This window comes from Humulus lupulus, chromosome 7 (assembly GCF_963169125.1).
Source record: "Humulus lupulus chromosome 7, drHumLupu1.1, whole genome shotgun sequence".
Lineage (NCBI taxonomy): Eukaryota > Viridiplantae > Streptophyta > Magnoliopsida > Rosales > Cannabaceae > Humulus > Humulus lupulus.
The window spans coordinates 88,824,563-88,896,651 of NC_084799.1; the positions used below are offsets into that span (position 1 = coordinate 88,824,563).

The 72,089-nt window shown below is 42.5% G+C and overlaps 3 protein-coding genes across 7 annotated transcripts; 2 read left to right on the forward strand and 1 right to left on the reverse strand.

The window, feature by feature from the left end:
• The first annotated feature begins 31,493 nt into the window (after positions 1-31,493).
• On the forward strand, positions 31,494-33,335 carry LOC133791959 (uncharacterized). Its single transcript, XM_062229868.1, has 3 exons — positions 31,494-31,592; positions 32,026-32,447; positions 32,672-33,335. The coding sequence occupies exons 1-3, from the start codon at positions 31,494-31,496 to the stop codon at positions 33,333-33,335; spliced, it is 1,185 nt and encodes a 394-aa protein (XP_062085852.1).
• A 212-nt stretch (positions 33,336-33,547) lies between these two features.
• Positions 33,548-34,317, reverse strand: LOC133789765 (uncharacterized). Its single transcript, XM_062227516.1, has 2 exons — positions 33,792-34,317; positions 33,548-33,710 (listed from the first exon to the last, which is right to left on the reverse strand). Exons 1-2 carry the CDS (start codon positions 34,052-34,054, stop codon positions 33,569-33,571), a joined length of 405 nt encoding a protein of 134 aa, XP_062083500.1. The 5' UTR covers positions 34,055-34,317; the 3' UTR covers positions 33,548-33,568.
• A 2,972-nt stretch (positions 34,318-37,289) lies between these two features.
• On the forward strand, positions 37,290-40,611 carry LOC133788436 (CST complex subunit TEN1). 5 transcript variants are annotated; one of them, XM_062225918.1, is made up of 4 exons: positions 37,290-37,457; positions 38,443-38,608; positions 39,909-40,065; positions 40,174-40,611. In XM_062225918.1, exons 2-4 carry the CDS (start codon positions 38,505-38,507, stop codon positions 40,291-40,293), a joined length of 381 nt encoding a protein of 126 aa, XP_062081902.1. In that variant the 5' UTR covers positions 37,290-37,457; positions 38,443-38,504; the 3' UTR covers positions 40,294-40,611. The 5 variants fall into 5 exon arrangements, with proteins under 5 accessions (XP_062081902.1, XP_062081899.1, XP_062081900.1 ...); XM_062225915.1 differs by having other exon boundaries at positions 37,292-37,457; positions 38,440-38,608; XM_062225916.1 differs by lacking the exon at positions 37,290-37,457 and adding an exon at positions 37,474-37,921 and having other exon boundaries at positions 38,440-38,608.
• The last annotated feature ends 31,478 nt before the right edge of the window (positions 40,612-72,089 follow it).

Below are 72,089 nucleotides of genomic sequence, written 5' to 3' on the forward strand. Positions count from 1 at the left end.
GCTGAAATTAATTTGAATGTTGTTCTTGATCAAATCTTGAAGATCTTGTAGGAGTTTTTAAGGTGTTGCCGGAGTTGGAAGGTGTTGCCGGAGTTTGGGTGCCTTGGCTGAAGACACGATTTTGTGTGGAGATGATTTTGATCGACTCAAGTTTCAGCAGATGAATTTTTACTATGTTAATTATCATACCCCTCCTTTTGTTGATATGTTTTTGTTTAATTTTGAGTTCTTATATGATTAGTTTTTCCATAAACTGAGATTTTGTTAATTAAGTTTTTCAATACAAATTAGAAAAAAATTTAATTCCCTTATTTTTGCAAAATAATGGCTAAAAAATCATATTTATGAAAAATTCCCATAAATATACATAATAGTTGTAAATTAGTCATAGAATAATAAGGATATGGGCATGTGTGGACAGTGGACTCCGACCTGGGCCATGAAAAGCCTAATGGGTCTATGATACAAGAGCGGTCGAATGAATAAGGGATTTATGTTTGGGATAAGTTGAAAACTAGCCAGTTTAATGAGTTTTTAACTAAAATTACCTCATAAATATTTTTAGTTTAGTTCTACCCATTTTTATCACAGACAATTCCAAAAATACTCTTGACCACATGGTACTCTTCTAAAAACAGTATCCACCAACTATAGGGGTATAATAGGTATATTGATTGAAATAATGGGTATTATACTAAAATTACAGATAAAAAATAAATGACTTATCTAAAAGTGGCTATTAGATCTAATTTCTACATTTTTTATGTTATGATTTTGTCAGAGAAAGAATGGGAATCCCTAGACTCACTCTCCAACAGCAGCCATTAGTGTACTGTATCACCATCACCACTACCAGTGACCACCACCACCATTACAGACTGTACCCACAGAGCCCGACCACCACCATCATCCACGGCAAGCACTAGGTAGTCATCGGCTCTGTCAGTCACCACCACCACCGCGAGCACAAGGCAGTCAACATTGAAGGTATTTTGAATGCGCCCTTTAGTTTGCTGTGAAATATTTTTGTTTTATAATAACATGAGCACTTAAATCTACCACCTACTTATAGCACCCTTTGTTCACGTTCAAGGAAGCAAGCAAGGAGCCACTACCAATAGCACTCCTCCGTCGAAGACACCACGGCGGATAAAAAAACGCAGCAGGTTATTATATATATAAAAAAAATTAGTTTAATAAATCGAATATCACACATATAATTATATATATATATATAATCACGACATTAGCAAGTTCCTATCCAGTCAGTTTATGTTGATTATATGTTGAGGAGTTTGGCTTAACCAAGCTCCCAAACACATCTCCAAAGCCAATAGATCAAAGAAAAGATATTTGTTCTTTAGTTTTTTTTTCACAAAATAAAGAATTATGTTTGTAATTGTTAAACTGTAATTAATTTAAGCATTTTAATTAGTTTTATTTTTCCTAATTTGGCTCCTTTGGTTTCTCTTGTATTGGACATGTGTCCTCTCTTTATTCAAAAGGTTATATAAACCATGTACTGTGTACTCTCTTTTTCAAGGAATGAATACACATTTTATCATCCTTCTGACATGGTATCAGAGCCATAACGGCTCCCCATGGCATCAATTGTTAGTACAGCCTCTACCCCACAAATGGAGGGTGCAAATACACAAAACCCTACTGATACAAACCTCCATCATACAGCCGGCCCTAATACTTCTTCAACCTCTGTTATTCCATCTTCTTCTTCTTTACCCTATAATATCTCATCTCTCCATCAAACAATCTCAGTCAAGCTTGATGATACCAACTATCTTGTTTGGAGGATGCAAATGCAAAACATTATCATTGCCAATGGACTTGAAGGGTACATTGATGGCTCGGTTGTTTGCCCTCCATAATTCATTGATTCGAATACAACCCAGGTCAATCCCGAGTTCACATCATGGCACAGGTATAATCGGCTGCTAATGAGTTGGCTCTATGCTTCTCTTTGAGCTTCAATGCTTGGTCAAATCGTAAGTTTCTCCACAGCCGCCGAGATCTGGGTATCACTGGAACACACCTACACTGTCGCTTCGTTTGCTCGAAGCTCTGATATTCGAACGGCGCTGCAAAACGTAAAGAAGGAAGGTCTTACTGCGTTCGCTTATCTCCAAAAACTTTGGTCCCTCTGCAACACACTAGCTTCGGTGGGTGACCCTATCTCAGACCAAGAACATTTAACATACCTGCACAACGGATTGGGACAAGAATATAATGCGTTCGTGACTCCGATTTTAGCTCGCCCTGTAAAACCCACCATTGAGGAGTTTCAGGCTCTACTATTAAGCTATGAAGCTCGCTTGGACCGTCAAACGCCTGCCGCATCTATAAGCTCCCTTCAAGCCAACTTTGCTAATCTACCATTTCCCAAACAACGCCCCAAAACCCCTTCATCCTCTTCGTTTCTGTAACGCCGCAACTCCAGGGACCGTTACGGTGTGCCGTGAAAACAGTGCTAAACTCGCTAACCGAGTCATTTGGCCAAAATCGTGAACTAAGTATGATTAGCGGTTTAGGGATTAAAAACTTTGGTTAAGATGTAACGTTTCACTAGAACGTTTAACATATACATTGGGATCCCGAAAATATAATTAAAGAGTCTATTACAGAAAATATTTACAACAGGCCGTTCTAAGCGGCAAAACAGGGTTCAACCCTAGTTCCACTTTAAACCTCGGCCGTGGCGGACGAGCAGCTGCATATGTACACATCATCACCTAAGCTCTTCAACTCAAGGACGGTCCAGCTTCCTCTTGACTTTACCTGCACCACGTAGCACCCGTGAGCCAAAGCCCAGCAAGAAAACACAACAAAGCATGATATAATATCAACAACGATCATAATAACCATTCAGGACTATCAGTCCAAGAAAATAGGTGACAATAGCCAAAAGTCACAATAATGAGCGTCGCTCCTGCTAGCTCTGTGACGATAGGGTCACCAGGGCTTAACTGATAGTTGATTCTTTCATAAGTTTGATCAGAACAGGTGCATGGTGAATGGTCACCAACATAACCTTCCTCCCGACTCTAGAGTCGTGCTATGGACAACGTCCCCTAGCCATGTGACAAACAGTCACCGGGGTCATATACCTTGGCTATAAACATCTGGTCATAGACCAGGCAAGCGCTTATAAGTTCTTCGACCTTAGGGTCGGTCCCACATTAATGCCATGGAGCTATTCAATGCGTGATCATCGACCTTAGGGTCGGTCTGGCATTAGTGCCTTAGAGCCACTCAATGCGCGATTCTCGACTTTAGAGTCGGTCCAGCATTAGTGTCGTGGAGCCATTCAATGCATGATTCATCGACCTTAGGGTCGGTCTAGCATTAATGCCATAGAGCCATTCAATGCATGATTCTCGACTTTAGAGTCGGTCCCTGACTAGTCAGTGTCAAACACAAGTAAGTCATGCCACCAATCATACTAATACAATCTAAGTGGTATCCACCGTACTGGCTAAGAGTTCCATGCACCTCCCTGCACAAACTCCAGCTCTCACATCCGGTATCATGAACATATCAAATCCATGCACAGTGCCATTTGTCACAAGACCCTTTGCTCACAAGCTCAAGAATTACTACGCTTTCCTTGCCATTCAAGACTCTCTAATTACTTAACCAGTCCAACCCTGGATCAAACCAAAGCCTGTCACAACCAGCTTTATCAGAATCTCTGATGAGTCCTTGCCATAACTCAACTTATCTCTCAAGTTACCAATACCATCTTACATTTCCCATCACAACATAACCATGTGATCTATATATACCATCGATATACCCTTCTCCATATACATACCAACAAAAGAATAGCACGGCGCCAAAGCCAAACAGCATAATTCACATCTCAGAACTAGAAAACTGACCTGTCATCCCCGAGGAACTGGTCTCGGTCTCAGACTCTGATTTCCCTGGAGTAAACACTCGAGTTGGAATCGAGCTGTCCACCCCCTTTTTCTCATCCCTTAACACGGGGCACCTCTTCACGATATGCCCAACCATACCACATGCGAAACATGCCTCAACCCCCAAACCTCGTCTACACCACACCCTCATCAAAACCCAAGCAATCTTACACAAGAACTTCCATGAATTCTCATAACTAACATCTCAAATTCCCAACTGAAAACTTAATAGAAAAACAGGGTATAGCTTAAGTTCTTGGATGAAACCTTACCTCAAGTTGGATTTAGACCCCCTTCAATGATTGAACCAAAGTCCTAAGCCCCCACCTTTGATCTCCTAGCATGTTGCCTCAAGTTGGCTCTCAAAAACTGAAAGGAAGATGGAGAGAAGAACATGTAAGGGAGGGAGAGAAAGGGATGAGGATGATGCTCTGTTTTACACTTTCCACAGCCTTAGAAACTAAATGAGCTGATATAAATCCTTAAGGTCAAAAGACCATAATGCCCCTAGGCCAAATAAATCCCTCTAAAGGCTTTCGAGGGTAAAACCGTCCTTTCCCGCCTATCTCGTTAATTATGATTAACGCTCTCCAATTCCCGCTATTCTCAATATTCCCTAATACCAATAAATTATATCCCATTACCCTTTTAATTCCCAGTAATGCTCTAATCATTAAATTCACCCCGAGACTCACCCCGAGCCCCGAACTTAAACCCGTTACGACTAGACCGAACACTTACATCTCATGATCGTCTCATGCCGATTAGCTCGAACCAATCCACCTTATAATGTGGCTATATTAATTAATCACAACCATGCACCCAAAATATACAATTACGCCCACAGTGGCCAAATTACCAAAATACCCTTATAATAATAAATACTCCCATATGCATGCATTCACCATCATATAATAATATAATTCACGTAAACATGCATATAATTATTAAATAACATAATAAATCAATTATGGCCCTCCCGGCCTCCTAATCAAGGTCCTAAACCTTATTAGGAAATTTGGGGCATTACAGTTTCCCTCTCGTTTTCCAAATCCAAATCACTCAAACCACCACCAGCAGTACCCTCTCTCCTCTCGTCCACAATTTAACCACCCCTCCCAACCACCACGACAACCTTATCCTCACCCTCCACGGTCCCCTGCCCCTTGGCTTGAATCCACTCCTCGACCATCCCCGCGCCTTCCCAAATGCCAAATATGCTTCAAACTCGGTCACACTGCCTCTTCTTGCTACCATCGGACCAACCTTCACTTTCAACCTCCTCCCCGTCAGTTCAATGCCTACTTTACACAACAACAACAACAACAACAGCCACCACCAAACCCACCTCTATTACCCACTCCCTCTACCACCCCTGCAGTCACTGACCCGGCATGGTATATGGACTCGGGTGCTTCACACCATTTCACCCCCGATTTGAATCTCTTGGAATCTCCAACTCCGTATCATGGTAATGATCAAATTACAATGGGTAATGGTAAGTTGGCTTCTATTTCACATGTGGGTTCTGCATTTTTACCATCATCTCATTTTCCTATTCTCAAATTGTGTCAAGTTTATCATTCACCATCTCTGTCCAAAAATCTCTTAAGTGTTTCTCAGCTTTGTCTTGATAATAATGCCTATGTTGAATTTCACCCCACTCATTTCTTTGTTAAAAATCAGGTCAATCACAACATCCTCCTCAAAGGCCTTCTTGACCAAGGCATCTATCGAGTCTTACCCTCTGTGCCAGCTTCAACCTTCTCTTCATCATCACAACTGCTGTTCTCCTCCAAGACGTCTGTCGATGTTTGGCATTCTCGCTTGGGTCATCCGTCTCATGAAGTTCTTTCTCGTTTTTCATCTGTTTGTAATTTTAAATTTCCTCCAAAAGATTGCCTAACATTTTGTACTACTTGTCAATTAGGTAAATCTCATAGACTCATTTTTCCTAATTCTGTATCTCGGGCTTCAAAGCCTTTTGAATTAATACATTCCGACATTTTGGGGTCCTACCCCTGTCACGGCCATTACTGGAGTAAAGTATTTTTTATTGTTCATTGATGATTATACTCGATTTTCATGGTTTTATTTACTTACCACTAAAGATGAGGCATTCCAAACTTTTATAATTTTTAAGAATTTAGTCTTTACCCAGTTTCAAAGTCAAATCCAAACTTTTCGTACTGATTAGGGCGGTGAATATCGCACCCTCTCCACATTCTTTACTCAACATGGCATTCGTCACGACATATCTTGTCCTCACACTCCACAGCAAAATGGTCGTGTTGAATGTAAAAATCGTCATGTCGTTGAAACCGGCTTGACTTTGTTGGCCCAAGCTCAAATGCCTCTCCATTTTTGGCCTTATGCCTTCTCTACTTCCATATACTTGATTAATCGATTACCTACCCGAACTCTCCGTTACTCCAGCCCCTATCAACTCCTCTATAATAAGCCTCCAAACTATTCACTCCTTCGCATATTTGGTTGCCAATGTTTTCCCTTCCTCCGTCCTTACAACACTCATAAACTCGAATTTCGCTCTTCCCCTTGCACCTTTCTCGGCTACAGCAGCAAACATAAAGGATTCCTATGCCTTCATTCTTCAACTGGTCGCATATTTGTCACACGTCATGTCATTTTTAATGAAACTCATTTCCTGTTCTCCACTCCTTCACCACCCTCCCCACCACCTACAAAGTCTCATACTGTCATTACTTCATTACCTTTCTCTCCTCCATCTCCAACTCCAATACCGAGTGTAACTCATTCCCCTTCCCCAACGCCTCCTATCACCACAGCCCCTCATTCTTCTCATTCACCTCTTCCTTCCTCCTCCTATTCCCCATCTTCACAGTCTCTAACTCCATTACTTCCACTCGACCCCACCGTAGCATCACCTGCTTCTTCTTCTTCAACATCTCACTCTCCTTCCCCCACTCCGTTGATGGCAGATTTGCATAGCTTACATGAACCTACTGTTACCCATTTTAATTTGCATCCCATGATAACTAGAGCTAAATCGGGCATTCACAAGCCCCGTTTGTTTTATAGTGTAGCTGTAGGAACTTCTATTGAATCATCAACGTTTAAAGAAGCCAGTGCTGATCCCAAATGGAATTCTGCAATGGACACTGAAGTTACTGCCTTGAAGAAACAACGAACATGGGTTCTTGTGCCCCCTCCTCCGAACTGCAGAATCATGGGTTGCAAATGGGTCTACCGTATTAAACTCAATGCCGATGGATCGGTTGAATGGTACAAGGCGCGCCTTGTCGCCAAGGGCTTTCACCAAATCCATGGCCTCGATTATCATGAGACTTTTAGCCCCGTTATCAAACCGAACTCCATTCATTTGGTGCTTTCTTTGGCTGTCTCTTACGACTGGATTATCACATAGCTTGACATTCAAAATGCCTTCCTTCATGGTGATCTTACTGCACCTATATATATGTCTCAACCCGAGGGCTTTGTTGACCCCGATCATCCCCAACATGTATGCAAGCTATCCAAATCCCTCTATAGTTAAAAACAATCTCCTCGCGCCTGGTTTCATAAGTTAAGTACTGCTCTTATTACTTGGGGGCTCACTGCTTCAAAAGCTGATACTTCTCTATTCATTTATCGGTCTTCAGCTGCCATCATCGTCCTTCTTATCTGTGTGGACGATATCATTGTCACGGGGTCCTCCTCTTCCCAAATTGCTGCATTGATTACCTATCTCAACACTCAATTTGCGGTAAAAGACTTGGGTCCTCTGCATTTCTTTCTCGGCATTCAGGTACATCGGTCATCCTCTGGTCTTCATCTTTCTCAGACAAAGTATATCCGTGATTTACTCTCCAAAACGGATCTCCTGGACTCCAAACCGGTCTCCACCCCGATTTCCCTCAACCCCTTATCTCTTTATGATGGGGACCCTCTATCTGATGCCACGGCCTATCACAGTTTGGTTGGGGCTTTACAGTATTGCACGCTTACTCGTCCCGACATTGCTTTCACTGTGAACAAGCTTTGTCAATTTCTTCATGCCCCAACTACTGTCCATCATCAAGCTGCTAAACGTGTCCTTCGATACCTCAAAGGCACTGCCCATCTCGACATTCTTCTTCAACGTGATTCCACACTTGATCTCCATTGTTTTACTGATGCCGATTGGGCCTCGTGTCCCGACGATCGTCGTAGCACCAGCGCCTACTGTGTCTTCTTGGGCCACAACCTCATTTCCTGGTCTTCCGCTAAACAAAAGGTAGTCTCCCGATCTAGTACTAAATCTGAATATCGTGCCATGGCCAATGGAGTCTCCGAAGTTACCTGGCTTCACTCTCTTCTTGGTGAACTTGGTTTCTCTCTATCTGCTCCTCCGACGATTCACTGTGACAACAAGAGTACCATTCATTTGGCCTCGAACCCGGTTCTTCAATCTCGCACTAAACATGTTGAGATCGATTATCATTTTGTTCATGAACGGGTTAATCGTGGCTCCCTTTCCTTATCATTCACACCTTCAACGGACCAAGTTGCGGACTGCCTTACAAAGCCACTTGTTACTTCCCGCTTTCAAGAGTTACGCAACAAACTCACGGTGCTTCCACGCCCCATGAGTTTGAGGGGGGATGTTAAACTGTAATTAATTTAAGCATTTTAATTAGTTTTACTTTTCCTAATTTGGCTCCTTTGGTTTCTCTTGTATTGGACATGTGTCCTCTCTTTATTCAAAAGTTTATATAAACCATGTACTGTGTACTCTCTTTTTCAAGGAATGAATACACATTTTTATCCTCCTTCTGACAGTAATTCATAATAGTAAAACTTTTTTTTAAATATTCTAACGTTATTTAATTATGTAAATAATATAAAATATATTTTTTTCAATTACAAACAATATAATTTGAATAAGATTTTCATTTCTTTTTATTTTATTACACTAAATGCGATGCACATTTGATTAATTTTATTTAAAAAATTTATTAATTATTTTTATTATGTTTTAATAATTATCATATAAATTTTAAATAAATAAACAATATTATATAGAGAATAACATAAACATATTAAAAGAAAAATTAACTAAAACGTTGTTTATGATTTTTTTTAAAAACAAAATAACAATATGATAACATTTTAGATCACAAACTATCTTATTGATGATATCATTCAAATCACACATCAATGATTGAAGAAAAAAATTGCTTATTCTTGATAAAAGATAAATGTTATTTTAATTTCTTATGTAGTTACACAATTATATCATTTATATACACACGATACTTACTTATAATGTTTGTTGTTATTTAATATATATATATATATATTTATATAAGTTAGATTAAGTAATATAAAAAATAAAAAAATTTCTTTTTAAATATAAATGGTAAAAAATTTAATAAAAATTAAGATTATGCATTATATATTATAATAATAATAATATTTTTTAACATTTGAATCTATATTAATATAATTATTAAATATATAGTTTTGTAATAAATATTATTATAATAATATTTTTTGATATTTATATTAATATAACTACTAAATATTTATTCTACCAAAATTTTATAAAAATTAGGATTATATAATATAATTATTATAATAAATTCAAATATTAATTATTATTATTATATTAAATTTTGTATTAATATAATTATGGAATATTTAGTCTTGTTATTATTACAATAATGATACTTTAAAATATTTAAATTTAAATTAATATAATTATTAAATATCTAGTCTTGTATTAAATATTATTATAAGAATGATATTTTATAATGTTTCAATTTATATTAATATAATTAATAAATATTTATTTTTAATTGGTTTTAAAAGTATATTACGTTAAATATTTAGAATATCGTGTTAAAGTTAATAAAAAAACCATTAAAACCAAGAAAAACGGTTAAATACACATTTTTTATTAGGGACGCTCATCCGTTCTAATCCAACATTTTTACCCTTAACCAATCCAATACAATTAAATGTTGGATGTTGGAAATCATCATTCAATCCAATCCAATCCAATTTGGCCTCAAAATTCAATCCAATCCAATTGTAATTTGATTGAATCCGTTATTTTATCTTTGAATCTGTTGTCCCCATTTCCTGCATAGGCTCGGGGCCTTCGTCCGGGCCCATTGTCAGGGGCCATGTAAGCATGCTGGCCCGGCCCGAGGCCTCTTGGTACGGAGAGTGTCCAAGGGGAGGGGTATGGACCGGGGATGCATGTCTGGGCCCATTAGAGGGGTCCGGCATGTCCCTCCGGGTCCGTCCTCCGGGACGATAGTCTGGGCGATGTACAGAGCGTTCGGACCCCCGCGGCCTACGCGTCTAGGTCCCGGACTCTGATACGGTCCGGGCCTATGGTAAACGAAGCGGGACAAAGGTAAACGGACTCGGATCACCTTACCCCCGGTTGAAGGGGTCAAGCGTCCAGGAACCTGAAGCTGCCTCACTCCGCGTGGGCGTTGTCCCCACTTTTCACCTGCAGAAAAGGACACCTCGAGATTGCACGCTGTTGTTTCAGGTCTGCGCTGTCAAGTACTCTGACTGGTCTTGTCTCCTGAATCTGCCTCGTAACTCGAAGTGTCCAGACCAAAAGCACCATTTTTTCGGGCGAGATATAGCTTTAAGGTCAACCTGTTGGGCCTTAGCTGGTTTGGAATTCATGTATTTTGTACCTTTTGTATTGGGCCTCCACTAGAAAGGCCAGGAATATCCCTATCTCCGATGGGCCCAGGTCGTACCCGGCCCAGACCCGGTGTTCCCATAAGCCTATAAATATAAGCTACTGAACACTGTAAAAGGGGTCTCTCTTCACCAAAAATACAGTAACCCTGTCAAAATATAGAGGGAAACTCCATTGTAAAAGGTTCTTCAAGCTCTAATAATATAGACTCGTGGACTAAGGCTAGTTAACGCCCCAACCACGTAAAAACCTCATGTTAATCCTCTGCTTTCATTATAATTATCATTAAATAATAGTTATTAATAGAGTTGCCGAAAATCTCGGTTAACAGTTTGGTGCTTTCATTGAGAGCTGAAGGAAGCTAGTGCTAACGTCAGGCCTTTGCTACGATGGTGAACACACGACACACCACCTTCAACCCCACCAATCCAGAGCAGGGCAACGGAGACCCGCTGCCGTCGTAGCATATCCCTCAGGATCTAGCTGAGAACGCGCCTCCTCAAACATCTCACCAAGATGAGTCACAAGACTACGAGGGTGGGACAGAATACGAGGAGGAAAACGAGGAGTATTATGAAGAGGAGAACGAGGGGGAGTGCCACGACGAGGCTGCGGATCCTAAGACCTCCGAGAGAGAGCCTGATCAGCAAGACTTGGAGGTGATCAGATTAAGGCAACAAGTCCTGGATCAGGAAGCCAGGATCGCTGAGAAAGTGGAGGTGCATCGACGGATGCAAGAGTCTCTCCAAGCCCTGCAGGCACTCATGGCCATGCAGGTTCCAACAACCAACCCCGCAACTGGCCCACTTCCAGAAACGCAGCAACTTGCACCACGAGAGCAAGCCGGGGTCCCCAGAGGTGCCAGCCCGGTCCCTCCCCCGGAGCCTTTTCCCGAGCCAGCTCCAGGAGGCCCGGACAGGGAGCGACGGAAGACCCGGGAGAAGACCACCCTCGTCGCAAGACCCGAGGCCCGTTCCCGGCCGCTACTTAGGAAAGAGAAGGTGTGCCCCGTCCCAGGACGTGGCCACCCGATCAATCCGCAGGGGACGCGACCACGGAACGCACAGCCCCGACACGCCCCAGGGCGAGACAGGCGGGAAGGATCTTTGCACCCAAGTGCCTCGGTTAACAAGAACCATCGGGAATGGCCTCGCCGCTAGGAGCGTCATGCCCTCAGTTCAGGGGATGACACTTCCCGGGTAGACTTACGCGATGGCCTGAACGCTTGGAAGGAGCGGGCCCGCAAGGAAAAGATCCTCCCTCGAGATGGCGACCTCAGGAACAACATCAACGACAGGAGGAACGAGAGAATCCCCCTGGAGGATGGCACAGCCAAGTAGCTCATGGAGCAGATGGCCGCACTGAAAAAGGTCACGGACCGCCTGGTCCGCAAGCAAGAGGGCGCGGACACCGACTCCGACGAAGAGGATAAAGAGCCTTGCACAAGGCACATCCTGGATGCCGTACTCCCCAAGGGGTTCAAGATGCCAAGCCTCACTTCCTATACTAGAAACACCGACCCTAGGGACCATTTGTCTCGGTACAACCGACTCATGACAGTGGCCCATGTCAGCGACGACGGAAAATGCCTCTGCTTCTCAATCACTTTGGGCGGTCCCGCCGAAGAGAGCGACGACGGAAAATGCCTCTGCTTCTCAATCACTTTGGGCGGTCCCGCCGAAGAGTGGTGGAAGAGACTTAAACCGGGGTCCATCCAATCCTGGTCCGGGCTGCAGTCAGCGTTTCGAAAGCAGTTCGTGGCCGCCATGAGGATGGATATGCAAATCAGCGCCCTCGCAAATATTAAGCAACTCCCCGCGGAGACACTAAGGGCCTACATCCAGTGCTTCACTGAAGAAGCCTCCAAGACGAAAGTAGACGACGGACAACGCCTGGTGGCACTACAGTCCGGAATCCAGGCCGGGTCCCCCCTTTGGGATGACATGCAGCGTAGCAAGGCGGCTACCCTAGAAGAGTTCATCAGGAGGGCCCAAGGATTCATCAACTGGGAGGAAGCTCAGATCCAGGCTTTCGGGTGGCCTCCAGCCCCGCAGCCCGTCCCCCAGTCGTTCCTGGGTTATGGCGGGCAGTTCCCGGCGCAGCCCTACGCGCCCCCCATCGCCCCTGGATCGGTCGTCGTGCCTGGGGCTAGCTACACCCCTACGGTATACGGCCCTGCCACTTCGGGGTACGCCCCGGCCCAATCCACTCACTTCTCCGGTTATGGTGTCGCGCTGGCAGGACACAGCATGGCCCCTGTCGGGGCCTAGCAATCACAAACAGGAGTGACTGAGGCGAGCGTGAATCCCTCCCGGGGGAAGCGATCGGGCAAAGGGAAGAGGGGCTACGAGCCCCAATATTCAGAATACACCAGCCTAGTGGACACAAGGGAAAACATATATCTGGCGACAGAGAGGGCGGTCCACTACCGGAAGCCTGGCCCCATGTTCAAAGGGGGAAGGAATCCGAGAGACACCAACAAAAGGTGCGCTTATCACAAGGATGTGGGCCACACCATTGACGAATGCCGGCAGCTCAAGGATGAGATTGAAAATCTCATCAAGCTAGGGCACCTCCTCCAGTGGGTAAGGATGCCCGTGGGAGTCCCGGGCAACCCGCGGCCCCAGGAACGATTCGAGCATACCCCCCCAGGGAGGGTATGCACAGGGACCCCCAGCGCAAGCCCCTCAGGGGGACCCCGCCGCGCAAGTTCCCGGCCCTGGATTGCCTTATCCCTCCGGGGCAGCACCCCCTCGAGTTGACAGACATGTGGCAACCATCTCGAGCGGACCTCACCTGGGAGGGCCATTAAGGAATGACCAAAAGCGCTACCTGAGCGAGCTGGACCACGACCAGGAAGTCTGCGCCCTTGTCCAGGCTCTGGCTCAGTGCCCTAAGTTGATAAACCTCCCCATCACCTTCACGGAGGACGACGCCCGCAACGTCCACTTTCTGCACCACGACCCGCTGGTCATAGATGCTCAAATTGCCAACAAGTTGGTGTCCCGCGTGTTGGTGGATGACGGAAGTTCCATCAACTTATTGTTCAAGCCCGCCTTCACCGCTATTGGCTTGACGGAAGCGGATCTGGCATCCTGCCCGACCCAAATTTACGGCTTCAACGGAGATGTGCTTCTCCCCATGGGAAAGATCCAGCTGCCAGTTACGCTGGGGGGTGAATTGCAGCACTCATTCAAGTTCTGCACCTTCGTAGTGGTGGACTGCCCCACCGCTTACAACGTCATCTTTGGCCGGCCCGCACTGGTCGAGTTCGGGGCCATCACCTCCATCCGCCATCTTTGCATGAAGTTCCCATGCGACAACAGAGGGGTAGGGACCGTCCGGGGAAACCAAAAGAGCGCCCGGAAGTGCTACCATGTCTCTGCCCGGCCCGTATACATGGTCCGCGAGGAGCCCATCGAACCAGTTCCCCTTCATCCTACTGAAAGGGTGGTCCAGGAAGAGGACGACCTGGACCCGCGGATAGGGGACGATCGCGTCCTGGAGCCAATGGATGAAATAGAAGAGGTGTGCATCAGCGAAACCGATCCGACCCGGATCATCCAAGTCGGAAAAAGCCTGCCGTCATCGCCCAAGTCAAGGGAAACCAGGACCTTCTGGCCTGGTCCCACTCCGACATGACCGAGATCGACCGCAATATCATTTGCCACGCGTTAAGTATTGACCCAAACGCAACCCCGGTCCGCCAGAAACGCAGGCCTTTGGGGACAGAGAGGGCCGAGGCCCTTAAACTGGAGGTTGAGAAGCTGTCTTCTATCAACTTCATATGCGAGGCTGTGTACCCCGTGTGGCTGGCCAATCCCGTCCTGGTACCAAAACTGAACGGGATCTGGAGAACGTGCATTGACTTCACGGACCTCAACAAAGCCTATCCGAAGGACTGTTTCCCGCTCCCCCGGATCGACCAAATGGTGGACGCTACGTCTGGATATGAGATCTTGAGCTTCATGGACGCTTACTCCGGCTACAATCAGATCTCTATGCACGTGGCTGACCAGGAACATACCAGTTTCCAAACCGACAAGGGCATCTATTGCTACATAGTCATGCCTTTCGGACTCAAGAATGCCGGAGCAACTTACCAAAGGCTCATCAATTGGATGTTTCGGGCCCAGTTAGGGCGAAACATGGAAGTATACATCGATGATATGCTGGTCAAGTCTAAGACATCCCGGAACCATTCAGACGACTTGGCGGAGGCTTTCGCGGTTATCCGGAAGTACGGGATGAAACTGAATCCTAAGAAGTGCACTTTCGGCGTGGCTTCCGGGAAGTTCCTGGGCTTCATAGTGAGTTTCCGGGGAATAGAAGCCAATCCGGATAAGATCAAGGCACTGATCGACATGGCCTCTCCCCAGAAGCACAAGGATGTGCAAAGCCTAAAGGGCGAGTAGCCGCCCTGAGCCAGCCACGGACAAGTGCGTCCCGTTCTTCAATGTCCTTCGGGGAAGCCAGCGTTTCGAGTGGTCGCCCGAGTGCGAAGATGCCTTTCGAAAGCTGAAAGAACACCTGGCCAAATCCCCAATCCCGGCGAAACTAGTAGAGGGGGAGCCCCTGTATCTATACCTGGCCATGACTGAGCACGCGATCAGCGCCGCGTTGGTGCGAGAGGAAGAAATGACACAACTCTCGGTGTATTATGTAAGCAAGCAGTTGCTAGATGCTGAATCTCGATACCCACTGATCGAAAAACTGACTTTCTGCCTGCTGATGGCATCCCGGAAGCTTCGACCTTACTTTCAGGCCCACGCCATAAAGGTCTTAACCAACCATCCCCTGCGGCAGGTGTTACAGAAGCCCGAGTCATCGAGAAGACTCCTGAAGTGGGCCATGGAACTGAGCTAGTTCGATATATCTTACGTGCCCAGGGTGTCCATCAAGGAACAGACCCTGGCCGATTTCATCATTGAATGTTCCGGGATATCTCCGGAAGATAATATTCCCGAAACCCCCGCGGCGCACGTGTGGAAAATCTTCGTGAACGGAGCCTCGAACGAGAATGGGGCCGGGGCCGGGATCATCTTGGTGTCACCACAGGGGCACCAGCTACAAAATTCCCTCCGTTTCCAGTTCAAAGCGTCGAACAATGAGGCGGATCATGAAGCTGTCCTAGCCGGCCTGCGCTTGGCCCGGGAGGTAGGGGCAGCGAACCTAGAAATCTACAGCGATTCCCAGCTAGTCGTCAGACAAATCTCAGGGGAATATTAGACCAAAGGAGAGAGAATGGCAGCATACGTGACTCAAACGAGGGAAATGCTCCAGGCATTTGCAGCACATTCCATCCGCCAGATCCCCCGAGAGCAGAATGTCTTTGCGGATACACTAGCAAAGCTGGCCACCGACGCTGAGGCCGAGCTGGCCGGACTGGTCCCTGTCAACCATCTCCCCGCTCCAAGCATTAGGGCCCCCGCTGTCCACACCGAAGACCACTCCTTTTCATGGATGGGACCGCTCATCCGCTACCTGTCTACCGGAGAAGTTCTAAGCGACCGGGCCGCAGCCAGGAAACTCCAGTACCAAGTTCACCGATATGTCATGATGGACGAAAACTATATCGCCGGGGTCTATCCATGCCTTACCTCAGGTGTGTGTCCGGGACGGAACTGAGCGCCATCATGCATGAAGTGCATGAAGGCTTCTGCAAAGATCACACTGTCGGGCCCAGCCTATCCAAGAAGATCCTGCACCAAGGATACTTCTGGCCAACCATGAAGAAAGACTGCATTGACTACGTCCGCAAGTGTGAGCAGTGCCAGAGGTACGCGAAGGTCCCACGGGCCCCCCCGACAGAGATAACCTTGATGAATAGCCCCTGGCCCTTCGCAGTGTGGGGGATCGATCTCGTCGGATCCCTCCCGACAGGGGAAGGAGGGGTAAAGTACGCCATCGTGGCTGTGGACTATTACACGAAGTGGGTTGAGGCAGAGCCTATGAACACAATCACTTCCAAAAAAGCCTTAGATTTCATCATCAACAACATAGTGTGTCAGTATGGCCTCCCCTATAAAATCGTGTCCGACAACGGGAAGCAGTTCGACAGCGCCCACTTCACGGATTTTTGCGAAAGGCATGGTATAGTGAAGAGCTTCTCCGCGGTTGCCAGACCCCAGGCAAACGGGCAGGCAGAAGCCGTGAACAAAATCCCAAAGGGAACATCGAAGAAAAAGCTCCAGGCCTGTAAGGGCAAATGGCCCGAAGAACTCCCCCGCGTACTATGGGCTTACCGGACGACCGAGCGGACGTCAACCGGACACACCCCCTACTCTATGGTCTATGGATGCGAAGCCGTCATCCCGATCGAAACGACCGTCCCGTCCCACCGACGTGACACGTATGATCCCACCCAAAACCATGCCTTACTCCAAGAATCACTAGATCTCATCGAAGAGATCCGGGATGCAGCTGAAGGTTTACCAGGGCAAGATCGCACGACACTTCAACTCCAAAGTCAAGAGCCGTAAGTTCGGAACCGGCGACCTGGTCTTGCGAAGAGTCTTCCCTACCACTCAAGATCCGGGAGTGGGGGTTCTGGGCCCAAATTTGGAGGGGCCATATGAAATCCAACACGAGGTGTGCCCCGGAACGTACCGCTTAAAGCGGCTCGATGGCTCGGAAGTCCCGCGAGCCTGGAATGCGGAGCATCTTCGTAAATACTATCAATAGTCAGGGAGCCTTTCCCAGATTAATATTTTCATTGTAAACAATGTACGCCTCAGGGCAAACCTTTTTCAAACAATGGAAATGACGTGTGCAAAGCGTCATAAAGAAATATTGTGAAACCATGCTAATCTTTCTCAAGTGACCCCAGACCCGTCTCCGCTCACTTGCGGGGGGTATCCTGAGTATAGGAAAACACCTGGCGGGGCGCAAGCTTAGGCTAGTCTCGGCTCGGACCACTAAGGTCCGGGAGACGCAAACCACCCGATCCCACCCCGGACAAACGATTTCCGGGGGTATAAAGAGGATCGACCCAAGGCCGGTCCCACCCCGGACGAACGACGTCCGGGGGTATAAATTATAGGACCGAGCCCAAGGCCGATCCCACTCCGGACGAACGATGTTTGGGAGTATAAAAAAAAAGAGGATCAAGCCGGAGGCCGATCCCACCCTGGACGAACGATGTTCGGGGGGATACAACAGAGGATCAGGCCGAAGGCCGGTCCCACCCCGGACAAACGATGTCCGGGGGTATAAAGGGGATCGACCCAAGGCCGGTCCCACCCCGGACGAACGATGTCCGGGGGTATAAAGAGGATCGACCCAAGGCCGGTCCCACCCTGGACGAACGACGTCTGGGGGTATAAATTATAGGACTGAGCCCAAGGCTAGTCCCACTCCGGACGAACGAGGTCCGGGAGTATAAAAAAAAAGAGGATCGAGCCAGAGGTCGATCCCACCCCGGACGAACGATGTCCGGGGGTATACAACAGAGGATCGAGCCGAAGGCCGGTCCCACCCCGGACGAGCGACGTCCGGGGGTATAAATTAGAGGACTGAGCTGAAGGCCGGTCCCACCCCGGACGAACGACATTCGGGGGTATAAATTAGAGGACCGAGCCGAAGGCTCGTCTCGCCCCGGACGAACGTTGTCCGGGGGTATAAAGAGGATCAACCCAAGGCCAGTCCCACCCCGGATGAACGACGTCCAGGGGTATAAATTATAGGACCGAGCCCAAGGCCGATCCCACTTCGGACGAACGATGTCCGGGAGTATAAAAAAAAGAGGATCGAGCCGGAGGCTGGTCCCACCCCGGACGAACGACGTCCGGGGGTATAAATTATAGGACTGAGCCCAAGGCCGGTCCCACTCCGGACGAACGAGGTTTGGGAGTATAAAAAAAAGAGGATCGAGCCGGAGGCCGATCCCACCCCGGACAAACGATGTCCGGGGGTATACAACAGAGGATCGAGCCGAAGGCCGGTCCCACCCCAGACGAGCGACGTCTGGGGGTATAAATTAGAGGACCGAGCCGAAGGCCGGTCCCACCCAGGACGAACAATGTCCGGGGGTATAAATAAGAGGATCGACCCAAGGTCGGTCCCACCCCGGACGAATGATGTCCGGGGGTATAAAATAAATAGGATCGAGCCCAAGGCCGGTCCTACCGCGGACGAACGATGTCCGGGGGTATAAATAAGAGAATCGACCCACGGTCGGTCCCACCCCGGACGAATGATGTCCGGGGGTACAAAGAGGATCGACCCAAGGCCGGTCCCACCCCGGACGAACGATGTCCGGGGGTAATAAAGAGGATGGAGCCCAAGGTTGGTCCCACCTCGGACGAACGATCTCCGGGGGTATAAATAAGAGGATCGACCCAAGGTCGGTCCCATCCCGGACGAATGATGTCCGGGGGTATAAATTAGAGGACCGAGCCGAAGGCCGGTCCCTCCCCGGACGAACGATGTCCGGGGGTACAAAGAGGATCGACCCAAGGCCGGTCCCACCCCAGACGAACGACGTCCGGGGGTATAAAAGAGGACCGAGCCCAAGGCCGGTGCCATCCCGGACGAATGACGTCCGGGGGGATAAAACAAAGGAACGAGCCCAAGGCTCGTCTAGTCCGGATAATTGATGTCCGGGAGATAAAAGCATCCGGTTTTCCCCAGGGCAAAGCCATGGCCTAAAACTGATAAAAGGAGAACAGAACTCCAAGTTAAACCAAGCCCCGAGGGCCCCGGACTGGGTGCCTGGATTAAAAACTTGAAATTCAAGTCGTTGGATCTAGTCCAGGCCGTTGGAACCGGAACTAGACCCTTGCAATCAGTTAATCGCGGCAACAAAACGAAATTTATACTTGGAACAACGAAAGGGAGCCTTCATAAAAACCAAAGAAGGTAGCAGTGTTTTAAATTTAATTACAAGCCAAAAACACTAATAAAAGTACAAGGCCGGGGTTCGGGCCTACAACACATCCGTCCGAAGGTCCGCATCCTCCTTCTCCTTGGCCTCGTACTCCGCCCGCTTTGACTCAGGATCAGGGAAGACAAGGAGATTCATACTCTTATCCTTGCACCAAGCCATGTAGATGGCCTCGTCAAAGGTGACATCCAACAGGCCCTCGGCCTCCTCCTTTTTGCGATGGGTCGTTTCGTGCACCGCCTTCTCCTGAAGCAGAGAATCGCCCAGTTCGCAGACTCGGGCTTTCAAGGCCTGGATCTCCTCCTTATCCAGGGCGGACTGAGCCGTGGCCGTCTCCAAGAGCATCGCCCGTTCATCGGCCTCCTTTGTCTTCCGGGACAACTCCTCTTCCAACCCGGCCTTGGCACGGCCGAGCTCCTCGCGCTCTGCCTTCACATGGACCACCTCTGCCTGGACGCGGGCCGTCTCTCGGCCAAGAGCCTCCTTGGCGGCCTCCCTCTGATTCACGGTCGCCTCCAACTCTAACTTGGCCGTCTCCATCTTTATGGCAAGCTCGGCCACCAGATCGGCACTCCATTGGGACAACAGGTCAACCTGGAGCAAAGAAAAGTTAGAAAATAAAACCCTCATCAACAAGTAAGGGAAGGAGTGTAAAAGAAGTGAACGTTACCGCGGTGGCCTAGTGCCGAAGAGCCTGGAATATGAACAGTACGTCCGGGTTGGCTATCGTGGCGTACCTCTTGAGCTGAAGGTTGGACATGGTGCTCCCAACCCGGTCTGGCAGATCAGCCGCCAGGGGGGCCGTGTACTGGCATAGTTTAGGGTGGAAGCCCGCTTCGGCGGCTAGCCGGTCCACGATCGGCTGAGAGGTGCTGAACTCGGCAGGACGCTCCACGAATTCAACCTGACGATGGATCGTCAGGGCCTTGTAAGTCTCGTCCCTCCAGCACCGGCCATTTTCCCAGGTCCGGTTGATCAGCCGGGACTGCTCATCCCGCAGGGCTGACTCCCCTTCCTAGAGAAGAGTCGAGCGTAGGGGCAGAACTGGCAGTGAAGGGATTTCCTTCACGGCCAACCGGCTCTCCCCATGTGACTCTTCAGTCGAGCCGGCCCGCCTCGTCCGGGGCCTCTTCCCGGTGTTGCCCTCTTCGGCGCCATCATCCGGGCCCCTCTTCCCGGAGCTCTGGCTGACAGTCGCGCCCGCCTCCAAGTCAATCACGGGGGGGGAGGTGGAGTTTGCGGCAGGCTCCACGGCCCGGAAGGGGACCACGGCCAGGGCTCCTTCACCGGGGCGGAGCTCCGTCCCGGACAATTCCTTGGCAAGGTGGAGCTCCGGGCCCGTCGCCTCGCTGTTCTTCCTAGCTGCCTTCTTGGCCGCCCTTTCCTTGATGAGCCACCTCATTTCGCTGGCAAGGGTTGCCATATAGGAGTCACCTGCAAAAGTACAAAAAAAAGGGAGTTAGGACGATAAACCAATCAGATAAAGACACAAAGAAAAGTTAGAAATGACCCTGGACGAACCCTTGTCTATGCCCCGGGCATGACTCAATTCTTTTAAAGCAAACGAATGGACCCGATCCCCTATGTCGTCCGGGTTCAGGAAGCCCCCGTACTGGAGGAACCCGGATAAGAACATGAGGACCTCCGAGCCTACGGGGATGGGAATTGAAGGTCTCATCTCCCCGTCGGCCCCAAGCACGGGGCCCGGGGGTACTAGCCTATCCCTAGCTAAGTCCGCAACTCGGGGAGCATAAGTTAAGATTAAAGGGGAGTTACCTCGCCCCGATACGCTAGCCCCGGGAGCCCCGACGTTTGGTAGGGCATCTTCGAAGAGCTCCTCCAGCTCTTCTGAGGTGGCCGCTTCTGCCGGGGCCTGGTGCTTCTGGCGCCGGGCCGCGTCGGCTCGCGCCGCACTTACCACAGTGGCAATGTGATCCAGGGCCATCTGCTCCCGGACGTCTGCGTTCTTCTCGCAGGGGATGCCCCAAAGGTTCGGGATAACAATGGTCTGGGTAGCCGTGAGCATCCCAACCAGTCGGAGATTTTCGTCCGTGACGTAGCCCCCTACGTCCAGATCCTCCGCGCTCAACTTGGAATAAAATCTCCTCCTCTCCAAGATGAACTCAGTAAGGGGAGTTTGAGCGAAGGGCCCTGCCACCCGGAAGATATGATAAGAGACGAGTAGGAAAGATGAGGAATAAAAGAGAGGTCCAGGAAGTTACTTACCCACTCGCTGGAAGTCCAATAACAGTGTGGGATTCTTGTCCACGAGGAACCCGGACGTCATGAACCAGTAATGCCTGACGTCCGGGGGATGCCTCCAGGAGCTGGTAGGAGCGGGATAGCTACTCCGCGGCTTCAACCTATAAAAGTCGTCCAAGGTCTTGTCCTTGACGTAAACCTGCGGCTCCAGCTTGTAGAAGTACAGGACCTCCGCAGGGGTGGGCTCCGCGATCTCCTTCGCGGCGCAAAACACCCGCCATCCAGCGACTAGACGGTACGCTTGGGGCAGAAGCTGGAACGGTGCGATTCCTACGTACGTCAAGAACCGCATGAAATAGTCGTGAAGCGGGAGCGTAGCTCCCGCGCTAATATGGCCAGCACTCCAGGCTCCGAATCCTTCCACGGACGTATGCGCCCGCTCGTCGATCCTGGCCAGGCGGTTGTGAAAGAGGCTCGGAGTTGATTCGATGCCCAGACGCTGTTCCAGGAGTAGCATCATCCGGTAATTCCTGAATGATTTGGGCGTCACGTCCATTTCCCACCCGTTGCCCTTAGGCATCTGGGATCCGGGAACGACGACTGGGGCCCTATTGACCTCTTCTTCAGAATGGAGCGTAACGCCCGTGGCCATAGCTGACGATCTGGGAACAAAGAAAGAAAACCAAGCAGTCAGTACCTAAACCCAAGAAAGTCGGTCAAGGTACGGGGAGTCTCCTAAGGACTGCTTGGAGTCCCGTCGGATCAGGTCCGGGACTCCAGGGAGCCCCGGGACCCTGATCAGGAGAGGAGACTACTAAGGCCCGCCCTCTGTCCAGGAAGCATCCAGATACAGATCAACACGAACCAGGCGGCCTTCCTACACAACTTCTAAGCATAGAGCCTAAACGCACGCATCAAAAGAACATCATAAGTTCATAAAGTTGTCAAGCGAGTCAGGAGGACTTACTGTGAGGTGTCGGTTGTAGGAGATGATGGTTATCCGACTGTAAGGATGGCAGAACCTCATTCTTGAAGTGGTACATCCGGTGTAGTAGTTCGTCGACAGGACAACCCCGAGATGCGTCTTCAGGTAGAAGAGCGGAGGTTGGGGTTCTGGGGAACAGGCGGCGGCGCAGAGTTAGCAGATGGTGATGTATGTCGTCGGACATGCAAGGCTCGAGTAGTGTTTATCGGTTCTTAAGCTAGTTCGAAGAGGTAAAAGTGCCAAATGTGGTTTTCGTGGGGTATTTATAACGGCCCTAAGTCCTGGCCCACGATCCAACGGACAGGTGTCTCTTCATCGGACGGTCAGGAATCGCGCAGGGACATTTATGAGTCCTTTCAGGTTGGATCCTCGCCGTCTCAGATCTGACGGCCCAGGAGTGACGGATGCCAAAGGTCGCCCCATCCTACGGTCCACCTCGTCCCAGGGACATTAATGATGGCCCCCCGTGCGGATGGGACGCTTCAAGACGTGCGCTAACACCCTAGCCTAGGCCTAGCGACCCTTGGGAGGGCTAGGCGACCTTTCAAGACCCGTGCAGCAATCACCTGGTGACACGTGTATCCTTGCCATAAAGCGGGACAAAGGTAAACGTCCCCGGATCGTGGTAAACGATCCGGGCCAAGCATCCAACCAGTGCCACGGCCCGCTGTCACGGACCCACGATCTCGGGCACGAACTGGGGAGGTAACCGCGCGAGCGTCCTGGGGACGATGCAACCCTCCTCCTAGCAGACCTAGGCGAAGGCTTGGGGGGTAAATGTTATCCCCATTTCCTGCATGGGCTTGGGGCCTTCGTCCGGGCCCATTGTCAGGGGCCATGTAAGCATGCGGGCCCGGCCCGAGGCCTCTTGGTACGAAGAGTGTCCAAGGGGAGGGGTATGGACCGGGGATGCATGTCTGGGCCCATTAGAGGGGTCTGGCATGTCCCTCCGGGTCCGTCCTTCGGGACGATAGTCCGGGCGATGTACAGAGCGTTCGGACCCCCGCGGCCTACGCATCCAGGTCCCGAACCCTGATACGGTCCGGGCCTGTGGTAAACGAAGCGGGACGAAGGTAAACGGACCTGGATCACCTCACCCCCGGTTGAAGGGGTCAAGCGTCCAGGACCCTGAAGCCGCCTCACTCCGCGTGGGCGTTGTCCCCACTTTTCACCTGCAGAAAAGGCCACCTCTGGATTGCACGCCGTTGTTTCAGGTCTGCGCTGTCAAGTACTCTGACTGGTCTTGTCTCCTAAATCTGCCTCGTAACTCGTAGTGTCCAGACCAAAAGCACCATTTTTTCGGGCGAGATATAGCTTTAAGGTCAACCTGTTGGGCCTTAGCTGGTTTTGAATTCATATATTTTGTACCTTTTGTATTGGGCCTCCACTAGAAAGGCCAGGAATATCCCTATCTCCGATGGGCCCGGGTCGTACCCGGCCCAGACCCGGTGTTCCCATAAGCCTATAAATATAAGCTACTGAACACTGTAAAAGGGGTCTCTCTTCACCAAAAATACAGTAACCCTGTCAAAATATAGAGGGAAACTCCATTGTAAAAGGTTCTTCAAGCTCTAATAATATAGACTCGTGGACTAAGGCTAGTTAACACCCCAACCATGTAAAAACTCCGTGTTAATCCTCTGCTTTCATTATAATTATCATTAAATAATAGTTATTAATAGAGTTGCCGAAAATCTCGGTTAACAGAATCTAAATTTTAATATTAAAAAAATAACAAATAAAAAAACATACAAAATAAAAAACTAAACACTATTTAGTAATAATATTATATTAAATCCTTGCAATACTACATTAACTCGTTGAAATATTAAGTTTACGACATAACATTCAAATTTAAAACTAATGTCTCAAAACCAATAATCAAAGTACTTAGATAGTAACATAATACGAACACAACAATATCATCTACAAAGTACTAACATAGCATTCAAAAACAACAACAATCCAAATAAATATATTTATATATAATATAATACATATATATAAAAAATATAATTAATTGTAATTGGATTGGATTAGTTCCTAATTAGATTTTTACACTCCCATCCGCCAACTGTTCTGGTCCAATTAACATCCAACTTTTCAAATCCAATCAAATCCAATTGTAATTGGATATCCAATTTTTTTTTATTGGATTGATTTGGATTAGTTCAGGTAATTGAATTAGTTTGAATCCTGAGCATCCCTACTTTTTATATATAAAAATCTATTTATGTGATAATTTATTCAAATTCGACTTTTGTAAACATGTCATAAAATAATAAAAAAAGGTAAATGAAAGCCTATTAGTTTCATAAACCTAATCAATATATAAACCAAAAATACCATTTTTTAAAGAATCTTTACAATAATATACCTAAAATAGGTTTTATTTACAAAAGTAACTACCCTAAAAATAATACACATATCAAAAAAACAAAAATAATTAAAAAATCTCAAATACTCAATTTAAAAATAATTCTCTTTACCAGATTTTTAAGGAAAAAAAAAATTAAAAGTACTAACACATCCCGCATAATGTGGAGACAAATACCACAAAAGGTGGGGTTTGCTATCTCATTACGAAAAAAACGAAGGTAAGGTGTAGCTAAGATTTTTTTTTCTTTTTTTGAAAAAAACTATCTTTTGGTTACTTATGATATCAATTAGTTATCTTTGAAAAATGACTTCATTTTTAGATTATATTATGTTATCTTATTATTTAAGATACCTTATGGTTACTTAAAGATATCAATTAGTTACCTTTTAAAATATGTCTTCATTTTTAGGTTATATTATGATATATTTTTATTTAAGATATCTTATACTTATCTTCAAACGTATTTTAGAAACTAATGAGTTCCAATATAGTATTGTTACACATGCTTTTTTCAAAGCCTCTCATATAAGGTGTTCTCAGGACAGTGCCCATTCTTATGACATGTGTCACTTGGGAACTAGATGTGAGAAAGCTTAGATCATATAACTTGAACCTCATCGAGTGGCCTGTCACGTAGATACTCACTCCCAAGTATATAAGTGGCTCCATTCACGAATAGCTAGGGATGAACCTTGGTTGTATAATCGACTACCTCATCAATCCTTTGAGGACTATACTCAAGAGTATCAGTCTGAGTAGCTCAACTCTGATTACCTAAGGAGATTTGTTACTCGGGATTGGGAGACTTGCCATCAAAGTCTTATCCATTAAGATAAAAACAAAAAGAATGTGGGGACTATGACCTAACAAAAAGTACAAATGCCCACCTATCACTACGAGCTTGGTGGCCATAAGAGAAGAGTGGTTGTCGGCTCCATACAGTTGACAATTTAGAATGTCAGAAGCAGAATCACACTCGGGAAGTGTAAGTGCACCCTCTACGCCCTCCACACTTCGTTAATTCATGAAATGTGGCCGTTGAAGTACGAGTGCAGTCATCCACCCAACCATGGTATGGCTAGTTAGAGGCACAAGCAAGCCATCCTCATTGCTGAACACAAGAAATCCAGTAGATTGCACATACTTAATGCATTTTTTCTACTTTTTCTCTGTGTAAAACTATATTTTCTGTATGTAATTAGAGAAATTAATGTGAATAACTCTAATTAAGAGTACTAATTGCTTACAACCACTTATAAATAGGACTGTATCAATTATTGTAATCATAACTAACTTGGGCAAGCCAAAATATTGTCAAATTGTAAACCAAAAGATAACTTGAGCTTTGCAAATTCTTCCCCAAATACGATAACTTATGGACTAAGCTTAATTAACCGTCAAACTACGTAAAAATCTCATTATCTTGTTGAGTTTAAAGCTCTGTTAATCTCGTTGATGAAAAACAACATCAATAAGAACAAAAAGTTACTAGATAGCTTATTAGGAAGGTTATTATTTAAGATGTCGTCAACTTTTAAATGTAAGATAAAAAATATACTTTTTGGTAACTTATGCAATTTACGGTTGAATTATAGTTGTTTGTTTTAGTTAACTAAGTAGAAAAGTTAATTTTAAATGATAACAAAAGTATACATTTTGGTGCCTCATTGATGTTAATTTTTCCTTAACTATCATAAAATGTAACTAAAAGTTACTTTTGAATCATAGCACAAAACAACTCATTGAAACTGTAACGACCCAAATTTCCTAATAAGGCTTAGGGTCTTGATTAAGGGGGCCAGGATGACAAATTATAGAATTATATGATTATGTGATATTTATGTGTTTCATTATGTGAATATGCGAGTTATATCATAATATGACTAGATATCCATGTTTTGGTGTATTAAATATGCATGTGGGCCCATTGCTGTTTAATTGGGAAATTTTCATATTTTGGTCATTTTTGGTGTATTTGGCATATATGTAGTATGTGTGTGGTGCTTTATTATTATTTGGTTATGCATGAGTTACTCAGCACGAGGCGATCCTAGGAAGCAAGCTAGTGGGAAAGTCACAACAGGATTTATACTTGACTCGGAGTGAGTCAATGGGTATTTAGCACATTACCGGGATATTGGGTAATGAGAATAAATATTTGATGATAAATTGAGAGTTAGTGAGATCAGGGGAAAATTCTGGGAATTTAGACTATTTTACCCCCGGGAGCGTTTTCAAGACCCTGAGCAATAGGATTTGCTTGAGGTTACTTAAACTTGAAGTAATTTGTTAAAATTATAAATGAACGTTCATAACGTTCTCTCTCCCTCCTGTTCCATTTTTGATACCCGATCACACTTTCAAAGGAAACTTGAGTTTTAGGACTCAGATTCAAGTAAGGATCGAGGCATAGAGATTCTAGGGAAGATTAGAAGCTTATTAGCCAGAGGATTTAGTTGGGAAACGACTCAATCGAAGGTAATCCAAGTTTTAAGTTCTAAGTTTTCAAAGTTTTTAAGCTTTGATTGAATTTTTGTGCTTTGATGAGTTTTTGGATGAATTGAAGCTTGAGTTTTATTGGTATTGGATAATTAGGATGTTTAGAAACTTTGATTTTGGAATTTGGAGATGTTTGGATAGGTTTTTGGAAGGTTTTTAAATGGAGAAAACAAGGTTTTTGGTTGGGTTCGTGGTTGGGCCGCGACCCTGTTCTTGGGCACCACAGCCCAGGCTTGAAGAAGAAGGAGGTTGGCTGATTTTCAGGTAGGGCCGCGACACAAGGTTGGAGTGCCGCGGCGCAAGGTGCAGGCAGAGAGGTGGTCTGGCTTCTGTCTGGAGGTGGGCCGCGGCTCAGGGTTTGGGGGCTGCGGCGCTTAAGGGCAGTTTTGCCCAGAGTTGGTTTTTATTCATGGGAACTTAACTCTAAGGGCCTAAGATTGATTCTACTACCCAGTTGAGCAGGATTCGACGTCCCGGAGGCTAGGTTTGGGTTTGGAAGTATTTATTTACTCATTTTGATGAAGTTTTATATTATGGTTGTGACTAGGTTATCACTAGGGGCTTGGAAACAAGATCGTGCTTGTGGCTCATTTATTGGCAACCTGTGCTTGGACCAAAGGTAATAAAACTACACCCAGTATGTGATGCATAAGATACATGTGATTAGGGCATGACATGAATGTTGAATATGAGATTGATAAGAGCTTGAGCCTCTATAAATGTGCATGATCATAATTATGCTAGTGATTGTTGAGTAAGCATGCTGAATGCCCTGTATTTTGATATTTTACATATGATATATGCTTGGTTGCATTGCTTACTTGTGAGTGGAACTGATCTATGAGTCAGGAATCGACAATGGTGCCAGTATTGACTGTGAAAATGTGACTTATTAGTCAAGTTCGGCAGTAGTACTGAGCACTGGTCGTATGGTATTGGCTTATGAGTCAATAGCGGTATTAACGTGTTTAACGCAAGCCGAAAAAATTAGATCTAATCGACATAAGCATTATCATCATAAGCATGAAATGCTTGACCGACCCTAAGTTTGATAAAAACAAAAGCGCTTGTATAGTCTAAAGGCTAGTTACATAGAGCCAGAGCTATAAGCTCAGGTGACTGAAACGCCACATGGCTAGGAAGGCATGGGACCTCAGAGATAGACTCATTAGTCATCTATACAGAGTGTGACTCATTAGTCACCTATATAGAGTTTGACTCATTAGTCACCCACACAGAGATAGACTCATTAGTCACCCACACAGAGATAGACTCATTAGTCATCTATATAGAGTGTGACTCATTAGTCACCTATACAGGGTGTGACTCATTAGTCACCCCACATAGAGATAGACTCATTAGTCATCTATTCAAGGAGCATATCCCCAGAGATTGACTCATTAGTCATCTATTCAAGAAGTAGGTCCCTAGAGATTGACTCATTAGTCATCTATTCAGAAGCAGGACCCCATAATCATTTATTTGGACTTGCTTGCATGCATGAATATGATTATTACTGCTAGGCATGCTATTATGATTTAGTGACCTGTTATTATTTGCTTATGAGCATGATTACGTTTTCTTGCTAAGCCTCAACTCACGGGTGCTATGTGGTGCAGGTAAAGGCAAAAGAAAGCTGGATCATCCTTGAGTTAGAGAGCTTAGGTGACGATGTGTACATATGTGGCTGCTCGACCATCACGGCCGATGGTTTAAAGAGGAACTAGGGTTAAACACTAATTTTCCGCTTAGGTCGGCTAGTTGTAAATATTTTATTGTAATTAACCTTTAAAATATATTTTCGGGATCCCAATGTATATAGTAAATGTTTTAGTGAAACGATATATCTTAACCAAAACTTTTAACCCTAAACCATAATCGCACTTAGTTACACGATTATGGCCAAATGACTCGGTTAGCGAGCTTAACACTGTTTAAAATGCACAACGTAATGGTCCCTAGGTAGTAGGGCGTTACAGAGACTATCTTTATTTTTAACGGTAAAAAACCTATGTTTGTCTTATAACAATATGACCCGTTCGAAGAGTAGGTCAAGATGTTACCAACTTTATCCCAAAAGTTGGACGGTGTTGCCAGTTACTAAAGTTGCAGATATCTTATGAATTTGCTGGAAAACAACGACAATATAATAGAACGGTTGACTGAGTTTTGTTCCTCTCAACAAACTTATTCCAGTGGTACCTCGACCTCAAAGTGGCCGAAGCTAGCCAAAATACGCATTCAAACTTCACATGGCACCACCTTTGATTAACACGTGTAGCTGTTTTTGACAAAGTTTGACTGCCAGATTTTGACAGCAATTTCATCTGCAGCTCCTCTTTTCTTGGTTAAGTGCTTGTTGTATTCAACACTTCCCTTTTTTTTATTTTTTTTCTTCCTATATTTGTCTTGCTTCTATGTTACTTGTTGTCACTGTATAATTACAAAATTATAATAATAAGGGGTATTTGCAATATAAATACCCAATGTTTAACACTTGTTACAGTTAAATACATAATCGTTTATTTTTATGGCAAAAATACCCGATGTTCAATATATGTTAATGATAAATACCTATTCTTTTTTCTTTATGGTAAAAATACTTAAAGTTGCTAAAACATTGCTTTTGTCAGTACCTCCTATGTTTGAGCTGCTAAATGTTGACTCACCAGATATGTATCACTCCGTAATTTGAGTATTTTTGTCATCAAATTATGTATTTTTTAATATTTGAATTAATTTAAAATGTCTTGTTAATTCATTTTTCTAATTTAAAAAATATATATTTTTTTAAATAATGAAATGGACTGATTACACAAACATCTACTTAATCAACATGTTTAACAACTCCAATATAGGAGGTACTTACAGAAGCAATGATTTAACAACTTTATGTATTTTTACCGTAAATAAAAATATTAAGTATTTATATTTAACATATATTGAACATTGAATATTTTCACGATTAAAATAAAAGATTAAGTATTTAACTTTAACAAATATGACACATTAGGAATTTATGCTGCAAATACCTCGGTAATAATAATCTCTTATTTGATTTTTTTTTTCATTATTTTTTGTATCACCGTTTTGAAATAATTTACAAAATCATATTCACAGTTTTTTGTTTGTTTTTTTGCGAAGCAAAGGTCTACTCTTGTTTTAAAAGGGAAATTTTACCCTTTATGCATCATAACATATTTAATTTTTTTAAAATGCCAACATAAAAATTCTCCCCATAATATGCCCCCTCTTATATTTTGGACAAAAATACCCTCCTCACTCAAATTTAACACTTCACACATTTTTTCTCTCTGTCTCTTTCTCTCATCCCTCATTTACAGCCATTTTTTCACAGCTCGGAGGTGGAACGGATTGGAAGTTTCTTGGCGTTTTTAAGAGAAAAAATCACGGGTAAGTATCATTTCATTAATCTACTTATGAATATGAAATGTCATGGTTAGATATTAGATTCGAACTGCTCCGCAGTTGAGTTTGTATTTTTTTCTGCAATTTTTGAACTGTTCTTCGGATCTGGGATTTCCAAAATCGATGGTACATCGATGCCATTTCGATACTGAGGCGAACATCTAAATTAGATGATATTTTCGATGTAATATCGATGGTGTATCGATGTTGAATCGATGTCATATATGTTGATTTGGTTCAGCGTCGATGTGGCATCGATATTACATCGAAATTGAATCGCATACATAGGGCAACCATCAGCATCGATGGCATTTTGATGGTACATCGATGCCATTTTGATACTGAGGTGAATTTCGACGTTAGTATCGATGTAATATCGATGGTGTATCGATGTTGAATCGATGCCGTATATGTTTATTTGGTTCAGCGTCGATATGGCATCGATGTGGCATCGAAATTGAATCGCATACATAGGGCAACCATCAGCATAGATGGCATTTCGATGGTACATCGATGGCATTTCGATACTGAGGCGAATATCTAATTTCGATGTTAGTATCGATGATGTATCGATGTTGAATCGATGCCATGTATGTTTATTTGGTTCAGCGTCAATAAGGCATCGAAATGGTATCGCATCAAAATGGCAACCATTAGCATCAATGATGCATCGAAATGTCATCGATGTGGCATCGATTTTGAACTACAATACAGATTTTCATAGGCATCGATTTACCATCGATTCTTCATAGATTACACTTTATTTTTATAATTTTCTTATGTTTTTTTTTTTTTGTAAATTTGCAAGTTCCAGAGTTAATATAATTGTTTCTTACAACGGTGTTTGAGAACAGAAAGGAGAAAAATGGAATTTTAAAGCTGGTTTGAACACTATAATACATGTACCAATTGATGTTGGTTACATAGAATTATTAGAGAAGTTGTATTCAAAGTTGAAAGTGGATAGGTCATTGTTTGACTTAAAGTTGAAAGTGTCGTTTACATGCAATGATTTTAGCGTAGATCCCATTGACAGATTTTGTCACTGAGGAAGATCGATTCAAATATTGCTTTTTCTCACTCGGAGTTAGTAGAAGAGGGTTTCGTACATGTCGTCCTGTGTTATGTGTGGACGGTACCTTTTTAAAGACAAAATACGGTGGGCAGATGTTATGTGCAGTCGCGCTAGATGCAAATAACCATCTATATCCAGTTGCATTTGGTATTGTGGATAGTGAGAATCATGATTCTTGGAAGTATTTCATGTCAAAGCTAAAGGAAGCGATTGGGGAAGTCGAGGACCTGGCATTTGTATCTGACAGGCATGCAAGTATTACACATGCCTTGGAAACTATTTTCCCCGATGCCTGTCATGGTGCTTGCTACCACCACATTAGTATGAATGTGGTTGCTAAATTCAAGACTGATCATTGTCATGTGTTGATGTATAATGCGGCATATGCTTTTAGGAAATCTGAGTTCCACGCTAACTTCGAAAAAATCAAATCAAAAGACCCAGCCATTGCTCAATACCTAGAAGGCATGGGTTTTGATAAGTGGTCCCGTGCTTACTTTCCTGGAAATAGGTATGTCATTGTGAATTATATTTTAATTTATGAAATCTTCTAAATGTATGTTACTATTAAATTTTAGTTTTCCTAGATACTAGGTATAATATAATGACAAGCAATTATGCTGAAAGTTTCAACAATAAGACCCGAGACGCTAGGAGCTTTCCGATAACTACATTCATCGAATTTATTCGCTTCACACTACAGTCCTGGTTATGTGATAGGAGAGAAACTAGCGAGAAGACAACTACAACTCTTGCACCGACCTATGAGAAAACTTTGGTGGATATGGCTGAGAAAGCTCGATTCTTGATTCCTTATGCAATAGGGAGGCATGAGTTCCATGTGTTAGATGGTGAGCTGAATGGTGGAGTCGACCTCCTGAATAAGACATGCACATGCGGCGTGTTTCAGATTATTGGTATCCCATGTGCTCATGCACTATCTGGATCCCTTAAGCGAGGGGTGAACTTTTATTCGTTGTGTTCAGATTACTATAAAATTGAGACATGGAGGTCCTCTTACACAGAATCTATATATCCTACTTGTAACGAGGAAGAGTGGATTGTTCCACATGACATTATGACAATAAAAGTGAGAACACATGCGCAGAAAAACCCGGTTGGTCGTCCAAAGAAGAAACAAGGTAGGCCTAAGACGAAACGCCATCCTTCCAATGGAGATAAATTGGTTGTTCAACGCAAGTGCAGCACTTGTGGAGGTCTAGGCCATAATAGGGCAACTTGTAAAGTTTGTGTTTGAAATTTATGGCATCAATGTTAAACTTTTTATTTGGGTACTAATGGTCTTTGCTACTCTTTTTATTTGTGTATTGATGGACTTTGTTACTCTTTTTATTTGTGTATTAATGGACTTTGCTACTCTTTATATTTGTGTATTAATGGATTTTGTTAATCGAAACGACATTTTTTATATACAATACTAAGGAGAAATATACTATTGTGTGCATCGAAATCAAAATAAATGTTCTAACATCAAGGGTACACATTCTCATAAAAAATGTCGATGCATAATTTATCCCTGAAGTACTGAATGTTGTCCTCGATGGCATATGATAAGGGAATGTCTCCAAGAATGAACTCCAAGTGTTTGATGGCGAATACGCCGCAATCTCCGCTGAAACTAAGAAATCTTTATTGTGAGTGTATTGAAAATTTAAGGAGAACAGTATTGAAAATCTGAATTTAGTACGTCTACCTGGTTCTAGACTGTGGGACAATATCAGTGGACATGCGCCGCCAATCAAAGTTTGGAACGGTGATCTTCGGTCTAGCTATTTTCAACTTGGGGTGTCCTTTAAACATACCAGAAGCGTTGAGTAAAGATGGAAGCATCCTAGTCCAAGGCTCGATCAACTCAGACAACTTATTATGGCTAAAGTTAGAATGATCTGAGTCAAATACAGTGATCATCCAATCAGCGAAATTTATTTCGCAAAGGACCCAGTGCCGATTTTCCATGCACCAGTGGAAGTAGACCTCGTTGCAATCACCCCAAGGCTTCTTGTACTTTTTGGCATCTCCTTTCAGGAAATCAAGAATGTCCGAGTCCCATTGGTAAGTCCTGCCATTTTTCTTGAATTCCTCGTATCTGGTAGGAATATATTGTGCAAATGATGAATCAAGTACGGTGGCTTTCACGGGGTACGTCTTCGGCAACTCAAAAAGACGTCTCCGTATAAGATAATTTGCAGCGTCGAGATGCTGCAAATAAATAGAGTAACGTTAAGGAAGAGTGGATTGTTAAAATGAGATAAATGTTCTAACAAACATAAGAGACTTACAGTTTCTGCCAACCATTCTTTTGCCACCTTCAACTTCAAGAACCAAACAGGTGTCCCATCACAACATTCCAACTTCCTCGGTCTGCTGTTGTCAATCTCACCGAGTACCCATCGGTTAAAAGTTGTCAACATATCTTGATCCAACACCTTTAAAGGAAGGATCGTAACTGGGTCCTTGAACTTTGGTTTCTTGGCTGCTGGAGTATAGTCCTCGTACCTTACTGGTCTCTGTCTAGTGCGCTTACCTGTAAAGGAGCAATTAGTATCTAATCTCTTTAAAACAAAAACAAAAAAACTCATGGATTAGTCGTACCTAAGACTGTCTGCACTGGCTGAGAAGGTGTGGCTTCTCCAACAGAAGGCTCGTAACATGAGGGGAGAATGTCGTACTCTACATCATCTGTTGGAGTGGGTGCATGAGTATGTGCAGGAGTAGGTGCAGGAGTAGGGATACCACCTAGTGTTGCCAACTTCTCTAATATGACTTCTTGATTTTTAAGGACGATACCTAGAGTGGCCTTAACATCGTCCACTGCACTTGATAGTCTGGCTATCTCACCCAACACCTCCTCATAAACCCCAGGAGTAGGAGCAGAAGTAGGTTCTGTACTAGTATCTGGAGCAGACTCTGTCGGGGCATCCTCCACAAATATGCCAGCCTTAACGGCTATCTCAGCCACCGCAGCAGCCTCTGCCTCAGGATCATAAGGTCTTCCATCCTCTGGTGCAGGCTGGATCATATTCTGCAGCATCGCATACCTAGGAGCATCCCCCTCTGTCCTCTGATATATGGCATCAAAGAATTCTCGCTCATTTGGTCGAGGCCTTAGGATAGAAATGCATGACAACTGTAATGGAAACAACACAATCAAATTAGAAACGACATAAGTTGATTAGTATAATTCAAAATTTCTTGAATTATTTAAATGTATTATAACTTACATGTCTCCTCGCAAGTACATCCTTCAAATGCAAATGCTTCGGCTGGCCTATGCTCTCCCACTGTAGCATCCTAGGGAACTTGAATCCACAGGGCTTGGTGTGTTCCTTCTGTAAATCAAGAATCGTCTCGTATGCCCAATATTGCAAGGTTGGTGGATACCCCTAGCAAGTGTACTTTGCCTCCACCTTAAAACCCTTAGAAGACTCCACCTCAGTGATCTTCTTCGCCTTCTTACCTGGTATTGTACCACCAATCGCTTTCATATCTCTATTGAATTGTTTCACAGTTGTATCGAATGAAAGGGATCCCCATGGATACTTCTCAAAATAATCTAAATCCTCGACCATCGACAATGAATCTCGCCAAATAGCGTTGTCGTTCTCAGCGCCCAATAGTATCCCCTCCACAAAGTAAACCAAACCGAGCTTGTACAAATCATCAGGTACATCGCACATACTAAAAGCTCGTTCCAACATACTGAACCGAATGTCTTTCTCGGGTTCCACACTGAAATATGTATCAATTAGGCGGGAGGAAGTAATGTGAGGTTCAATGTCAACGGCAAGTGGTGGACAGGAGCAGCTCAGGTCAGTGATAATGGCAAACTCGTGCACCCCAAACTTACATAAGTTTGGGCCCATCAAGAAGTGCACCACATCGCCACGCGGAGACTTGACCTTCCGCAAAATCAATGTGTGCACCAATGCCCTAGAGAACGAAAAGGGAGGGGCTGTGAAGAATGGTCCAAAAACAGACTTATTCACCATCCCCAACAATCCATGCTCCTCAAATCTTTTCTTCAATTTTGTTAACCTCCCGGAACCCCTATAGGTCATACGACCGACATAATGATCATCCATAGGGATCTCAAGCGGTGGGATACGTTTGGGTGGCATCTGCAAAATATCCACACAAAAAAAGAGAATTAGTTGAATTTATAAAAAATACTCAATCTGTTGTTGTCATCGAAATGGAATCGATGTACCATCGAAATAACATCGATGGAGCATGGAATCGATGCCATATATGTTCAGCATCGATATGGCATCGATGTGGCATCGATATACCATCGATTGCGCATCGTGCATCAGCATCGATTATGCATCGATGTAGCATCGATAAACCATCGATATACCATCGATGCATTTCGATGGTACATCGATGCCATTTCGATGGTACATCGATGCCATGTCGATGCTGAGGCGAACATCTAATTTAGATGTTATTTTTGATGTGATATCGATGGTATATCGATGTTGAATCGATGCCATATATGTTCAGCATCAATATACCATCGATTGCGCATCTATTATACTTCAGCATCGATTGTGCATCGATGTGGTATCGATAAACCATCGATTATGAAAGAATCGACATGGCATCGATATACCATTGATGGAGAATCGATGGAGCATCGATTGCTCACTGTATGTCATCGATGGAGCATCGATGTGGAATCGAAAGAACATCGACCCACAAAATTTTTGCAGAATTTGCAGAATGCACATAGAATCAAACCCATTTTAAGCGACATTTTTCGCAAAATAAAGATTAACAATCAAACCCATTTCATCGATTTATACATTATGATTCAAATTTTTTTTTAAAAAAAACCACATGACAACCGAATGTCTTACCTTACCGTGGCCGGCGATGGAGAAGATGGTGGCGACGGCGACTGTGAGGAGAGAGAGAGCTTCGCCTGAGAGAGATGGTGAGAATGTGAACCAAGAGAAAATAATGAGAAAGAAATGAGATAGTTTGGCTGGGAAGAGGGAAGAGTTTGTTGGGAAGAGAGAAGGTAAGGAGTCTCGGTTAGTGATAGAGGTGTTTTTGTCCAAAATTTTAAAACGGCATATATTTGGGAGAATATTTTATGTTGGCATTAAAAAAAAATTAAGGATGATATTGAACATACGGTCTAAAATTTCCCTTTTAAAATGCTACAAATATTGTTTAATTAATATTTTTTTTCTTAGAGTGAGAGTGCTAGCTTACGACTTTTAATTTTTCCAATATTTTTTTTCTAGTTTGTATCAAATTACAATATCAGTGACAGCTAAAATGTAGGGAAGGAGTGTAGTGTTTCGCTGGAGGACTCTATTCCGACGTCGTATTAAACTATTTTTTGTCCACGGTTTGATTCTCTGCCCATCATACAATTTAAACTATTTTGTTGTTTATCAGTGGGTTTCGAGTTTTGTTCTTGTTTGATTGTTTTGAAGAGTTCTGACTATGGTGGAATTTTTTCTTTCAATAAAATAAGTGATGGGTCAAACTGAGTTTTCCTTGAATGGGGCATTTGGGTGTTCTAGTCAAGAACCCAGATGAAACTCTTTACAAGAACTGCATGGCAATTTGCTTAGTAGCCAGGCATTGAGGTGCTCTTTGTAAAACATGGCCAAGAATTGAGGCAAATGCATGTATTCTAGATTGTGGGTCTTTTAGTTGAGAGGGTCAGCAAGAAAAGAAAATTTCTTTTGCGAAATATTTTATGTGAGCAGGTGTTTGGGCTCTCAAATCATTTGAGTCAAGTGTGCTTTTCAGTAATCTTTTCTGGCAATGGATTTTACCAGAAGAATCCTTTTGGCTATTTCAAAGGTGCTTTGCTTAAATTTTATAATTAGTTTTGAAAGGTTTAGCATGTCAATCAAGTAGGAGTAAGAGCTGTCTGGAGCTATTTGGGATGTTTTTCTCAAACTTTCACATTGTCGATGATTTAAAGAGCATGTTAATACAAGCCTTATAGTTTCATCGTCACATGGAATATATCCATATGACTTTCGCAGGGCAACACCTTAATTTATGGGGAAAAGTTTCTATATCTTTTCAGGTGTATTAGAGTAGGTTTGATTTCTGAGTGTGGCTTTCCATCACTGTTTTTATTACTTTTCCTGTCCTGGACTTTTCGATACTTTTACAGGTGTGTGAACAAAGGTTCCATAAGCTAGATGTGGTATGAATTTTTAATGGGTTTGTAAGGGATTGAGGGAACAATACTCTTCTTGGCTGAGAGAAGTATGAGTAATGATTAATAGAATTATCACATTGTACATATCTGTCAATACAAAGTTTGCATTTTTGGGGGGCTTTTCATTGATAAGTTTATTCACCTGCAGCAGCCAGTAGTAGCCACTAACCAGTAAGAAACTGGAAGTTGTACTACATTGGAAGGTTTGGCTTGATGGCTTCGTCAGTGATAAAATCTGGAGCATTGGTTTCACTGGAGGACTTGCATCCGTCGTCACCGCACTTCAAGCAAGGGACTTCACTTAGAGTAACTGGAAAGTAAGGGTTCTGGTTCTTCTTAGACTCGGTTCTCTTTCTTGTTGTGTCCTAGATTTTCACATCGAATTTTCTGCTTTTAATTTATTATCATTTGCATTAGTGAAAAATTTCCTTCCTGAACTATGTAAAACTTTATTTTATGTTATTTTTTTACTGTTTTCTAGTTTAGGGCCTAAAATTTTGTTTGAGTGTTCACTAATTTGTAACGGAAATAATAGTAATGGGAATAGTTTAGAGAGAAACTGGCAGGAATTGAACATTAAGTTGTCTCCTCTCAATTTAACAAATAACGTTGAAGATTCCCTAAAATGTGTCTCGGCCTAAGTGGATAGATTTCAAGAACTTTATTCTTTGGTCATGCTTTTAAGTCTTATCTGTTAAGTTTATCAGAGTTTGGTGGCTAGAGTAGGGCACTGGCGTTTCACCATTGAGCTGCTTGATGATATTTTTTAAGGACACTGTCGTACAAGAAATGGAGGTGGCTGGATGCTTAAAAAAAAGAAGTGGAAAACTAGAATTGACTATAGATTTCTAGCAATAGTGCTGGCATTTTTGTGAGCTGGATAAAGAGTTTGGTAAATTGTGGTGCTTTACTATAGATGTAAAGTTGCATAGGTAGAGGCGATGACATTAACGATGGTGAGGTGAATGAAATTGGATGATAGGAGAATTGGCCTAGATGCTTTTTGAATTGGAAAATGTGCAAAGTGATAGCAGGGTGAGGATGACAATGAAGGACTGCATAATTGAATTAGCATAATTTCCAAATAAGTTACTTTTTTGCTGGTGGTTTATGGGACAAAATTAAGTTTTGGGTTGGCCTTTTGCTTTCTGATGTAAAAGATCATGATAGAGTGCTGTTTTCCAATCGTGTGATTCTATAGAATGTTGCACACTCCAAAACTTGTATTTTTTTTCTACAACTTTAACATCATCTATTCTAATTGCTTTCTGGCCAAAGGTTGGTATATGCTAAAAGTTTGAGAATTACCTCATTCCCATGTGCATATATACTGGTGTTTTCATCATGTTGATAATGATATCTAATTATATATATAAAGTTACAGAAAAGATTCTGGGTAAGATTTATCATTGAAAACAGATCAGCTAATCTATATAATTGCATGAATGCATCATGCGATTATACTGGAATGGACGGTTGAATGATTGCACCAATTTAATGCATTTATTTTGTTTTATTTTCCCTTGTATAGTTTTATTAATTCAGTTCATTGTCATTTTACAATGACTTCAATTGATTGATATCCTCACCAAACACAGTGAGTCATTTTTCTCCCAGGCTACAAGAGTATTCTGCAGAGACAGCTATTGCCATGATTGTTGATGGAAGTGCCCAATTAAAGATTAACACCGAGCATCTAAGGAACCTGAGTTTGAGACTTGGCTCCTTCTACCAGTTTATTGGGGAACTACTTATTCAACCTGATGATAATGAGGTAGCTGGTTGATAGCATCAGTTTGATTCTCTTGTATCATATACATAAGTATTTCAATTTAGAATGCGTTTAGTATGTCTTCATAGCTCAACTTCTCTTTTTTTTCAGGCAATCTTACAGGCACGTGTTGGAAGGAATGTCGATGGCATTAATCTTGATCTCTATCATCAGTCTTTGCAGCTGCTAAGACAATTTCAGGCTGATCATCAGAAGAACCCAACAACTTGATAAAGTTCTAGTTTCGAAAGGCTCACATTGACATTTTTTTTTCTCTGATTAAGGTATCATAGTAACTTAAATCATATTTGAAATGCCGGTCGACTGATAATTTTTATTATTGTTTGACTATTTTTTTGTGACTAATTATTGTAAATATGGTCTTGATTGTGCTAGTCTTGACTGTTATAATACCTGGCTTGAAATTAATGCTCTCATAGGATAGAGTAATTTTCCCATGGTCAATGTCACATGTTAATTGTAAAAACAAAATGATGCTACTCTTTAAATGAAATAGGCTATTAGCAAGGTAGTCCTAGCATTGTGGTATTTGAACGTGACTGATCAAATTAAGATAGAGACCAAGAAAAGTGGATTTTCAAGTTAGCTCAAGTAATACACACATAGATTTGTTACAGATTATGTGAGAAATAAAGAATGACTGACAGTGTTTTATACTGTCTAGTCATCTTCTCACATAAACTGCCATACAAGTTAAAATTGGTATCTCATCAATACTTTTTATTAGTAAGAGTGTTAATCGGTTTGTTTGTTTAGTTTACGAGCAAATCCGTCCAACATAGATAGTTTTTGGTTAGTTTATTGGTTCAAATTAAAACACCAGTGATATTCTCTCATTTTACCTTTCTAATGAATGGTTGAAAATATTACACCCGGATCAGCCAAACTTAATTCTGTTTTTTTCCTTTCGATTTGACATATTTGGTTTCATATTCTCTTTTTGTTCACATTTATTTTTCTTTTTTGGATTCATCGAATCTTTTGCATACCTCTCCCATTTAAAATTTGTAAGTGTTCAATGTTGCCAACTAATATGGCAGAATATCATATTCTAATTATTCTTTTTGAAAAGATATTATAAAAATGAAAACCTGACTATATTTAATAGTAGCTAGCTGAAATTGCGAAAACCCTTTTGTTTTTTTGTTTTATTAAGAATAATAGTAATAATAATATGATAAAAAACTTTGTTGGTTTCTTAACCAACAGTGATATTCAAGTTATCATTTGAAACATGGAATGGAAGTCACAACTTATTACATGTAGAATTGCACTTACACAACGACATGTGATTAGTTTATATAGAGAAAAAAAATTAGATTAATGATGAATATGATGGCTTCCATTAATTAATAATGATTATCATTTTAAACAAATGTAATTAGAAAGACAGGATTAAGATTAAATACATCCTAAAAACCAAAACGTCAAAAATTTTGAGAAGCTAACTACCCCCAACCATCTAACAATGCAATCCAAATCATTTGGAACTTGCTAATGCATCGCAAGAGAGTCGGCGCCATTGAACGGAAGTCCTTTTATGTAATACCAATCCTTCTAGTTAAGAGAAATATACAGGACACTTAACAATCCGATACTTACGATTGTCAATAAATATTAATGTAAGATATTTATGTTGTAAAAAAAAGACTTATATATTAAACTGCTAATTTTGAAAAATTTAAGTATTTTTTATGTTAATTACTAAAAAAAGAAATAGTAAAGTTTTATTTTGTTTTTTTAATTAAATAATTAATCAAATTTAAGAATACTTTAGCCTTATAATAAAGTTTGCTTATCGAATTTGAGTTGAACAATCTTATTTTTTTTACTTTTTCTTTTGCAAAATAAAGACTCCCATTTGTAATTGTTCGAAACTAAGGATCCAAATTTGTATACAAACAAAACATAGGCAACCAAAATGGTATAAATTATATTTTAAATTGATTAAATTACATTTCTAAATAATTGTTATCCATGATTCCTGAACACTCGATAAATTACATTCTAATGGTAAAATGAAAAACTCTAAGTCTAGCTTGGATGAGTCTCTACTTTGTTATACAATATCCAGTAAAACCTTCATAAAGTGTTATTCTATATTGGAATAATTCCTAAACCTCCATAAAGTGTTATTCTATATTGGAATAATTCCTATATAGTCATAAAAAAATTTAGTCCAAACTTGGGACCAGTTAAAAATAGGAATAAACTTCATGTTGTAACAAGTTATAATATTTCTTGGTCCCACCTTTAGAAAATATGCCTCCACATAGTAATAATTGACTTAATATTAAATAATATATATGCTATATTTTACATACTAAAAATTCATGATAAAATCAATTATCAATTTAGACTTGTAAAATAACTTTGTATATTTTCAATATTATATAGATTTGTACATTGTAGCCATATTTTTATGTCATTTTTGTTTATCAATGTTTTACATTGAATTTGACATGTTTTATCAATTATTATTTAATTTATATTTAATGCATATATTTCCAATAATTTATAGATATAATTCTATTAAGTTATAACCTAATAAAATATGTTGGTCTCAATATTATTACTATAGAGAGGTATTACTGTATTTGTTTTTGTGTTCATGTTTGAAAACAATATAGTTTCCTCATTAAATTAGTGTCCAAAAGTACACATTTATTGTTTATAAATGTCAAAATAAATTTAATTTGATTAATATTTCATGGAATTAATTTTATATATTCTGAATTTGAAAAAAATTAGTTTTAATTTAATTTGTTTTGCTTTCTAGGAAAATATTGGTATTTTGCAAAAGAAAATAAATTAAATGGCAATTGCTAAAAGCCTAAAGAAGAACCTAAGCCCATGCAACAATCTTTCTCTTTTCTTCAATTCAAGCGTGGGACACAGAATCTGATTCTTTAGTAATTAAAATCAAGGGATATTTACAAAAATACATTAACACTTTAAAAGAAATATGAAAAATATAGTGGGTTACAAAAATACAATTTTTTTTTTATGAAAAATACGAAAAGGCAAAAGTGTAAATAAATACAAAGGAGTAAAATAGAACTTTTTTTAACATTTGTTATATATTTGTAAATTTTCGTTACACATTTGTAAACATTTGTTACATGTTTGTAACAAATAGCATTTACAAAAACCAATTCAGAAAAATATTTTTGTAAACAACATTTACAAACTATCTTGTAATTATTTTTTGTTTATTATTTTGTAACAAAAATTTACAGAATTAATTTCATAACTGTTACACCCAAATTTCAAGAATAAATAAATAGCCTCGAAATGTAAGCTCGAAAAGAGTAAACTCGAAAACAACAAGTGTTGGCTGTACACTTGTATAAATTAACATGATTCCGACCACCCTAGGGATTGAAGAACACTTTGGCACATCAAGGAGACAAAGAGGAGCCAAGGTGGTCAACCTGCCACCTTAGGGCGACCACCCTGAGGATTTAAGCTCCAGAAAATCGCCAGGCAAGTGAATCTCAAAGAGTGGTCGGCATAGGTCAGAGTTTTAGAAACCTGGAAATTGCCAGGGGCGTGAAGGTGGTCGGCCTAGGGTTTTACAAGATTGAAATCACCTATGCTAGGGTTTGGAACCCTGGAAATTGTCCAGGCTAGGGAAATCATAGACTTGATTCAAACAAGTCAATTATTTTGGATCAAAATAAAACAAAACAAAACAAGGAGATTTAAACAGATTCCTCAAAGATTCAAAGTATTTCTTCAAAATCTAAGCACATTTAAATTAAATGATGTAAAGATTAGGAGAAAATACTTACCCAAGTGAAGAATTGAAGAAATCACGCTTGGAGAACCCTACAGCTTAGGTGCACAGAGCAGAGAACTGAGAAGTGAGGCCCTACTTATAGCTTCTCAGGCTAACAATATTTTTAGGAATTCAAAATCCTTGAAAAATATCTGGTTAAAAATTCAAATTCCTTGAAAAATATTTTGTATTTTTAGGAAATAATATCCTTGAAAAATATATTATATTTTTAGGACTTAAAAACTCCTTGAAAAATATATTATATTTTTAGAACTTCAAATTTCCTTGAAAAATATACTAGATTTTTAGGAAATTAATATTCCTTGAAAAATCTAATTATTTAAGGAATTACAAATTATCCTTGAAAAATTCGTGCTGAGCAAATTATCGATAATTGATAAAAGTACTACGTAATGTCCCGAAGGACTTTGCTATTAAAGTACTGTTATGATATGTTTCTCGGGTCATATCAAGTTTACCGTAATGTTGAACACATTACGATAAATTTGGGGGACAAATGTTATCCCTCAAAAATCAAGAGATGACGTTACGAATGAGAAAGCGGCACGTGGCATCACAAGTTAGGGAAAAATGACAAAGTATTGCAAAAAGACCGATGAGCAAAAAAGATAGGTCTAGGACCTATAGGGAAGTCAACCAGGCCTAAAACCCCTGAGGGGTGGTCGGCCTGGCCCTAGCCCCTAGGGGTGGTCGGCCTGACCCCAACCCCTAGGGGTGGTTGGCCTGACATGCTCAAGAGCCACATGGGTGATCGGCCCACCCTATTCTTCATAGGGTGGTTTACCTAAACTCCCAAATACACTTTGCTGGATGAAGTTCACGCTCGATCAAGCTGAAATCAAAAGGTGTAGAACCCAGAAGGTCATTAGGCCTTGCACCCAGAAGATCAGTAGGCCTAGCACCCAGAGGGTCATCAGGCCTAGCACCCAAGCTCTAAAGGGTCGTTGGGCCTAGCACCTACATCTCATGGACCAACCTAGACTTAGCATTTTCCCAGAGGTTTCAATCGTGCATCGTTTACCACGATCCAGAGAAACAACGAGAAGACCCGTGATCTCATAATCATAGGGAGGTGGACACGTATCTCCACTACCCAATAATTGTGTGCCAAACCACGATCCCAATATTACTGATCATGTAACAGCCCCTGGGTACTATAAATAAAGGACCCAGGGCTTCATTGAAGGGGATCTGACGAATATTTTGGGGAAAAACTCTGGGAAAATGAATAATGATGAGTGAATACTTCAGTTCATCCGTGTAATTGTCTATCGAGTGATTCAATACTAAAGACTAAGTGGATTAGGTTATTACTGTTCATCAGAACAGGGCTGAACCACTATAATTTTTTGTGCGTTTGTTTAAGGTATTTGTACTTTGTCGTATATTACATTTATATTCGTTCAAAATGTGTCGTATAGTGTACATACGACCGTTGGCCAATTTCACAGGTCAACAAATATTAACAGAGCTCCCGTTATCTATCAGGACTCTGCGCACCCTTTTGTTCATAAGCTGAAGTGTGATGACCAGGGGATCGTTATGGGGAAACTGGACATATGAGGCATCCTCTTCTGTAAAAGTAATGGGTTGAGATTCAACCTTTTGTTGCTTTGGAGCTCGTGGTTCAGGCTCGTAGGGAGAACCGTCTCCAGTTTTGAGCTTGTTTACATATCTTTTTTGGGAATTTCTACTCGATCCAGCAAGGTGTGGTCCCCCGGAGATGGTTACCACATCCTCCCCATCTATTGGGGGAGGTCAATCATCCTCCCTTGCTCGGGGATTGTTATTCTGCTGGGCAGGTTGCGCATACGTTGCCCTCTGTCCAGATGATGCTTGATTGGTATTCCAGTTTCTTACATATTGTCTGAAATATCCTCTCGAGATCAAGCCTTCGATCTCGTCTTTCAGTTGTCAGCACTCATCAGTGGTATGTCCGAAGTCCCGGTGGAATCTACAGTACTTGTTGGAGTCTCTCTTTGACTTCTGATTTCGCATTGGGTCAGACCGTCTAAATGGGAACTAATTCTCATTTGCAAGGAAGATATTTTCCCAAGTTTCATTGAGCTCGGCGTAAACCGTATAAATAGAGAAATACTTGTCTCCCTTCTTCTTTTTACCCCCCGTCTGCCTTTGAGTTATTCCCTTCATTTTTCTTCCTTTTTTAAGGGTCATCTCCTGAGGGTCGTGACGTCGATGGGGTAGCCGAGGTCAAGGCTGAGTTAACATTCATCGTCGTAGTTATTATGGGCTAAGGGGTCACTTTTAATGCTGACATCGCCTCCTCTACATTGATGAATCTCTTAGCCCTTTTGTTGAACTCGGTTATTGTTCTTATCGGTTTTCTTTGCATATCATCCCAAAGAGGACTTCCTGGTAATATACCAACTCGAACAGCCATAAGATGACCACTGTCATCGACGTTGTGGGCTCACCCCACCTCTATGTTAACCTCGCGAGGTAAATTTTTAATTATTCTCCCAACTGTTGTCTTACATTGGTCAAGGTCGAGGCTTCGGGTCTGATGCCTACCATGGCTTTGAACTGCTTTTTGAATTCCTTTGCCAATTGATCCCAAGAGGAGGTTGACTGTCTTCTGAATTTTTTGAACCAGTTTTTTATTGGTCCTATCAAAGTTGTTGGGAATAACATGCACCTGAGCTCGTAGCTAACATTTCTAGCTCGCATGATGGTATTAAATGTGCTCAGGTGGTTGTATGGGTCTGAGTTCCCATCAAATGGAGCTACGTGGGGTATCTTGAATCACATGGTGTGTTTGAAATATGTGGAGCGAAAGGCTCGAGCTCCTCATCGGAGTCATCAACCTTGTCCCTGTTCCTTTAATCTTGAAGGAGCCTGAACGCTCTTTTGAGCTAATTAATTCTCTCATTGACTAAGTCCACTGGAGGCTGAGTTTGTGCTTGGGGTAGCTGGTTATTGTTTATAAAAACTCCAGCTCCCTGCCCCGGCATAGGGTTATACTGATTCCCATATACCGGCTACACATGTTCATTTTGGTTGTTCAAATGATCGCGTAAATCGAGGTTTGCGGGATGGCCTGTCCACGGTTCTGGTTCAAATGATCTCAAACATCAGGATTATTGCCATAATTCCCAGTATTCCTGGGTTCAGTATCATATACACGTATAGACCTAGTGAGATCTAAGCTCACACTCATAAAACTAACGTTTCTTTCTAGTTGATGGGCTCGATGGTTACGAGGTGGATCTTCCACCAGCCCCTTGCTCCAGCTGTTTGCGATCTTGACATGTGGCTTCCTGCTAGTTGGGCGGCCCTATGCCCTCGGGCTGCCTCTCGTTGACCCTTGTGTCTGGGTCGAGTTCGATGATTCCCGTCTCGACTGCCACTGCGAGATGGCCTTTGTGGTGCAGGCTCCCCTACCCAGTTCTTATGACGAGCTGGCTGGGGTGCCTCTCGGAGTGGTGAGGGGTGTCTTATAGGAGATGGCGGATGCCTTATAGGGGATGGTGGTGGCCTCCCATTGTTGGGCCTAGAAGGCCCATAATTTGCCCGGACTGGTTCCGGGTTATTCCTGACAGATTCAGGGTTAAAGCTCCGAGCTATTGGGGGAGCTCGGTTATTCCCTGTTCTTGTAGTTACCTCCACAGTCGGGTTGCCATTAGTATTGGCTTGGGTATTCCTATTAGGGCGTTCATTGCCACTGTTTTCCATGGGCCTTGGCTGGTCTTGCTGAGCCCCTTTTTCGACCCTCCTGGAGGCTGTGCTCCCACAAGAGGTCCTCTGGGCCTTCGGGGTGGTGCCTGGATTTCAGCGGCCTATCTGGACAATTCTTCATTGGGCCTTGTGGCCTCTTCCAATTGTCGACTCAATTTATGATTCTCTAGTTCCACGATGGGAATATACCTCTCAGAATTATAATAGAGGTCCTCGTCAGGCCTGGGTAGGCGGCCCCCGGGAGTCAGATGATGCACTCCCCTCGTCTGGGTCGTGGTCTATCATTGGTTGCTTCCCAGGTTTCCGTGGGTAATCTTCAGTGTGAGGAGTTTGCTCCTCAAGTATTCGGGAGAATGGTTGCCCACCAGCTCCTGGGTTGTTCGCGATGAATATTTGTAATGCAGAAGGTTTTTGACTAAACAATCCAAAGATTTGCTTAATGCTCTCAATGAAAACACCAAACTATTGACGCCATTTTTCGTCAACTTAAATCTGAAGAGTACTAAACAAAGATTTAGGGAACAAAAAAAGAACAGTAGGATTTTTACGTGGTTCAGTAGTTAAAATCTGCCTAGTCCACGAGTCAATATTATTGATTCGTGATGCTCTCTCAAAGCTTTCTCAGAGCAATTCGATAGAGTATTCTCAGTACAATATTGTGCCTTTTTACAAATGAAATTCCCCAGGCTATTTATAGACCAGGTTAGGAGAATATCTTCCACTAATTCAAGAAAGTTACAATCAATTATACAGATTTGGAATAAATACATTCAATGCATAATATCCCATGATAATTGGGATTTAATACTAGATAACAACAAATCCCTAAGGAACAGAGATCTCCTAACAGTTTGTGTGCAAAATGAGTTGCTGAGCTCGAATGCAAGGTTAACGCGCCTTTCAAGACCAACCAACACTTTGAGCTCGTTATTCTAGTCAACCTCCTCCTTAGCCAGTGATTTCCTCGAGCTAAATCTTTAGAGACCAACATCTTCGAGCTTTAACTAAGGCTTGAATAACACCCATATGCATCAGAGAAGATTCATTCTTTCAAGATTGATGCCTAAGCTCGAACCTTTTAAACTTGTGCTCGATCGCCAACAAGAACAAGTCAGGAATCATGCAAATTTGTACAAGTGTCCAGCCACTGCTTGTCATTTTCGAGCTTACGCTTTACGAGCCTACATTTCGAGGCTCATTTATGACTGTATCAAAACTTGGGTGTAACAGTAGCGGTGAGCTCGAACTATTGTGCAGGCTCGAACGCGCCTCAAATTAGAGGAAAGTAGGCAGTTGTTACACGCCTATAATTGTGGGATTTGTTATAATCACACTTAAACAACCCTATTTTTAAGGGATATTTGATATTTATATATCAAATTGTATTTTTATTAATTATTTTATAAGTTTGAATTTAAATTAGATATTATGTAACTTTCCTAAAATTAAGGGAATATATATTTTGTAAACCGTGTCTATAAATAGCCCGGATTGTAGTCATTGATAGGTACGCACAAATTTTGTACTCAAGCTCTGTGAAATTGCCTTTAGGCTTTAACATAGATAATCTCAATAATATTGACTCGTGGACTAGGTAGATTTAACTACTGAACCACGTAAAAAATATCTTTCTTTTCTTTTCTTCCTTGATTATTCATAGAAGCTTAATTGCTCTTGTTTAATTTTGGTTGACAAAAAACGTCGTCAACAAAAAGGAAAAAAGAAATAAAAAAATGAAGGAAAATAATGAAAAAAAAGGTGAAGGATAAAAATGGAAAAAATGGTTGAAAAGGGAAAAAAGAAAGAAAAAAAACAAGGAAAGAAAAAATGAAAGAAAAAAAGAAGGAAATAAATATAAAAAAAAAATGGAAAGAAAGAAAAAAGATGAAGGACAAAAATGGTTGAAAAAATGGAAAAAAATTAGTAAGAAAAAGACAATAAATAAAATTAAAGAAAAGATAACTATCATTAGAAATATGATGTAATTATATAATTTTTTTCAAATTTATGGGAAAGAAAATCCATAAATATGAACTTCTAAGTCAAAAATACCATAAAAATGTTGAAAAGTTAAATATTTATATTATTGTAAAACAACTTAAAAAAATTATAAATATGAAAAAAAAACTCTTAAAATTATGTAGTTAAAATTAAAAAGTGGAAATTACATTTTATATGAGATTTTTAATAGAGTGTGCAAAAATATAGTTTTTTTTAAGAATTTTCACTTTTATGAGTTTATTTTCCCATATTTTTTTTTATAAAAGTTGGTTTATGTCATAGTTTTACTCTTAATCAAGTTTTATTATTTTGAAAGGGTATGTTTGTAATTTGATTATTATATTTTTAGCTTATATGTTTTTTTATATTATCTTTATATTAAATTTTTCTTTGGTTGTTTTGCAATTTTTTTTTAATATGAATTGTGTTTAAAATTATTTTTTATTTATTATAAACAATTTTTTTTTTTTTAGATTTTACGTTTTTTTTTTTAAATACTGAGTAAGGTAACCAATTACGTGATTAACAACTATGTAAAAATAATCCTAGAACTAGGTTAAATAGCATGTACCAAGAGGAGTAACCAGTTATCCTGAGATGAGTAACTTTCTGTCATAAGAGGAGTAACCAGTTACTATAAGAGGAGTGACGGGTTACTCATATTAAATATGAAAAGAAACATCAAATTTGAAGGAAAAAGAGGAAGAACACTTCATTAAAAAAGGAAGAAGAAGTAACTATGATTTTAGTAACATAGGTAACCAGTTACCATAAAGAACACAAAAATATACACACACATCAGAACGTGAAGGTAACCAATTACACCCAGAAATATACACACAAATAATGTGAAGGTAACCAGTTACTCCGAGAAATATACACACAAAGAACGAGAACGTAACCCGTTACCATAGATCTGAAGATAAAAAAAATAAAATTAGATCCACCCCATTTCCCTTCTCTCCCATCTTCTTCATATAATCTTTTTTTTTTCTAGATTTGAATGTTCCCATCAGGGTAACTGTTACCCATTCACAGTTTCATATTTTTATTAGTTTTTTTTTTCTAAATTTTGGTGTTCCTATAAGTGTTACAGTAAAAAGAAAATGCTGAACAAATTAATTTAAATTCTTTTACATATAGTAGAAAAATTATAAAAAAATTACAATAATAAAAGATAATAAATAAAAAATAGTAAAATAATTATGTAATGTTAAAATATGTGTGAAAAAAGGAAAAAATGGAATGAAAAAAGAATAAGTACAAAAAATGAAGAAAAATAAAAGAACAACACTTAGGAAAAAAAACTAAAAAAATATGAAAAAAATAAAACAAAAGAAATGATGAAGGAAAAAAACAGATAAATGAATAAAAATGAAAATAAGAAAAAGAAAAAAAATGAATGAAAATATTGGTAGAAAAAAATGAAGAAAAAAAAGCTCATATGTGTGAAAAAAAATGGTTGGAGAAAATAATAAATATAAAAATGAAGAAAAAATAGAAGGAAAAATGAAAAAAGAGAAAATAAAATTGAAAAAATATGAAAAAAAAACAATATAAATGAAATAAAAAATAGTAAATGAATAAAAATGAAATGAAGAAGAAGAATGGAAAAATGGAAAGAAAAAAAATGAAGGAAAAAATTAGTAGAAAAAAAAAAGAAAAAGAAAAAGGAAAATTTTGTGTAAAAAATAAGTAAGGAAAAAAAGAAAGAAAAAATAATTGAAAAAATAATTAAAAAAATTGAAAAAATAAAAAATTGAAAAAAAATAAAATAAAATTACCTTTAAAATAAAAAAAATATAACTATGATAAAAAATGTGGCATTTCTATATTTTAGTTAGTTACTAATTGTGTTTCCCCTACTTTAATTTTTTTTTAATAAATTTTTTCATACAAATTGAGAAAAATATAATTCTCATATTTTTGCACTGGTATAAAAGCTATATTTTTTAAAAATTCGTTTTAATTTTACTCTTTTTTGCGTCCTTCATAGAAAACGAATTTTTTTTTTGATAAAAAACAACATTTAGCAACTAAACACATGTGTATTTATGTGACATTGAATGTCATAAAATGAAAGACAGAATGTAATCGTCAACTCCAAGTATCATGTAGTAAGCATATTTAATATTCATTATGCTACAGCTTTATAAACTAATTTTAATAAAAAAACAAATATTAAGATGTCTATTTATAAATTTATTATGTTTTGTATTGGCTAGAAGTCAATGTCCACCGTGAGATAAAGTCAAGGGAGAGAGAACATGAAACACAGTAACCGATTTCTATTTGGGTATTATTATTATTTGTTGGTAAGAGGGTGGCAGTTATCCCCCTAAAACAAAAACAAAAAAGAGGGTGGCAGTTGAGAGATGAAGACTGAAGAGGCTGCCAATTTAAGTCCAATCAAAACCATTACTCATTACCCATTACCTATTAACCAACATCCTGCCCTCTACTTAATCCTACTTCATTTTCCATACCCCTAAAATTGTCAACACACTTCCATTAATTATCCATTCCTAATTAATATATATATATATTCTCAAAATAATATACAATTTATATATTATCTTAATAAATTTACCCTTAATTTTAAGATTTAAATTTCAGTTCTCAAATTTACAATCAACACTTGCATTTGTTATAAGGGATATTTCCAACAAAACTACCCAATTTTGAGGTTTGTACACGAGATAGACTCAATATTTTTTTAAGTAGGGATAGTACCAAAGATAGTAAAACAATAATTTTGTTAGTCTCATTTCGTTACACTCCCTTAGGTGATGAATGGATCAACACGCGTCACTTCGTGATTGATCCAGTTCATAAATAATTTTAAAAGTTAATTTTAATAAATTTTAAATTAGAAAAAATAAATAAAAATTGATTTTTATTTATCCTCTCCCGATCTCTTCATCCGCTTCTTCTATTTTTGTTCCCATTGATTATAACTATGGAGCAAGAATCATAGACCTAACTCATCAACCATTACACACTAGCCCATGAACATTAACCATTTAGCAAACAATCAAACGTAGAACGAAGCTAGATTTGCCCACCTCGACCCCCAATTCTACCCCAATTCTGAATAGCAACACCGACTTGACGAACAAAGGATGACGAGGACCAACCTAAGTATTTTGGTTGACTATGGATTTGGGTTTGATATTCAATTTGAGTTTAATGATGAGATTGATATGAACTAGTGAATCTGGTTTTGGGTGTTTATTTGGCCTTTCGTTTTTGGGATTTTGTTAGAGTTTTAGGAGTTTTGAAATTTTTGTTGAATCTGATTGTGGTAGGATGATGATGATGAATAGAATAAGATGAATCTGGTTTTTGGGGTTTTGGGGGTTTATTGTGGGAGAGACGAAGGAGAGGGAGACGGATGAATCTGGTTTTTGGGGGTTTGTTGTGGGAGAGACGAAAAGGAGAGAGATAGATGAATTTAAAGATTTTTTTATATTTAAATTGTTTTTATTATTTTTTTATTTTCATTTATTTTTTCTAATTTTTAAATTTATTTATGAGTTGGACCAATTACAACGTAACATGTGTTGGTCCAATCGCCACCTAATGGAATGTAACAAAAGGAAACTAACAAATTTAATTCTTTACTAACTTTGGATATTTTTCCCCTAAAAAATGAGTCGTACAAATCCTAAACTTTGAGTAGTTTTGCCACAAATATCCATTGGTATTATAATAAAGGGAAGGAAGGCATAACACGGTGTTAGACCATCTTCAATGAGAGATGTAATATTGTAATATATATGTCACAAAAAACCAATATGTGATATATTTGATACAATTTTTAGCATTATGCTCCAATGCACAATTGTAAATGCTGATGGAAAAATCAATCTTTCATTAATGCTCATTTGCTATTATTGAAAATATACAAAAATTAATCATTTTAATTTATATTTTATTGTTGATAGTTGTACGCCCTGATTTTCCCACGGGCTGATTAGCGAGCTGAGCTGCGGCCTAATCATGATTACCTCGTGGATATCCCCAAAACCGGAGCTGCCGTCATAAGATCATACCTCCTTAGCTCAAGGTAACCCAAGGGTTCGCCAAGATTGCCTAAGAACTGAGTCCGGACTCTGAAGGCCGAAGGTCGAGTTAGGTATCCAGCTCGTGGTACGAGCTAGATTTGGAGGCTATGACTCTTTGTAAAGTCAACACACGCAAGGTAAACGTGCTTATATCAGACATCACGTGTCTGATATGCCCCTGACTTCTCGGACACGCAGCAGGAGCGTGCGTATTCAGACACCCACGATTGGGTTGGGCCGTGCGGCCCATTATCTCCTTACCTATTGATTTGACCACACTTATGTGTTAGGTTTAGGAATTAATCATGAATGTCACGGAGTTGATACGATAGGTAAGAAGGTCACGGGATGACCTTCTTACCAACTCCCAGGTGCCTTCTCCTATAAACATGGAGGCCCTGGGAGTTAATAGGGGTTGGATTCTCTCTTGTAAGAAATACCCTGTAATCAAATATCCAGTATATAGCAATAATACTGGCTAGTGGAGTAGAAGGATTTTAACCTTTGAACCACTTAAAAAACGTACTTTGAGTCACCATTTCATTTTTCTAAGATCATTCATCTGTTAAGATTCAACATTAGCACTAATCCATTTCTCTTCTTTTCTTAATTACCTGTTGGCGAAGAACCGCGTCAACAGTTTGGTGCTTTCATTGAGAGCAAGTTCGATTAGTGCTATCGCAAACGTCCAACTATGGTGACTACTCGATCTAGGCACGGTGACGAGACAGAACAGCATGATGGGCAGGAGGCTCATCATACTGCCACCCCTGGTGAACAAGTTCCTGAGACCCAACAGCGGCCAGGAAAGCAGCCGGTGGGCCAAGATGACACCGGAAGTTCGGCCCCCCGGCCACCTAATCCAAACCCGTGTTATTACACGACAGTGGAGATGGAGAACGCTCAGCTGAGGAGCCAGCTAGCAATAGCTAACCAACAGATCAAGGATGTGCTAGCCCGACTACCCCCTCTCACAACCGACGCTAACGTCGGAGAGAGGCAAGGCGAGGCTTCTAAGTCTCGCCGGGGTAACCGGTCTAGGCATAGCCGCTCGGATAGACTTCCGACAGCCAACTCCACTCCTTCATCACACCACCGAGAGGCAAACTTTGAAGAAGTGCCTAGAGCCGGACAACAGCAGTACAGTCGTTCGGTCAGAACGTCGACTCCTAGCTCCCAACCATCCTCGAGAGCGCCCAGGGGAGCTCGAGGAAATTCCCGAAGGAGATCCGGGGAGGGCCTGCAGCATCAGCCCGTCCCCAACAACCGTCCTGCGCCTTGTCCAGATCGCCAGGCGCGGGACCAGCAGGTTGGCAGGGCCGAAAGGCCCCCACCAAACTTGATCCGTCCTGACGGAACTAGGATCGCCTCTCCAGTCAGGCATCCTCCATCTCCAATCAGATATCCATCTCCTCCTCGGCCCTTTCGAGATATTCCTGCCTATGGAAGTAGCAGGAGAGATCCGCCATTAGCTGGACATTCCTGGCGTAGCAGGGCGCCCAGGGAAAGCCCAGATCCTCAGCACCAAAGGCGAGCTCCAAATCTCTCTAGTAGGAGCCACTGGACCGGCATTCGCCGGAGTGATCTCTCTGGGGGAGACCTGCGTCAGCGTCTGAGTTCGGCGCAAAGTCCTCAAGTCACCCAGGGGGGCGACCTGCGGGAGCGCCTTAACTCTCATAGGGGGGAACAAGTAAGAGGAGACAGCCACGCTCGCTCAGGGGGGGCCCTGTCAGAAGTACGTAACGGAGGGAATGCCCCAAATAACCTATCTCAAGATAGGAGGGGCAATAACCCACCAAATATGTACAATGGGGCCGGAGCTGTTGAACAGCCCCGGAATAACCACGGACATCAGGACCAAACCCTCGAGCGCCTGGCTCAGATGGAAGAGCTGATGAGGAAGCTCCTGTCAGAAAAAGAAAAAGATGAATATGATTCAGGGGACGAGATGAAGCTCTTCGCCCCCAGCATAGCAGCAACGGCGTACCCATCTGGTTTCCGTATGCCACACTTGTCAAAGTTCAACGGGGACGAAGACCCATCGGACCATCTAGGGATGTTCAACACCCTAATGATGGCCCACAACATTGGCCCCGAGCTGAGATGTTTAATCTTCCCTTCCACACTGACTGGACCTGCCAGGCAGTGGTTCAAGCAAAGTAAAAGACAGTCAATCAGCTCCTGGAAGACTTTCTCGGCAGACTTCAAAAGGGCATTCCGAGCCTCCCAAGCCGCCCGTGTCCAGGCCGACTCCCTGGCTAACATGAGGCAGCAGCCCGGTGAGACTCTGAAGGCCTACCTGAGCAGATTTGCGAATGTCGCTGCTCGAGCCAGAGACGCGGATGATAGCTCCAAGCTCATGGCCATGAGAACTGGAATCCTCGTCGGAGGAGATCTCTGGAAGGATGTACAAATAAAGGGAGTTAGCTCGGTTAACGAATTCCTTAACAGGGCCCAAGAATGGATAAACTTGGAGGAAGCCGAAGCCTCAGCTGCGGGAACCAGCCAAGTCCCCTAATAGCCTGCTGGAGTGGGGACGGAGGTCGTGGAAGCGACCCAAAACGTCACACAAAACAACCAGCCCGGTGGAGGCAAAAGAAAGGGAAATGGCGAAAACAGTCAGCACGGCCAAAAGAAGAATAAGTCTGTAGACAAATTCAAGCCCGTCTTCGCGACTTATACAGAGCTCACCCAGTCGAGGGAGAATATCTTCCTAGCCAACTCTACTCGAGTCCCCTGGAAGAGGCTGGAGCCATTAAAGCACCACAAGGGGAAGAGAGACACCTCCAATTTTTGCCGTTTTCATAACGATGTTGGCCACAATACCGACGATTGTAGGCATTTAAAAGATGAGATCGAGACTCTCATCCGAGCCAGCCCCTTGGCTCAATACGCACGGAACAGGGTTCCAGCAAGTCGACCTGCTCCAGAAGTCCCGGGCAGTCAGCCCGGGCCTCGGGTAGATCAGGATGTCCCTCCTCCTGTGGTAGGAGGAGAGATATCCACCATCTCTGGAGGTCCGCATATGGCCGACATGAGCAGGGGCGCCCAGAAGAGATACGTGAACGAACTAAAGGCTCATAACGGAGTAGAGTTCGTCCCGGAGCAGCGTCAGTCAAAGCAACAACGATTGGAGAGGCAACCGATCATTTTTACGGAGGAAGATGCGGGCCATGTCTAGTTCCCTCACAATGACCCTTTGGTCGTGGCAGTTCAGCTCGCCAATTGGAGAGTGAGGAGGGTGCTGATCGACAACGGGAGCTCGGTGAACCTCCTATTCCAATCCACGTTGGAGAAGATGGGTTTGACTGTCGCCGAGCTAAAGGCGACCTCCATGATGCTGTATGGTTTTCGGGAGAGGGATCAGCAGCAATAGGGATGATCGAGCTGGTGATCACCCTAGGGGAAGGATCTCGGACAGTCTCCAAACTCCTCGAGTTCGTGGTCATTGACTGCTCTGCTGCCTACAACGCCATTTTAGGACGACCTACGCTCATAGCTTTTGAGGCTGTCACTTCCATTTGCCACCTCGCAATGAAATTCCCTACTTCCACGGGAATCTGCACTGTCCATGGCAATCAGCTCGCTATCAGGGAATGCTACAGCATTTCTATGAAGGGAAAATCTAAACTCGGGCAGCTGGCAATGGCCGTTCAAGGTGCAGAGGAATCTCAGGAACCCTTAGCTGATCCTGAGATTGAAAAACCTCAAAGCGCCGAAGGGGAAAATGTCGTCTTGAGTAAGGATATTGACCCCCGAGTAGGCGAGGATAGATCCGAGCTCCAGGCTATTGAGGAGCTCGAGGAAGTGAGTATCGATCCGCAGAACCCTTCTCGGAAGGTCAAGCTCGAGAAAAACCTCTGTAGCAAGAGGAAGGCGGAGCTGACTAAGTTTCTGCGGGGTAACCTGGACGTGTTTGCGTGGTCCAATGAGGACATGGTGGGAATCAGCCCAAGTGTCATCATGCATACACTTCATCTGGATAAAAGCATTCCCGCCAAGTCCTAGAAGCAAAGACGCCTAGGAACAGCTAGGGCTGAAGCCTTGGAGGAAGAGGTGGCCCGGCTCAAGAAATGCGGCTTTATCCGTGAAGTCAAGTTTCCAATATGGGTCGCCAACCCCGTGCTGGTCTCGAAGCCCAACGGAAAATGGCGGACCTGCATAGACTTCTCCGACCTGAATAAAGCCTGCCCCAAGGATTATTTTCCATTGCCAAGGATTGACCGGCTGGTAGATGCCACGGTGGGGCACGAGCTCATGTCCTTTATGGACGCGTACTCAGGCTACAATCAGATCGCCATGAATCCGGCGGACCAGGAACACACCAGCTTCATGACCCCGACTAATGTTTATTGTTTTAAGGTCATGCCATTCGGGCTGAAGAACGCCGGAGCTACCTACCAAAGGTTAGTAAATAGAATGTTCGCAAGCCAGATCGGGAAAAACATGGAAGTGTACGTTGACGACATGCTAGTCAAGTCAAAGACTGCCGATAACCATGTTTCCGACCTGGAAGAATGTTTTAAGATACTACAGGAGTATGGCATGAGGCTTAATCCACAGAAGTGCACTTTTGGAGTCGCGTCCGGGAAGTTCCTGGGCTTCATAGTCAATACCCGAGGAATCGAGGCAAACCCCGACAAGATCAGATCACTGCTCTAGCTTCCCTCGCCCAGGTCGCGAAAAGATGTCCAAGGCCTGACAAGAAGAGTGGCAGCCCTCAATCGGTTTATTTCCAAGTCCACCGATAAGTGTTTGCCATTCTACAACCTGCTCCGAGGAAACAAGAAGTTCGAATGGACAGAAGAGTGCGAAAGCGCATTCCTCGACCTGAAGGCACATCTGGCCGAGCCGCCCATACTATCCAAACCCAAAGTAGGAGATCCTCTTTTTCTCTACCTGGATGTCACTGAGGATGCAGCTAGTGCCGTATTGGTACGAGAAGAAGACCGAGTTCAGAGACCAGTCTACTACATCAGCAAGAGACTTCTCGGGGTTGAATCCCGGTACCCGTTGATGGAGAAATTGGCGTTCTTCCTTATCACGGCCTCGTGAAAGCTCAGGCCGTACTTCCAGTCCCACTCGATACACGTCATGACCAATCAACCTTTAAGGCAGGTTTTGCAAAAACCTGAAGCATCGAGATGTTTGTTAAAATGGGCAATCGAACTCAGTCAGTTCGAGATTTTGTACACTCCGCGAAATGCTATAAAAAGTCAGGCCCTGGCCGATTTCATGGCAGAGTGCACGGGATTCCAGGAGGATCCCGCAGAAGACTCACCCCGAGTCAGCTCGCCCCGGGCGTCGTGGAGGATCTTTGTGGATGGTTCATCCAACGAGAATGGCTCCGGAGCTGGAATCATTTTGATATCCCCTGAGGGAAATAGATTCCACTCAGCACTGAGGTTCGGATTCAAGGCCTCCAACAACGAGGCCGAATACGAAGCTTTGCTGGCCGGGCTAAGGATAGCCCAGGAGTTGAGGACGGGCTCCATCCAGTGCTTCAGTGACTCCCAGCTCGTGGTAAACCAGGTTCTGGGCGAATATCAAGCACGGGGACCCAAGATGGCCGCCTATCTGGCAAAGGTAAAAGCTGAGCTGTCCGCGTTTGAGCGAGGCTCGATTGAACAGATACCTCGGGAGCAGAACGCTAACGCAGACGCTCTTGCCAAGCTCGCTACCTCTGGGGAAACGGAGACCTTGGGGTTAGTGACAATAGAATTCTTGGAGAAACCAATCATAGAAGATGTCAGGACGGAGGTCGAGATGATCGATGCCAGGCCGACCTGGATGACCCCCATCCTTGAGTATCTCGTCGAGGGAAAGCTGCCTGAAGGGCGTAATGATGCACGGAGAGTCCTGTATCAGGTTCCTAGGTATACGATAGTCAATGGGGTGTTGTACCGGTGTGGGCACTCCCTGCCTCTCCTACGATGTGTTCTTCCAGGTGAAGCAAAGGCCATCCTGCAGGAGGTGCACGAGGGTTTTTGCGGAGACCACACTGGGGGGCAGAGCTTGGCCTTAAAGGTCCTGAGGCAAGGGTATTACTGGCCAACTCTGTCCAAAGACTCAATTTCATACGTGAAGAAGTGCGACAAGTGCCAGCGATTCGCCGGAGTTGCCCGAGCTCCTCCAGTCGAGCTAAAGATGATCTCCTCCCCATGGCCGTTTGCCGTTTGGGGGATAGACTTGGTTGGCGCGCTCCCTACTGGAAAGGGCGGGGTCCGTTACGCCGTGGTAGCCATCGACTACTTTACGAAGTGGGCTGAGGCAGAACCTTTGGCAACGATAACGTCCAAAAAAGTACTTGACTTCGTGGTTAAAAGCATTATCTATCGATTCGACCTGCCCAAGAAGATCGTCTCTGATAATGGTACTCAGTTCGACAACGACCTGTTCACCGAGTTTTGTGAAAGGTACGGAATTGTGAAAAGTTTCTCCTCCGTGGCCTATCATCAGGCGAATGGCCAGGTTGAAACTGTCAACAAGACTCTAAAGGCGAGCCTCAAGAAGAGATTAGATGAAGCGAAGGGGGTCTGGCCAGAACAGCTCCCCCAGGTCCTATGGGCATACCGGACCTTGCATCGGACTCCTACGGGTCATACTCCTTTTTCCCTAACCTTTGGGAGTGAGGCAGTCCTCCGCGTGGAGGTTAAGGTGCTTTCGCATAGGGTCAAATCTTACGACCAGGACCGCAACCACGAGCTACTGTGCACTTCCCTTGACCTAGTTGATGAAAGGCGAGAAGATTCACAACTTCAGCTCGCCCATTATTAGCAGAAAATCACTCGCTATTTCAACTCCAAAGTCAAAAAGCGCACCTTTAGCGTTTTGCGACTTGGTCCTAAGGAGAGTATTCTTAGCCGGTAAAGATCCCAAAGATGGAGTCTTGGGACCAAACTGGGAAGGGCCATATCAAGTCATCGAAGTCATTAAGGAGGAAACTTATAAGTTAGCTCGGCTTGATGGAGGGGCAGTCCCGCAGACTTGGAACGCCATCCATTTAAAGAAATATTATCAATGATTCACTTGTAAGGCCTAGGAGGGCCATTTTTTATGTATTAATGAGAATCAGCTTTTTGTACATGTTTGCAAGTGTAATCTAAAGTAACCATGAAAGACCATTTCCCAGTTACTTGGGGGGCATATGGTACCTGGATATAACCAGGTCTCCTTAATGACTTAGAAGTTGATTCATATCGATTGACCGTTGTTTTTCTTAAAAAACACGAGATATTGATAAGGATTAACGCTAACTAAGTCCTATCCTAGATATAACCGGGTCATAAAACTTAGAAGTTGATTTAAATCTATTGATCGTTGTTCTTCCTAAAGAGCTCGAGATATGGATAAAAGTTAACGCGAACTAAGTTTTCAAATTAAGTTCTTGGTCATAACCGGGTCATAAAACTTAGAAGTTGATTTAAATCTATTGATCGTTGTTCTTCCTAAAGAGCTCGAGATATGGATAAAAGTTAACGCGAACTAAGTTTTCAAATTAAGTTCCTGGTCATAACCGGGTCATAAAACTTAGAAGTTGATTTAAATCTATTGATCGTTATTCTTCCTAAAGAGCTCGAGATATGGATAAAAGTTAACGCGAACTAAGTTTTCAAATTAAGTTCCTGGTCATAACTGGGTCATAAAACTTAGAAGTTGATTTAAATCTATTGATCGTTGTTCTTCCTAAAGAGCTCGAGATATGGATAAAAGTTAACGCGAACTAAGTTTTCAAATTAAGTTCCTGGTCATAACCGGGTCATAAAACTTAGAAGTTGATTTAAATCTATTGATCGTTGTTCTTCCTAAAGAGCTCGAGATATGGATAAAAGTTAACGCGAACTAAGTTTTCAAATTAAGTTCCTGGTCATAACCGGGTCATAAAACTTAGAAGTTGATTTAAATCTATTGATCGTTGTTCTTCCTAAAGAGCTCGAGATATGGATAAAAGTTAAGGCGAACTAAGTTTTCAAATTAAGTTCCTGGTCATAACCGGGTCATAAAACTTAGAAGTTGATTTAAATCTATTGATCGTTGTTCTTCCTAAAGAGCTCGAGATATGGATAAAAGTTAACGCGAACTAAGTTTTCAAATTAAGTTCCTGGTCATAACCGGGTCATAAAACTTAGAAGTTGATTTAAATCTATTGATCGTTGTTCTTCCTAAAGAGCTCGAGATATGGATAAAAGTTAACGCGAACTAAGTTTTCAAATTAAGTTCCTGGTCATAACCGGGTCATAAAACTTAGAAGTTGATTTAAATCTATTGATCGTTGTTCTTCCTAAAGAGCTCGAGATATGGATAAAAGTTAACGCGAACTAAGTTTTCAAATTAAGTTCCTGGTCATAACCGGGTCATAAAACTTAGAAGTTGATTTAAATCTATTGATCGTTGTTCTTCCTAAAGAGCTCGAGATATGGATAAAAGTTAACGCGAACTAAGTTTTCAAATTAAGTTCCTGGTCATAACCGGGTCATAAAACTTAGAAGTTGATTTAAATCTATTGATCGTTGTTCTTCCTAAAGAGCTCGAGATATGGATAAAAGTTAACGCGAACTAAGTTTTCAAATTAAGTTCCTGGTCATAACCGGGTCATAAAACTTAGAAGTTGATTTAAATCTATTGATCGTTGTTCTTCCTAAAGAGCTCGAGATATGGATAAAAGTTAACGCGAACTAAGTTTTCAAATTAAGTTCCTGGTCATAACCGGGTCATAAAACTTAGAAGTTGATTTAAATCTATTGATCGTTGTTCTTCCTAAAGAGCTCGAGATATGGATAAAAGTTAAGGCGAACTAAGTTTTCAAATTAAGTTCCTGGTCATAACCGGGTCATAAAACTTAGAAGTTGATTTAAATCTATTGATCGTTGTTCTTCCTAAAGAGCTCGAGATATGGATAAAAGTTAACGCGAACTAAGTTTTCAAATTAAGTTCCTGGTCATAACTGGGTCATAAAACTTAGAAGTAGATTTAAATCTATTGATCGTTGTTCTTCCTAAAGAGCTCGAGATATGGATAAAAGTTAACGCGAACTAAGTTTTCAAATTAAGTTCCTGGTCATAACCGGGTCATAAAACTTAGAAGTTGATTTAAATCTATTGATCGTTGTTCTTCCTAGAGAGCTCGAGATATGGTTAAAGATTAACGCGAACTAAGTTTTTCAAAAAATTGTAACCAAAATGCGTAAGGGCAAGAAAGAGGATCAATTAACAACATTGAGTCAAATTGTCTCGAGGTGAAAGCACCTCATGCAAAGGTTATACAAAAAATGTTAAAAAATAGTGAAGGGCACAAGAGAAGAAACGCCCTAAGCTCCGCCAGGTGGCCCCTTGGAGGTCACCGTCTCGCCTTGCTCAGCTGCACCAGCCTTCCCCGGCCTCGGAGGGCGCCTCTTTATCAAGGCGAGCTTGGAACTTCACCAGCAAGCGCTCCCAGAGGCTCGCTGACAGGAAGGAGAAGTCAGCGTCTGGATTGTAGGCCCAGCAATGGTAGAACAGGTCTTCCAGGGCCTTTTCCGAAGTTGTCCGCTCGGCCTCTAGGGCGGCCTGGGCCTCAACCTTCGCGGCATCTAGGTCTATCTGCAAGGTGGCGAGGGAGGTCTCGAGCTCTTGGACCTTCGAGCAAGTTTTTTCCAACTTAACCTGCGAGGCCGCCAAGGCATCCTTAGCCGCCTGCAGAGTAGTCTGGTGCTCGCTCCTCATGTCCTCAAGCTGAGTTTTGGTCCTGGCGGTTCTCCGGTGAAGGGCAACGGCGCTCTGCGAAGGTGAAAAGACAATTGCCTTAGAAAAAAGAGAGAAAAAAAGGGCAAAGTGTAATAATAAAAACCACAAAAAGGTTAGTTAGCTTACCGTCATGGCCATGCCCAGTGAAGACTCCAGCACGCCCACCGGGCTCATTGTCTCGATGGCCCGGAGCTCCTTCTCGGTGAACTTGTATATATGGCTGACGGCGTAGTTCGCCGACTCATACACCGTTCCCCGGAAGGCCTCGGGGATCTTCCCCAGGTCCTGGGGATTGACTGGGATGCGTACCTCGGAGGGTACAATTGCCGAAGTCCCGAGCTCCGTTCCTGCGTCCCGGGCAGCGGCCGGAGCTCGCGGAGGGGGTGGAGGCATGTTGCTTTCCCCTGCAGCAGGAGGAACCGCTCCCATGATCTGGGCAGCTGGGGCTTGCTCCTTCTCCTTTGCAGGAGACTTGGTGGGGGTCCCGGCGGCGTGCTTGGACGTCCGGAGCCTCTTCATTCTTGGCCCAGCGGCCCCAGCTGGGGGGTTCCCCTCGAAGAACGCACCTCGCAGGCTCTCCTCGGGCTGAGACATCTCTTCTGTCAAAACAAAAACATGGTTAATACGAGAGTTGGCAATCATGCAGAAACAAAAACAAAGGAGTAAAGAGAGAAATTCAAGTATATGTATACTAATGGGAATCCTACCCCCCGAGCTAGAAGAAGAATCTAAGTTGATTACTTCCCGAGCTGGCGCAAGTTCTGGGTCCGAGGCTGACTTAGGGCTAGATTCCTCTACATATTGCCTAAGCCCCGGATCTACGGCACCTCTCCGGAGTAATGACCATGACCGAAGGTTGGTCCCATACTCCTCGAATAGGATCGACCTAAAGGCTAGGGTGTTATCTACTACTACGGTACCCCTAGGCTGGCTATCTTGGTAGTCCAGCACAAGCCGGTCGACACAGTGGAGCAGGGTTGTGTTCAGGTCCGGATCACTTCGGTGACGATGGACGAGCTGCCTAGGATTGAACCTAGCTAACCGGGGGTCTGCTGTGGCCCTATCTAGACTCCTAAACATGTAAGGGTTACCTTGGCCAGAAGGACCCGCGGCTGCTCCGGACTGGATCCTCTCCTCGCCCGTCCTCTGGGCGACCTCCAAAGCCCGCTTCCTGTTCCTTACGAGGGGAACTTCGTCATCCTCATCCTCCTCATATTCATCTCCTGTGACCTCCTCCACGATGAAGGGTCTGGTGTCGCGAGCTGGGGGAAGCCCCCGGGGCCTCCTTAGGTTCAAAGTCTGATTTGGGAAAATCAACTTGCAGGCTACCATCGTCTCGTTTGTTACGAGCACGCGGTAATCTTTCTCACTGGGGGGCAAGCCCGCCAGTGTCTCGTATTGGGCCCCGAGAGTCACATATTTCTCTGTCCTCGCGAAGATGGCTGCAGGATTAGTCTAAGTCAGAAAGGGATACGGGAGGAGCTAAAACGACACTTAAATTACGAGCTAAGGATAAAAAAACACTTACGAGGACGATTGAAGTAGTGGAGCTCGCAGTTTCTGAACCCCGTTGACATGAAGAATTAATCCTTGAAGTCATTGGGGTGGCTGGGCAGCTCGATGACCGCAGCCGTATTGGGAAATCGGGTTAAGTAGTAAAACCCGTCGCCTTGCCCTCGCTGGTCCGGGCTGGCCTTGAGGCAGAAGAAGTACAAAATGTCCACTGGAGTGGGGACCTCCCACTCGTGCTTCAAAAATAAATATCTCAACCCCGCCAACAACCGATAAGAGTTGGGGGGGAGCTGGAATGGGGCCAACTTCACATAATTTAGGAAGTCAGCAAAATACTGGTCCAACAGGAGGAATGCCCCCGCCTTGAAATGCTTGCCGCTCCAGGCCGCGAATGCCTCGTCAAGCGGCGTACAACTCCGCTCGCCTTCCGCGGGAGGTCGGGCAATCACTGACGCTCTCCCCAGCCCGATGTTTTGGGAGAGGAATATCTTATTGATCTTCGTCTGGTCGGTAATCTTTGAGACGATCTTCTCTGCCTCGAAGAACGCGTCAGGAGCCACCTCGAGCTCCTGCTCCACTGCCGGCCCAAAGTTGGGGATCGGGGAGTCCGGCATCACCGCCTTTCCTTTGTCTTGCTGGGAGGTCGAGCTGCCGACAGTCTGCTTGGGAGCGTTCCTCTTCGGTGCCATCTGGTCGCCTAGCGAACAAAAGAAAATATTTCAGAAAAGGCGACCCAAGCATGAGGAAAAATCAAATGTTCTTTGCACGAGCTGAGGTAAGCCCAGCCCTTGGAGAGTGGGACCACGCGGTTCAATGAACACGCGCCTGTGCTCCCAACAGATCCCCGATTACTCGGAATTCGTGTGTCAGGAGGGTCAGGATAGAATTTGCCTTGGGGGGAAAGTTTCAGTAGGCAAAGATTGCAAAACCGCCTGTGAAGCGTGTCCCCTAAGCTACCCGGTTTTGCACCCAAAATTCCAAAACTCCTACCCAGAAATTTTCCCCATAAAATGCATCTTGTAAACCGTACTCCTAAACGATTTCCTACAGCAAAAATACCCTAACCTAAAAGGCTTTCACCCTTCATACCCACAAAAACCAGTAAACCCTTGCATGTGGCTACAGTAAATATTTACCTAAGCTACAGTGAAAAATATTTTCAAAACACGCATGGTCAGGAGACTTACAGAGTGTTTGGTTGGGAGGTGAAGGAAGGTGTCGCCTAGGTTGGAGCTTCGTAGGAGTTGCTGTCTCCAATGATTCGAAGGAATCCTCACGCCTGAGCTTCTTGAACACTGAGAATGGCGGTCGCAGAGAAGAGGGTTTCTTTTTTCTTCTGAGATGAAGAGAGAAGAAGGAAAGAAGTTCTGAGAAATTTCAAATGAAAGGGTGGCCACCCCTTTTATATACGTGAAGGATCACGTATAGAGGGCCGTTGGATGGCCCTGATGTGGAATCCAAGGCCCTCCACTTGAAATACGAAACGACGGTTGGGCATAGGCTAAGCCATTAAATGCGGTTCTCGGAAGACGTACCATCACCAGCCACGATGTTCCACGTATTAGGCGCCTGCGTCAAATGTGGAATGCACAGGGTTCATGGGGAAGCTTAAAAGCCCCTACTGTGGCCTTATGCGACGTCGTTTGCCACGAGCAGGGGCTTGGGGGGCAGATGTACGCCCTGATTTTCCCACAGGCTGATTAGCGAGCTAAGCTGCGGCCTAATCATGATTACCTCGTGGATATCCCCAAAGCCGGAGCTGCCATCATAAGATCATACCTCCTTAGCTCAAGGTAACCCAAGGGTTCGCCAAGATTGCCTAAGAACTGAGTCCGGACTCTGAAGGCCGAAGGTCGAGTTAGGTATCCAGCTCGTGGTACGAGCTAGATTTGGAGGCTATGACTCTTTGTAAAGTCAACACACGCAAGGTAAACGTGCCTATATCAGACATCACGTGTCTGATATGCCCCTGACTTCTCGGACACGCAGCAGGAGCATGCGTATTCAGACACCAACGACTAGGTTGGGCCGTGCGGCCCATTATCTCCTTACCTATTGATTTGACCACACTTATGTGTCAGGTTTAGGAATTAATCATGAATGTCACGGAGTTGATACGATAGGTAAGAAGGTCACGGGATGACCTTCTTACCAACTCCAAGGTGCCTTCTCCTATAAATATGGAGGCCCTGGGAGTTAATAGGGGTTGGATTCTCTCTTGTAAGAAATACCCAATAATCAAATATCCAGTATATAGGAATAATACTGACTAGTGGAGTAGAAGGATTTTAACCTTTGAACCACTTAAAAAATGTACTTTGAGTCACCATTTCATTTTTCTAAGATCATTCATCTGTTACGGTTCAACATTAGCACTAATCCATTTCTCTTCTTTTCTTAATTACATGTTGGCGAAGAATCGCGTCAACAATAGCTAAATATAATAATAAAATAATAAGGTAAAAAAGTCTAGCATTTCATGCTAATAGATAAAGATAATACTAAAATAATAAAATGGCATAAAAGTAAATAAAAAAAATGTAACATTTATGGTGATGCAAAATGTGCATTATGCTACATTATGTGCCAAATTTGGCACAACTTTTAGCACACTATTGGAGTAAGTATCTTCTAGAATAAGCTATATTTTAGCAATGCATCACTAATTTGGCATACTATTAGAGATGCTCTTAGGTGGTGTTTGGTTCATAGTAATGGATATGGGAATAGAATTGGCATTCCTGAACTAAATCCATTCAATTGTTTGGTTTCTAAAAACTCATTCCTTAGTAATTGTCATTCATATATATAATTGACTTACTTTTTCTAGACTATACCATAGGAAAAACTATTAATTTCCACAATTTCCAATATTTTTTTAAATTATGCCTTATTTACCCTTTTCTTAAAATATTTCAACACACACAAAACTTAAAATTACATAATAATCAACACTTTTTTATATAGCAAACAAAATTATTATTGAAAGAAATGATAACCACATGTCTAAAAATTATAAAACCAACTTATATATATTAATTAATTGTTAATGTTAATATAGAATTATATATATTTTAATAATCATATACTCTCAAACAATCTAAAAAATGATAATAATAATAAAATGGCATTTTCTGTGTTTTTAAAATTAAGTGTATTTAATTTGGTACAATTTTATAAGTATTAATGATATTTTATTATATTTTTATGTACAAAGTATTCATTTGTAATATATTAATTATTTATTTATATCACTACAAGAAAAATACTCTACAGCGAGACATCTATTGCGACGACTCCAAAGTCGTCGTTGTATGTAGTCGAAATCCACGTAAAATTCTCTATTTTTTTTAATTTATTAAAAAAAATAAGTGATGACATGTCGTCGTTGTAGGGTTGTCAACGACACACGACCAAACCCTCCAAATTTATAGTACCCTACAGTGATGACTTGTCGTCGCTATAGGGTACCAGGAATTTGGAGGGAACTAGAGGCGGGAACTGACTCTATGGCGACGACATGTTGTCATAGGGTCATCGTCGAAAAAAAAAGGGAAATATGTTTTTTTTATAGCGACGACCTGTCATCGCTGTAGGATAGGGAGGGAACTTAACCGCTAAGAGTTGGTTGCCTATTTTCACTCCCTATAGCGACGACATGTCGTCGCTGTAGAGTCCTCGTAAAAAAAAGGAGGGAAATATTTTTGTATAGAGCGACGACATGTCATCATTGTAGGATAAGGAGGGAACTTAACCGCCAAGATTTGGTTGCCTATTTTCACCCCTATAGCGACGATGTCGTCGCTATATAGTCTAACTTAATACACTGGTCAGTTACATTTTAGTCTATGGCGACGACCTGTTGCCACAATAGGGTCCAAAAAATGGTGGGAAAGTGGACCGCCAAAAAATTTAAGTCAAATTTTATTGCCTATATGCGTGCAGTCGTCGCTATAGACTGCACGCGTAACACACGAAAGGATTCGTGTACGAGGGTCTCACCGTTTGAGTGAAACAGTGTGTTTGATATCAGCGACGGCTATTTATTACTTATAGCGACGACTGTTTATTACCTATAGCGACGACATATCGTCGCTATAGGTCACAACGATATAACCCCCCAGGCAGAGCCTTTCTTCCTCATTTCTGCTTAATTTTCTTCAAAGTCAGAGAAGAATTATCTCCGGTTTCTCCTCCGCCCAGCACCTCCCAACGCCGCCCAAGGAGTTTCGACACCATTTTTGGCCCTCCATTGTTAAGGTTAGTTCCTTTATGCCCAATAATGTAGTTATTTCTTTTAAATTTAGTTTTTTTTATGATTATTTGTGTGTATTTTATTTGTTATTGTAATGGGTTTGTTAAACTTTTTTTTTTTCAGATTGTATTGGAGCATCCTGAGCCTTTGCCCGATTCATTGATATCATCCCGAGCCTTTGGGTATTGTTTGTAATTTTTATTTTTATTTTGTTTTGTGATTGATTAGTATATTAATTTATAAATGATTGTTAAATTTTTTGTTGTTTTTTTTATTTTTTCAGATTACATTGGAGTCTTTGGATATAATCTCTAGCTTTTGGGTATTGTTTCCAATTTGTATACATAAATAGTTTTTAAATTAAATTTTTATGTTTGTTAATTTTATAGTTAATGTAATGCCCTGGTTACCCCAGAACAGTTACGGTGAACGGTGGACCGGAAATTTGACTTGCTACCCAAGTCCTTTGGTAAAAAACGTGCTCTAAGTGTAATTAACTAGTTAAGGTATAAAACCAATAAAAAGGAAATGGATATTTTATTACAGACTGCTCTGCAGAGCTAAACAAAATGTTTACAAGTTGTTCTCAGTACAAAATGGTCACTACTGTTTTAAGTTTACAATCCCGCTGACCTAAGCGGCAAAAATAGGGTAAACCCCCTAGTTCCTCTGAGAACTACTTGGCCGTGGTGGTCAAGCGGCCGCATATGTACACATCACCACATCAGCTCTCCACTCAAGGCTAGGTGAGCTTTTCTTTCCCTTTACCTGCACCACATAGCACCCCATGAGCCAAAGCCCAGCAAGAAAACATAACACTTTTCAATAGCATTATCAAATGATTATCATTATAATCACACTGAGCATAAAGCTTTCAAACAAGTGAGAACACAACACATGAGGTCCTGATAAACCATACTGAGTGACTGACTAGCATGTCACTAATTCAAATGGAAGAGTGGCTGTTAGGTAAGCCACTAGCCTTCAACAGGTTCTGGTAAACCATACTGAGTGACTGTCAAGCATGTCACTGTTTCAAATGGGAGAGTGGCTGCTAGGTAAGCCACTAGCCTCCAAGCGCTTATTTCATTCATTGACCCTCGGGGTCGGTCTGGCATTAATGCTCTTTGAGCCATTCAATGCTAATAGTTGATTGGATCTAATCCTTGTTGGCTTGCGTTAACATGCCAAGGTCGTCCTGACTAATGAGTCAGCTTAATGTGACCAGTGCCCAGTACCACTGCCGAACCTGACTAATAAGTCACAGCTTCACAGTTGATGCTAGCACCTTTGCCAAATCTGACTAATGAGTCAGTACCATGCACAAGTGAGCAACATATGCTAAGCATTCTATATTCAATCCATGTCAATATTTACACAACCAGCATGCCTCATGAATATCCATGCATGTCGCACTTGGGGTGCAGTTTTCTTACCTCTGGTTCGAGCAAGAATGAATAAAAGAACGACCCTGAGAACGATCAACCTTTTGGTCCTTTAGCGGTTACCTGGTCATAACCAATTATAGGATTCCATCAATAAAATGAATAATAAAAGGTTCCCAAACCAAAACCTAACCTCCGGGACATCAAACACTACTCAACCGGGTGGTAGGTTCAACCCCGAGGCCTTAGGCTTGAATCCCCATGCTAGAAACACTATTTTGGCCAAAAATTCCTTAAGGGCCGCGGCCCTCCTTGGCCATGCCGTGGCCCACCCCTCAAACAGAGGCGCCCAAACTCAGCATTCCCCAAGGGCCGCGGCTCACACTGGCCATGCCGCAGCGCAAGCTCCAGTTCAGCCAAAACCCCTGTTTTCTTCCATTGCGTTTCCTCTTAGAACCAACCCTTCAAACCCAGTTTAAACACCACCCAAACCTCCAATACAATCCCTAAACTTGTTCTATATCACCCCCTTAGCAAAACCCAAGACAAACCCCAATCAAAACTTCAATTAATTCCAACAATCCACCATAAAAACACAAGCTGAAAACTAACACTAAAACAGAGATAAACCAGAAAATTGATGGATAAAACTCACCTCAAATTCGAAACCAAACCCTCTTCAATGGCTGAACTAAGTCTACAACCTTAGCCCCTTGATCTCCTAGCTTAATTCCACCCTTTGAGCTCAAAACTCCAAAGAAGAGAATGAGAGAGATGGATGTACGGGAAGGAAGGAGAAGCTCTACTCTGCTTTAGTTCTGTTTCTACAGCCATCTAAACCTTACATATATCCTAGCCAAATGACCTAAATACCCCTAGGTCATTTAAGGCCTCTAAAACCAACTCAAGGGTAATTTTGGCACTTTCCACCTACACCGTTAATCATAATTAACGCTTCCCAATTCCCGCTAATCTCAATATTCTCAAACACCAATATTTCACATCCCGTTACCCTTTAATGCCCGGTAACACTCTAATCATTAAAACACCCCGAGACTCACCCCGAGCCCCGAGCTTAAGCCTGTTATGACCAAACCGATAATTAACATTCCTTGATCGTCTCATGCCAAATGGCTCGAACAAACCCACATCATAATGTGGTCTCAAGATATATCACCAACATGCGTACAAATAATCAATTTACCCTCAACGGGCCAAATTACCATCACACCCCTGTAATTAGAAATATGGACTCACATGCATGCATTTCACATCATATCATAGTATAATCAACATATACATGCATTTTATCAATTAATAACATAATTAAGCAAGTATGGCCCTCCCGGCCTACTATTCATGCCGTTAAACACATCGGAGAATTCGGGGCATTAAGTTAATTTGATATTAAGTTATGAGTAATTATTAGGTTAGATTAATTTTTTTGATTTCAATTGTATATATGTTAGGTCAAATAAAATTTGTGTTTCGAATTATATATATGTTAGGTTAGATAAATAATATGTTGATTTGAGAATATGTTTATAATATATTTTTGTTTTTTAT

What these genes read in the sequence shown, in the direction of transcription:
- LOC133791959 (XM_062229868.1), top strand. Translation starts at nt 31,494, where the DNA reads ATGGCATTTCGATGGTACATCGATGGCATTTCGATACTGAGGCGAATA. An exon ending in CGATGTTGAATCGATGCCAT is followed by an intron (nt 31,593 to 32,025) that starts GTATGTTTATTT and finishes ATTTTAGCGTAG; the next exon opens with ATCCCATTGACAGATTTTGT. An exon ending in GATCATTGTCATGTGTTGAT is followed by an intron (nt 32,448 to 32,671) that starts GTATAATGCGGC and finishes CCTAGATACTAG; the next exon opens with GTATAATATAATGACAAGCA.
- LOC133789765 (XM_062227516.1), bottom strand. Translation starts at nt 34,054, where the DNA reads ATGGAAAATCGGCACTGGGTCCTTTGCGAAATAAATTTCGCTGATTGG. An exon ending in GTCCCACAGTCTAGAACCAG is followed by an intron (nt 33,711 to 33,791) that starts GTAGACGTACTA and finishes TCTTAGTTTCAG; the next exon opens with CGGAGATTGCGGCGTATTCG.
- LOC133788436 (XM_062225918.1), top strand. Translation starts at nt 38,505, where the DNA reads ATGGCTTCGTCAGTGATAAAATCTGGAGCATTGGTTTCACTGGAGGAC. An exon ending in TCACTTAGAGTAACTGGAAA is followed by an intron (nt 38,609 to 39,908) that starts GTAAGGGTTCTG and finishes TTTTTCTCCCAG; the next exon opens with GCTACAAGAGTATTCTGCAG. An exon ending in TTCAACCTGATGATAATGAG is followed by an intron (nt 40,066 to 40,173) that starts GTAGCTGGTTGA and finishes CTTTTTTTTCAG; the next exon opens with GCAATCTTACAGGCACGTGT.